General features: G+C 38.7%; 3 protein-coding genes and 1 long non-coding RNA gene across 7 annotated transcripts; 2 read left to right on the top strand and 2 right to left on the bottom strand.

The window, feature by feature from the left end:
* Positions 1-9,914: 9,914 nt before the first annotated feature.
* Positions 9,915-16,912, top strand: LOC104596037 (putative glycerol-3-phosphate acyltransferase 8). The gene is made up of 2 exons (XM_010257024.3): positions 9,915-10,638; positions 15,787-16,912. Exons 1-2 carry the CDS (start codon positions 10,015-10,017, stop codon positions 16,663-16,665), a joined length of 1,503 nt encoding a protein of 500 aa, XP_010255326.1. The 5' UTR covers positions 9,915-10,014; the 3' UTR covers positions 16,666-16,912.
* A 13,310-nt stretch (positions 16,913-30,222) lies between these two features.
* On the top strand, positions 30,223-34,924 carry LOC104596036 (putative glycerol-3-phosphate acyltransferase 8). Its single transcript, XM_010257023.3, has 2 exons — positions 30,223-31,823; positions 34,358-34,924. The coding sequence occupies exons 1-2, from the start codon at positions 31,200-31,202 to the stop codon at positions 34,577-34,579; spliced, it is 846 nt and encodes a 281-aa protein (XP_010255325.1). The 5' UTR covers positions 30,223-31,199; the 3' UTR covers positions 34,580-34,924.
* On the bottom strand, positions 34,650-38,321 carry LOC148804244 (uncharacterized). Its single transcript, XR_016080769.1, has 2 exons — positions 37,628-38,321; positions 34,650-37,431 (listed from the first exon to the last, which is right to left on the bottom strand). It is a non-coding gene; the product is annotated as an uncharacterized LOC148804244 (long non-coding RNA).
* An 11,987-nt stretch (positions 38,322-50,308) lies between these two features.
* On the bottom strand, positions 50,309-65,278 carry LOC104596035 (mitogen-activated protein kinase kinase kinase YODA-like). Of its 4 annotated transcripts, XM_088895576.1 has the most exons (15): positions 64,796-65,277; positions 61,808-61,913; positions 61,072-61,702; positions 60,146-60,889; positions 59,817-59,904; positions 59,600-59,662; positions 58,219-58,379; positions 58,035-58,113; positions 56,623-56,682; positions 56,434-56,541; positions 56,028-56,261; positions 52,106-52,194; positions 51,085-51,654; positions 50,904-51,007; positions 50,309-50,707 (listed from the first exon to the last, which is right to left on the bottom strand). In XM_088895576.1, exons 3-13 carry the CDS (start codon positions 61,620-61,622, stop codon positions 51,126-51,128), a joined length of 2,706 nt encoding a protein of 901 aa, XP_088751702.1. In that variant the 5' UTR covers positions 61,623-61,702; positions 61,808-61,913; positions 64,796-65,277; the 3' UTR covers positions 50,309-50,707; positions 50,904-51,007; positions 51,085-51,125. The 4 variants fall into 4 exon arrangements, with proteins under 4 accessions (XP_088751702.1, XP_010255324.1, XP_088751700.1 ...); XM_010257022.3 differs by having other exon boundaries at positions 61,072-61,913; positions 64,796-65,278; XM_088895574.1 differs by having other exon boundaries at positions 50,904-51,654.
* Positions 65,279-72,089: the final 6,811 nt, after the last annotated feature.

Genomic DNA, 72,089 nt, shown 5'->3' with positions numbered 1-72,089 from the left:
TGAGGCAAGTTCTACTCAAGTCCGAGATCTCTGGTCGACTGACGAAGTGGGCCGTTGAGCTCAGCAAGTACGATCTCCAATACAAGCCGCGAACTGCCATTAAGGCTCAAGCCTTAGGAGACTTCGTCGCGGAATGCACTTTCAGCTCCGAAGTCCCCAGGCCAGTTGAGCACGAGGCCCCCAGTTCGGGCGTGCCCGAAGCTCCCGGGCAGGTTGAGTTCGAGCACCGTGAGGTAGCAACCAGCGCAACATCTCTCCCAATCAGGCCAAGCGCGAACTGGGATGAGGAACCCTGGAACCTTCACGTAGATGGTTCCTCAAACCAGCAGGGAACAGAGCCGGAATCGTTCAATACGACCCAAGTGGCACAAAACTGGAGTACGCACTATGCTTCGAGTTTGCGGCATCCAACAATGAAGCGGAGTACAAAGCATTAATAGCCGGGTTGACTCTAGCCAAAGAAGTAAAATCCAAGCATATCGTCATCTGCAGCGATTACCAGCTCGTGGTCAATCAAGTCACAGGCGAATATGAAGCTCGCGAAGCAGTCATCCCAGAGCCTAAGGCAATATTACTTATAACTATTGTCAACTTAAGGCAATATTACTTATAACTATTGAGTAGACCACGAGTCACTCTCAGAGCCTAAGGGCCAAAATGTCGAGCTAATGTAGACCTCGGCGCGATAAGACCCAGTTGCCTCTATGGTATGGGCGAACTACTGAGTAGACCATGAGTCACTCCTAGAGCCTAAGGGCCAAAATGCCGAGCTAATGTAGACCTCAGTGCGATAAGACCTAGTCGCCTCTACGGCATGGGAAAACTCCAAGAGTGGATTATAAGTCACTCCCTCAGCCTAAGGGTTAAAACTCCCAACTAACTAAGACCTCAGCATTGTGAAAGACCTAACCGCTTCATTGGCAAAGGCTAAGTGTTAGTACCAGAGGCGTAGGCAGCTCGGGTGTGAACCCTATGAAGCGTAGTTCGTCTCGATATACTAGTTGAACTTAACAAGGAACAACCTGTGAACATACAGTTCGAGCATACATGGTAACTACTTTGGGGTATACTATAAAAATACCTCAAGCACCAAGAAACAGCTCGGGATAATAACCATCAAAAAAAAAATCCTACTTCGGGTATGTAGCTCTAACAACTCGAGTGATAAAATTGCTTCAACAGAAAGTAAAGAGCACACCATACTTAGCAGAAAAAGATAAAACATTTCATTACTAATCCATATAAATAAAAAACCTGGCTTAACAGCCCAAGAAGAGTTCAACAGAAAACAAATAAAAAGTAGGGCCCAACCACCCAAGAGAGTTCATCAAAAAGAGATATTTAAAACCAAGTTCTAATACCCGAGAACCACCAGAATCCATTCAAAGAAAATAAAAAATAGAAGAGCAGCCACCGGCCTCAGGGATCCACCGCCTCCACATCATCATCATCCTCCGGAGAGTCAGGCTCCTCCGCCTCCGCTAGGTCTGCCATCTCAGGATTCATACCCTTCATTGTTATGCCATCGAGGTTGATCCCGGAGAACTTCTTCCAGGCCAACCAGCGGTACAGTTTAAATCCAGAGCGGAGGGATCTCGAGCCATATTCCACCATGGTGTCGAAGTTTCGAGTTCGGTCCTGAAGCGTAGAGTCCAAGTCTCGAACCTGCTGGCGAATAAGCTCCCTCTCCGCTGCCATCCTCGACGACTCCTCCCAGTAGCGAGCACTCTGCTCGTATAGTTGGGCAATCTGCGCCTCCTGGTCCCGCACGAGCAGTTCCTAGGCCTCACTCCCCTTTTGAGCCTGAAGGGCTTCACCTTGGGCTCGGTCGAGCTCACCCTAGAGCTTCTGCACGGTTGACCTCTGAGCGCGAGCATCGCCGAAGTGAATGTTGGTCTGGAGGGCCATGGCGTGGATGGCGGAGTTCACCTGGCAACAAAAGGCTAAGGTAAAAAAAAAAGTAGCCACTTACCACCACACTGTGAGCAGAGGCTAGCCTGGCGAGCTGCTTGGGGTCCATCTCTCCCCAGCGGGCAACCTCCTCGTGGGATACTGCCTTCCGAGCCCTTCACGAAGCCACAGTGAAGTTGGTGACACTCTCCCAGTTCCCGGTAAGGAACCGCGGGAAAGCGAGGGGATAGGACTGCTCAGGCAAAGGGAACTGCGCTTGCGTCGGGAGCTTGGGCTCTTCTGCGCCACCTTCCGTGGCTACCCCCTCGAACAGGACTGGTGAGACCTCAGGTGGTGGAGAAACGAAGGCTGGATCAGCAACCTCAAACTCAACGCTACCAGAAGTGGAAGCTCGGTCAGGGTGCGACCTCTTCACCCTGTGCTTCTGGTTGCTGGACATGATGGCTGCCAAAAAATCACGGGGCATTAGTCAAGTAAAAGAAAAAAAAATTTGCAAGGCACTACGCGACCTAAAAGGCTACCTACCCGGGCTTAGGCCGGCCTGCGCGAGCTTGTCCTCGGCCAAGTAGTTCGAACAATGGAAGCCAACTACTGCCTAGGACTGCAGCGTTTCCCAAACTTTGGGATCCAAGTCAACCCTCAAATCCTGGATGGTGGCCCTCCAATGAGTTGGGAAGGGTGACCCTTCGGGGTTGCGAATTACGAAATAGTCCTGCTTCCAGGCTGGGATCCTGTTCGGCAGCTCGTACAAGAGCTTGAAGCCGCGGCGGGGAGAAAAATAGTAGGAATGCCTTTCTGGAGGCTCTTCGGGAGAAGCATTCTTGATGTAAAGAATGGTGGAGAGAATGTCAAGGTTAAGGGGAAGACAATACTCATAAGGGAGATAGTCCCAACTACATTTCGGATGGAGTTGGGGTGAAGCTGGTCAACAGTGACATTGAAGTGATTCAAAACCTCCACTATCAGAGGATATAGAGGCAGACGGAGGCCAGCGATGAACTGCTCCTGGAAGGTCACTATCTCATCAGGACCGTGCTCCCAGGGATAGTTACCGGAAGGGAGACTATAGACAAGGTCTCTGGGGAGGTTAAATTGGAAAACCATGGTCCTAAGTCTCTCCATCGACATGGAGGAAGGACCAAAGCTATCTGGCTCCTTGCCTCGAGAGGTAGAAGCAGTCTTGCCAGAAGCCTCCCGAGCTTCCGGAACCTGCCCCCAAGCTCCCCCCGAGCTTAAAGGGGCGTCATCTTGGTCATCACCCTGGGGAAAGATGTGGTACAGATACCCAGACATACTGACAAAATGATAAGACTCACCAGGGAAGAGACGAACCAAAAAGACGATGTGAACAGAAGAAGACCTCGGGCAGCTAGGTGAAGACACGACCTCAGAATCCAAAAGCAAGGAAAGTTGGCGTAAAAGAAATAAGGCTTGGGGCCCTCCTAAAGCCACTGTGCCCTCAAATCGATGGCTCAAATTAAGACGGATCTGACAGGTCACAATCAAACTGACCACACGCCTCCTGAAACTAAAACGTGACTGGCTGCACATCTCCCATGATTAAGGTAATGACAGATGCATGTCTTCCGGAATTGAGAGCCACTTCGGAATGTTTTTTGGCATTTAAAAAGTCCAGAGACCCCCTGACTTCTGTGCGCACATTTAATGCGATCAGTCAATCAAGTTTGAACTTCGGGTCAAATCCACCCGTCACATTTCATGAACTCCTCGCGCTAAGGTAGCACCCTTAGCCCGAGGAGTGGGGGGCAATTGATGGAGGGTGATCTGACCCGACCCCTTGAGACAGTGACACGTGGACATGACTCAGCACAAGTGACAACTCAACACAACGGCCTGACCGCGACTAAGTAACGAGTCTGCAGGGCAGCTTGCTACGTTACAGCTCACTACAGGGTGAGCTCGCTACAACGCGAGCTCGAGGACCCCCGACGTACTGAAAGGGAATACTCCAAAACAAGTCTATCCCAGCTCGCGAGCTAGGATATCCAGCTTGCTCCGATACTCAGATAGAGGAACTGCCCCAAAGGCAACCTCAAGAGGAATCACCTCGAGGTACTCCTAGGAGCTCGCTACAAGGTAGCTCGCAACAGGATAGCTCGCTAGAAGGCAGCTCGCTACTAAGCGACGCGATGTCTTCAGGAAGATTCTATCTGACTAGACCGTACCCGTCAGACTACACCACGTCTCCTAACTGACGGCGCAGTCCCTACCAGCCCGACAGACTGCACCCACATCTCTCAACAGGTGGTGAAGTGTTTGTCCTCCCGGGACATGTCACTCATTCGATTGGGTAGTACTCTGCAACGGTTACCTACGCAGCCCTGGTAAATAATGACTGCGACAAAGGTTCAGTGGTGGTTACACCCGATTTGAGAAGAACACCCATATTTAACAACCCCATGGTTGAAGGGGAGAGGTATCTTGAACATATCTGATCTTTATCTCGAGCTAATCTCGAACACTCAGTGATCTAGCGCGACCTGCACTCTTAGCCTTCTTTGCACTCTTTACTGTTTTCCCCAGCGTTCTAACTTAAGCATCAGAGTATTCCCACCGGGAAAGCCCCCCGGGAATCCTTCACTGTCTTCTTCTCAGTACCGTCCGTCATCAGTCAAGAGCCAGACAACCGCCAGCTATGAGTGCCCGGATCGCGCAGCATCACAACCCTTTCCTAACCAAGATGGTGATTTGTTGATCCATCACCTGGCCCAAATAAGCTCTTATTTTTAAAATAAGCACTTATTTCAGGCTTATTCACCAAATACCAACAAATACTCAATGGCCCAAATAAACACTTATTTTTAAGCACTCCCAAACCTGGCCTTAGAAAAAAATGTCGCTTGTTAATTACTTGGTACCCATATAGTCAAACTTAGGGTTATCAGTTGGCCAGATATTGGTCCAAGCCGATCCAGTCCAACATCAATCCATTATAGATGGAGCAGATCCAATCCGACCAGGTCCAGCCCAATCTTATAAATCTTGTCCAACCTGTTAACATTGGTTTTAATTCAGATTGTGTTCAACCCAAATCTGGTCCATTGGCACCCCTACTCTCTTGTTAGTGGACCAGATATTGGTTCAACCTGATCCAGTCTAATATAAATCCATTACCAGATGGATCAGGTCCAATCCAATCCAATAAATACTTTGGATGATTAAATATGAACTGGTCCAATTCAATATGTCTTATTGGACATTTTGACCATCCAACCCATTCAAATTGGTTTTGACTCGGACGGGATCCCACCCAATCCCAGTCCGTTGACACCCTAGTAAAATTGTTTAATTTTATTGACAGGTCATGGGTTTTAGACATTAAATATTCTTTGTATCTTGTATATTTTTAGCCATTCCCATAACTAATAACAATATTTTTGATAGATCATATACTTACTTTGTTTAATACGATTAATATATAATGCTAGATAACATGTCTAATCTTTTTATAAATTTTTCAATTCTTTTATATTTTATATTTTTATTATATGATATATGACATCATGGTGGATCCATTTGACTTGGACATTTGAACTACTGAGTACTGACCCACGTTACCCAGATGGTTTTATTCTCGATCGTCTTTACAAAATCATCGGTAATAAATTTGACTTGCACCGGTGTGAACTTGATCCAACGGTGGAGGATTATACAAGATTTTATTAAAGTCCTCTGGAGACTGGAGTTTGGAACCATTAGAAGTAAACACTAATCTCATTTTTTTATCTTGGGTTGGAGGGTGGGCTTGGCCTAGAAAAAAATACCATCAATGGCTTATCTTGGTTACAGTGTTGACTTGTATTTGAGAACTCAGAAAAGACAAATGGTTTGAAATCTCACAAGCACTGAGTATTGAAAGTGAGAATGAGTCCGTTTGATTTGGTTCTATGGCAGAATTTCGAATTTACTCTATAGGAGTTAGTTCTAAGTCTTTGGAATCTGATCGGTTTTTACAATATGGTTGTTTTTATTTTTAAAAATAGTTAAATTTCTCAATTAATATCATGTATTTTGGGTCTATTGCTATTTTGGTCTCCGAACTTTAAAGTGCGATAATTAAACATTCAATCTTTCAAAATATGACAATCCAATACCTGTTGTTAACTGGTCATTAAGTGGCATTTGAAAAAGACACAAATGTCATTCGGGTGTCATCTAATTTTCTTTATCAACCTTCCAAATACTGACAAAAAATTAATTGTCTCAAATCCTTGCCTCTTCTATTCAAGAAAGTTGGAATCACCTAAATGCTCCATTCAAGCGTGACTCCAACTTTGTTGAATAGAAAAGGCAAAGATTTGGTATTGTTAATTTTTGGTAAATATTTAGATAGTTGATAAAGAAAATTAAATAACACTTGAAGGGCATTTGTGTTTTTTTCAAATACTATTTAACAGTTCACTAAGGGTAAGTATTGGATTGTCACGTTTTGAAAATTTGAGTACTGAATTGTCGCATTTTAAAGTTTGGGGACCAAATTGACACTAAGCCCAATGTAATCAGAAAATTTTCCTTAAAAATAAAAATAACTGTCACATCATCAAATATATATCATTTTTAGTGATGTGGCAGCTGGTTTTGTTTTAAAAAAAATAACAATCTTGTTCAATACCCCCTAAAGTGGCGTCATCAAGCTGCCTAATAATGGTGGGTAAGCTGAACAAAGTTTTTGTTCAAATTTAGCCAAAAAAAAGAGTCAGAATTAAATAATTAGAGAGATCGTAAGAAATGCATCGATATAGTTAACATTTTGAACCTTATAAATTAACTATACAAGGAAATCTACAAACATTAAAGGCATAAATCATAAAAATGAACCTCACCTTAACATTTCATACAAGCTGAATCAGAACAGATATTAATTTTGGAAGAAATTAGGATGTCAAAATAAGACTAAATCACTAGAAAAAGTAGGCTAAATAAGAATGAAGGGATATATGAGAATTTAGAGGTGGTCCCAATTGGTGAGAAAAATAAACAAATAGGTTAATATAGGGCGCACATAGATAATTAATGAAAGTATAATTCAAAATGGACCATTTCTATTCGTCTATCTATACTACTATTAGAAGTATGAGTAATAGTGTAAAACTTTTGCTTGATTAAAATATTTCAATTTTTTAATTTGATCTCTCTCTAATTGTAAAGACAAAACTGTAATTTGAAGTTTTGAACAATCATATTTCTCCTCATTCAAACCACTTTCATTAAATCATATATTTAAGGTATTAATTTTCATTAACATTTATTTAAACCTCTTGACTAGAATACTCCTATTTCCAAATTAGAGTTTAGGGATATAAAGATTTAGAAATTAAGGATTAGGGGTTTAGACTTTAGAGTTTTGTTTAAAAAGTCATGGAAGGAGACTAGGAATCAAGTATTGCCGCCCATTCAACCCACACAAGAGTTCTTAAAGCTATGTTTGGTTTAAAGGAAAAAGTCCCTACCTTTCCCTTCTTTTCCCTACTTTTTCCTTCAAACCAAACACAGTCTAAAGATTTTGAGTTGCAGTGCAAATATGAATTGTATACAAATTTTGCATCTGATTTAATTTTGTTTTCGTTTTTTTATACAATGGAAAATCTTACAACCAGAGAGGGAGGGAGGGCCCTGTCAGCAACGTCAAGGAAAATTACATAATTAAGACCTCATGAACTTCCACTCACGAACTCATCTTCTTTGACCACACTTTTAGGCTGTATTTGGTTTTAAGGAAAAGGGAGGTAATAGAAGGAAAAGGTATGGAACCCATACAAGGTAGGAAAAGGTAGCGAAATCTGTACAAAGTGACAAACCTTCTTCCCATGTCCAATCTTAATTCTTTCTTGTATAAGTTATAAGGTGAGGAGACCGGATCTGTTCCTCACACAGGGCGCCTCACACCGACCTCACACGCACACCCCATCATGCATCGGGAACATCTCTCATAATTATTAGTTATTATTCATAGGAGATGTTCCCACAAGGTGGATGTGTCTCTGAGGCGTGAGGGTTACGTCATTTTACTGTTTGCTTCAAACCTTGTACAGGTTTCGGTACCTTTTCCTTCAAACCAAACTTCTTATTTACTAACCAATCACCAGCTTCTTGTTTACTAAATCTCCCTTGTAGCTTTGAAAGGTTACCTATTGGGCCAACTTATGGACTTGGAGAGCTGCCACATTTCCGTCAATAAACTGGTCATTTTGCCAATATTGCCCATTTTTGTATTCATTTGTTTATATCTATCATTTTCACAATTCAACTCACCTTGTACAAATTTTTTACATTTTGCTAGGGTGCTCATGGTTTGGTTAATCAAACCGTGGTTTTTTTTTTTAACCAAACTGGTTCTATCGGTTAATCAGTTGACCAGTATGGTTCGTCAGTTTTTCAGTTTTTTAATTTTACAATATATATATAATATAATATTATAAATATATATAATATTATATTTTAAATAATAAATAATATATCATACATTATAAATATATATTTATATATAATGCATATTTATTAATTTATAATATATAAAAATATATGTATATCGGTCAATTCAGTTAACTGCCGGTTTTCTATATTAATTAACCAAACCAAAACCGAACAAACTAATTCGATTAACTGATTTTTGAGTTCAGTTTTAGTCAATTTTTTGGTTTTTGTTTATTTGCTCACCTCTACTTTTTGTCTCATTTTCAGTACAAACTTGATATCACTTTTACATCACCTTCCTTTCATGTCCTACTTCAAAATTTTCTCATATAAAGTGAGGATTGCATCATATTACTTATTATTTTATTTTTTAGAAACAAATGAACAAATTTAAATCCGAAGAAAAATCAACCTACTTGCAATCTCATTCGTTTATTTACAGCAAACAAATTAAACTTAACAAGTTTCTAAACCAAGAGCGTACAGCTGCAACCTGCAGTATGTTCATTAAATAGATAACAGGCGATGAACTAGCGGTAGCTGGTAGGTATGGTTGAAGTGAGGTTGGTGAGCGACATAGCGTTTTGCCCCAGGCCCCTGGAGATTAATTTTTCCCACTTCATACTCTCTAATGTTGAGTTCATTAATTATGTCATGACTCATTGTGTTGATGCGCATGCACTGATGATATTCAAGCTTGTCGTATATATGAGGTTATCCTGAGGGCAGACATGTGACCAGATCATCCAACAATTGATGATGGAGGTCACGGGTTTGAAGTGAATAAAAGAGATACTCAACCATTTGATCATCAAGGTCTAAGTCAAAAATTACAGATCCAACTTCCTCATCTATTTCTCGTCTACCATGAAAAAAAGCCTAAACCACTGGCATGAATTATTAGTATAGGTAGGGAGGGTTACGACTATTTTCATTTATTCTGTTTTTCTTTACGTTCCAACCCTCTATCAATTTGGATGAGACGTACGGTTTTATACTGTGGTTAGTAGTATCAGAATTGTTGTGAAATGAGAACCATTTAAAGCAACAGAAAGTCAGCAAGTCATCAGTAAAGCCGGAGCCCTATTTTCAAGTTTCAACCAACAACCATGAACCACCCAACAAAATCTTCTTCAATTTCAAACCATTCAACTACTCCTACACCAATGCACCTTCCTACACTCAAACCTGCCCTTGCTTCCCTGCGTTAACTAATTAATTAATACGCATCTTTTTCTTCACCTTGCCATGAGTGTATGCCCATGACCATGAGGCCCACCACCACCAACAGGAGCGAGCACCGGATTGGAACAACTAATGGACGTAATAACCTGCTTATTCCGATCCTGTGGCCCCTGGCATACCTCTTAATTTTTGTTGTTACCTTCACGCAAGCATTGCACATTTAATATTTTCCTCCCTTTGGGCTTCTGGCCCATGTGGTCATGTGGACTCAATGGTTGTTGGGTTGGGTCGGATCCAAATTCAAAACTCTATAAGCTGCAAACTAAGAGGAGCGAGGCTAAATTTGTAATTTCACTTACTTCTCCACCATTTTAAACCTCTGCAACTGCAACCCCGATACCGTCCCTCCACATCCATTTTACATATGTACAGTCTTCAGTGAAGAAGAGCTCTCCTCACAACTCACAAGAGTCACCAGAAAACATGTCTGCTCGATCCCGATACTTTCCACCGATCTCACTCTGCAATGTGTCCGGCCGAGACACCCAAACGATCGCCGCCGATCTCGACGGCACTCTCCTCATCTCCCGAAGCTCTTTTCCCTACTTCATGCTGATAGCCATCGAAGCCGGCAGCTTTTTACGCGGCCTGGCTCTCCTTCTCGCCTCTCCTCTCATCCTCATTGCCTACAAATTCGTTTCTGAGTCTCTTGGCATTCAGCTCCTCATCTTCATATCGTTTAAGGGTTTGAAGATCCGAGACATTGAGCTTGCATCCCGAGCGGTGCTGCCAAGATTCTACGCCGCGGATGTGAGATCAGAGAGTTGGAACGTGTTTAGCAAGTGTAATAACAAGATTGTAGTGACGGCCAACCCGACGGTGATGGTGGAGCCATTCGTCAAAGATTTCCTCGGCGGGGACAAGGTGTTGGGAACGGAGATCGAGGTCAACCCGAAAACGGGGAGAGCTACGGGTTTTGTGAAGAAGCCAGGGGTATTAGTAGGGCATTTGAAAAGATCGGCTATCCTGAAGGAGTTTGGTGACAAATTGCCCGATTTAGGAATCGGAGATCGCGAGTCTGATCACGATTTCATGGAAGTTTGTGAGGTATTTATTTGCTTTTCGTTCTTTAAAAATAATAAAGGGTAAAATATAAAAACTTTCCCTCAAGTTTTTGGCAATCATAAAAATTTCCCTTCAGATTTTACTTTCATAATAACATACCCTGTAGTTAATCAAAAACCTGCAGTTACCTCCCTGTCACTACTGAATGAAGACTTTAAAGTTTCGAAATTATCCTTACAACTTCTTAGAGAATCTTCCAATATGATTTAAAATGCTAGATATGCCCTTTTAAGATTCATTAGATCTAACATTTTTATAGAATAAAATTACTTTAATCTTTTTAATTAAAAGTGAAAAATTCTTTTGGGGGGTATTTTAGTAAATTTTCATATAAATCAATAAATGTAAAGGAAAATTCCTTATTAGTATCCTATATTTTGGGTCTAGTGTCACTTTGGTCCCCTAATTTTAAAATGTGAATTAATTCAGTGCCCGAATTTTCAAAATGTGACAACTCAATACCTACCGTTGACTAGTTGTTAACCTAAGTGGCATTTGAAAAAGACATAAATGCCCTTTGGGTGTCATCTAATTTTTTTTATCAACCATCCAAACATTGACAAAAAATTAACAACCTCAAATCCTTACCTCTTCCATTCAAGAAAGTTGAGGTCATGTTTGAGTGGGCATTCAAGTGATGCCAATTTTCTTAAATAGAAGAGGCAAGGATTTGAGGTTGTTAATTTTTGTCAATGTTTGGATGGTTGATAAGAAAATTAGATGACACTCGAAGGGCATTTGTATCTTCTTCAAATGCCACTTAACGGCTAGGCAAGTACTAGATTGTCATGTTTTGAAAGTTTGGGTATTGAATTGTTGCATTTAAAGTTTGATGACTAAAGTGGCATTAGGCCCAAAGTATAGGGTACTAATCGGGAATTTTCCCTATATGTAAGGGTAAATGAGTATTTTTGAAAAAACTAATGCATTAGACTAACATTTTCTATCCATGATAATAAAGAAAGAAGGTAACCGTGGGTTTTTTCAATATTATAAGGGAGGTTTTTGTGAAGCCAAATCATAGGAGATGCTTTTATAATTTACCTAATAACATATATGAAAAGTGCATCACACGTGGAAACATTTGGATTAAGATAAGTAGTGAGACCTACCTATTATATGGTTACTTTGAACCCAGATTTTCTACTCACTTTTCCTATGTGAGTAGGAAATCCCGTTTGGGTCACTTATATGATATATGACTCTGGATCTCCTACCCACGAGATCTCTATCCACATCTACCCACAACACATTACCCCTATGAATTGGGAACATCTCTCTATGCATAATACTACGCAGAGGATGAGATATTCTCCATGTGTGGCTGTGATAAATGTGGGCAGAGTTTATATATATATATATATAGACACACACACACACACTAAAACACAATAGTCTAAAAATTTTCTTTTTTTGAATTATTTATTTGTTTTATTCCGTGTCGTTTTTTATACAACCAAAGAGATGCTCTCCTTTTATCTCCTAAATTGTCTCTTATTCATATTTATCATTTTCCCCACTTTTTATCTATATGTATATAAAGAAAGTTTGAATTAAAAAATTATTTAAACATTCTAAAGAAATTATATAATAACTTAAAATATTTATTAAAACACAAAAAATAATTATAATATATTTAATAGTATTCATATTATTAATAATTTTATACTTTTACCATGAAATTATGTATTAACGATATAAATTATGATTTTCCAGATTTTACCATTTAAATGTAATTCAAATAATAAAAATTAACGTTAAAAATAAACCATTATTTAAATATTTCAATAACTAAATATCTTAAATGAAAAATATTGAAAATAGATAAATAATTATATAACAAAGTATTTAATATTATATAATTTTAAAATAAATACAATTCAATTAATGAAAATTTTGAAATATTTTATATATTAATTATATATTTAAATAACTTTAAATAACTAGGTCTTAAATAGTTAAAATAATAAAATTATGTAATAAAATTTTAAAAAGAAATTCTTAAAAGTAGAAAAATAATTATAACATAATAAATAATAATTTAATGTTTTACAAAATTAATAACACAATTATGTAACTAATTTCACTTATATGAATTAATAATTCTAGAAAATAACTTAAAAAATAATATTTATTAATAATAATTTTAAAATCTTAATACATATTTATTATATATTTATTTTTTATAAGTAATAAAGTGATTTATTAAGAATGATTAATATGAGCCAACAAAAATTATATAATAGATATCCCACAAAGGCGCAAATTGTTGCCTCAAAAAGCAAAGCAAAATTACAATTAAGCCCAGAATAATTGATCCCTATGCACCCCTTGCTTGGCAAGAAGTTTTTCCATCCCATTAGCTGATCTTCTTTCCCACTGAACTCTAATTGTTAAATTGGATGATAGCCACTTAAATTTTCTCATCACCGCTATATTTATTATATATTTATATATACTAAACAATACATTTTTCTGATAAATATATTTTCAATAATTATGTATAAATCTATTTTTGTTTTGTTATTTAATAGAAACTTTTTACTAAATTATTGGAGATTAAACTACTATTATTTAACTTTCTCCATTTAATTTATTCTACTTATTGTGTGTTTGTTATAATTTATTGGTTAATATTTATTAGAGATTAAACTATTATTTGAGATTACACTATTTATTAACTAATTTAATATATTTTTAGTACTTATTGTAAATTTGTAGTTATTATATTTTTATTAGTTCTTTATTGTATTTTCATTATCAATATATTTTCAGTAATTGTGTTTTTGCACTATAAATTTTCAATAATTATTGGAGATTAAACTATTGTTATTTATTAGAGATTAGATTACTAGTTTAGTTGAAATAAGCAATGTTCACAAGTTGGTTCGGTTTGGTTGTAGGCATTTTGGCCAACCAAATCGACTTGGTCAATCAGTTCAAAAGATTTAAACTAAAAAATTAAATTTAAATTTAAAAAATACAATGACATTATTAAAAATTAAATTTATTATATAAAATAGTTTAAACTAAGAAATATGGTAATTTTTCCACTCCGATCACAATTTGGTTGGAATCTGATTGGGGCATTCTGATTCCAATTCCAAGCATCTTCCTGTGAATCAAACAAACCTTTATAGATTGGAATTAGAGGGTTCCCCATACGGGGAATGGCCATTCCCGACCCCTAGGAATGAGATTCCCATTCTAATCTCTCTATTTTGTATTTTTTTTTTGACAAAACACCCCCATCCATTCCAAACCCTAATCGTCCCAAGTCCTAAGCGTCTCCATAAACCTTCCTCTATACCTTTTTCCATCCAAGTTGTTGCTGCCAATGACCATCTCCAACGAGGTATGATTGCTGCTTCCTCTTACCTTCTCTATTTTCTCTTCTTCCTCCCCCTCTTTATCTGACTCTCCCTCCTCCCCTCAATCACCACCACTATTGTTAATGCCGTCGGCGATCGATATTAGCCCAGCTGAACAGAGATTTCACCACCCTCCTCCTCCTAACTGGGGCAAAACAGGAAATTTCGATTGATTCGAATTCTAGTTTCTAGTTGAACCAAATAGCAATTCAATTTCAATTGCGTTTGAAGTAAATAGACATCGAGAATAAACAATTCTGATTTCAATTCCTAGGAATTCCCATTCCAATTCGGATTCCAATTCCAACTCCAAACCAAATGAACCTAATTATCTGTGGCGGGCTTATAAATTAAAGTAATTTTACTTTTACTAAATGACAATAATTAATACGTATTTGCATTCATTTATTTATTTATTTAAATAGTTTAAATTTGAGTTAAATAAATCCTCTTAACGAAACAACGTCCTGCTTAAAAAACGAAGCAAGCGAACAACTTTCAATGGCTATGAATATGAATCAGAAACCAAATTGTTTGTGTGTTGAGTCAGGAAGTTGTTGGCCCAATTTTAATGAGTCTATCTGTAAAAGAGGTGTCCTCTTAACTCTGATGGATACTGGTGTCCAATGGAGTCAATGGAAACACATGTAATGTAATGGTGGGTCCAGCCAGCACATTGATGAGGGTCTACATTCTTCTTCCACCTTAATTCATTTGCCTCCCAACTACCAACTGTAGAACAATGTGAATCGTTCCATCAATAAACAAAACTTAGATGAGATCAGTAGTGATGCCCTATTTGTCTTCCATTCTATAATAAACTATTTACATAGTTTGCCTCCTACCCTGACCTTTGCATACAGACTCTTATTTAGCCAAGTGATAGATTTGATTAAAGGGGCATTCTATAATGTGAATTATTTTTTTTGTTGCAAGTTTTAAAAGTAAATCAAAATCATTTTATTTAAAAACATTTTTTTTTAAATTAAAACGAATAATATGTTCTTAAATTTTAAAAAACATATTTTAAGCTGGTTACTTAATATCATGTTTTTGTCTTAATAAGTGACTTGTGTTTCACAAGTCATATAATTTATACATTACAAAATTTGTTTTTTGTTTTAAAAATTATTATTTTGATGGTTGCAAAATGGTTTGAAAACATGTATTTTTTTTTCTAAACAAAAGTGACGTGTTTACCTTGAAAAACAAAAATAAAATTCAAAATTATGTTTACAAAGACCCCCTTGTACAATGGGGTCAGTGACAAAGACACCCCTAATATTTCACTTTGTGACGAATGCATTAAATTATTAAAATACCCACCTGAGTTTTTCTTATTTTCTCTTTTTTATCCTTTTCTCTTAAACCCTAATTGACCCTAAAGTACCTTCATTTTCTCCAAATAAAATCAACTAAAATTACCAGAATCATTTCAATGACAGAGAAAAGTTTCTTTAAATTTTTGTTTCATTTCACTCGTATGAATAACATATTGCTTGGTATTTATATTTATGAGAAAGAAACCACTACCATTTTATCTGAATATTGAATCCAACAAGTAATCTACAAGGACCTATTAGTGCAAGGGAGAAAAATAAATAAGAAAAAGGATAATTTGGATATTTAAATAAATAAAAATAAAAACATCCATCACCTAAAGAAAGAATGAATAACTGTTATTGTTTGTTGACTTGTTACTGATGCATGCTGATCTTGTTTATGGTTTGTGTAACACAACCGTCAACTGACAACACAGGAGGGCTATATGGTGCCGCATGATCCGTCAGCAACTCCGGTCCCCCAAGAGTGTCTGAAGAGCCCCATCATCTTCCACGATGGCCGCCTCGTCCAACGCCCTACCCCACTCAACGCCATCCTCACGTTCCTCTGGCTCCCCTTCGGCTTCATCCTCTGCTTCATCCGCGTCTACTTCAATCTCCCACTGCCCGAGCGCATCGTTCGCTACACCTATGGTCTCCTCGGCATAAAGCTCGTTATCAGTGGCAATCTCCCGCCCCCGCCCAGCAAAGGCTCCCCGGGCTCCCTCTTCGTGTGCAACCACCGCACTCCACTCGACCCCATCGTCATCTGCATCGCCCTGGGTCGCAAAGTCTCCTGCGTCACCTACAGTGTAAGCAAGATCTCCAGGCTCCAGTCTCCCATCCCAGCAGTCGCGTTGACCCGTGATCGCCAGGCTGATGCCGCCCGCATTTCCGCCCTCCTCCAAAAGGGTGACTTGGTTATCTGCCCCGAGGGAACCACATGTCGCGAACCCTTCCTCTTGCGGTTCAGCGCCTTGTTTGCCGAGCTCAGCGACCGAATTGTGCCGGTCGCCATCAATACCAAGCAAAGCATGTTCCATGGGACCACGGTGAGGGGAGTCAAGTTCTGGGATGTCTACTACTTCTTCATGAACCCCAGGCCTGTCTACGAAGTCAAGTTCCTGAACCGTTTGCCGGAGGAGATGACATGCAACGCTGGTGGCAAATCGGCGATAGAAGTTGCCAACCACGTTCAGAGGATATTGGGGAGCACCCTGGGCTTCGAGTGTACTAGCCTCACTCGGAAGGATAAGTACATGATGTTGGGAGGGAACGATGGTAGGGTGGAGTCTATGTATTCTATGAAAAGGTGAGATCGACGAGGATGGAGAAAAAAAGAAACACTACTCTACTGTCACTGTGTACTGCGTTGACGTCCAACAGGACAGCCCTCTTCTCAACTCTTAATTAGCATCAATACTTGCTATTTCCGTGTTTTTCTGGGTATTAAAAAGTTTCCACATCTAAGTCTCATAGCCCCTTCAATCTTCATGTATTAATTGGCATCAATACTTCCTATTTTTGTATTTTCTCGAAACTATACAGTTTCATCTTTCTCTACTTGCATTGGCTTTTGGTATAAACAAAGAAAAGGTTTGGGGCTAAATTTGTAATTTTATTTAGTATAAATTACAAAGACCCGGTACTATGGGGTTAATATCAAAGGTCCCCTGTGAATGGCCAAGCGGAGGTCACAAACAGAGCCATTCTCCGCGGATTGAAGGCACGCCTGGACCGAGCTAAGGAACTGTGGGCAGACGAGCTGCCCAGTGTACTATGGGCTTACTGAACTATGGTGAAGACCGCAACAGGCAAGACCCCCTTCAACCTCACTTACGACACCGACGCAGTCATCCTAATCGAGATCGAGGTTTCCGCGCTACGTCTGGAAGTGTACGATGACAAAGCAAATGGGGACGAACTATGCACCAACCTCGACCTACTTGATGAGGTACGGGACCTCGCATACATTAGGACCACGGCCTACCAGTAGAGAGTAGCTCGGTACTATAACACCAAGGTCAAGAAGCGCAACCTCCGCGTCGGAGACCTGATTCTTCGTAAAGTCATGGTACCTGAGCCCGGTGTTGGTAAGCTCGGGCCAAATTGGGAAGGACCCTACCGAGTAAAGCGGGTGCTCGGGCATGGAATATTGTCAACCTAAGGCAATATTACTTGTAATTATCGAACTCCAGAGGAGTGGACCATAAGTCGCTCCCCAAGCCTAAGGGCAAGCTAAGGACCTCGGCGCCCAGTCACCTCTTCGGCATGGGCGAACTCCAGAGAGTGGACTATGAGTCGCTCCCTCAGCCTAAGGGCCAGAACGCCGAGTTAAGGACCTCGGAGCCCAGTCGCCTCTTCGGCATGGACGAACTCTAGAGAGTGGAGCATAAGTCGCTCCCTCAAACTAAGGGCTAAAACGCTGAGCTAACGAAAGACCTCGGTACCGTGTAAGACCTAATCGCCTCATCGGCATAGGCTAAGTACTTGTAATGCCTAAGGTGCAAGCAGCTCGGGTGTGAACCCTATGATGCATGGCCCGCCCCAGCATACAACGGGTTGAACCCGTTAGGGACAACTAATAAGTAACCCAGGTGCAGACAGGTCGGGCATATACCCTACTATGTCGTTCACCTCGGTGTACATCATAGAATCACCCCCCAAATATTGGGAGACAGTTCGGGGTGATGATAGTCAAGAAACCCCTACTTCGGGTACTTAGCTTGATAGCTTGACAGTTCAAGGTAAAATAGTTACTTCGGCAAATAAAGCAAATTGCACAGCACTTAGCAAAAAGTATATATTTTCATTACAAAAGGGGAAAAAAAAAGGAAAAACTGAGCTCGCAGGCTCAATGTACAAGGACCGTCCGAACTACTTAAGGGACCCATCACTCTTGCTCGGAACCTCTGCAGAAGTGTCAGCCTCCCCGATGTCTTCGTCGCCCTCCTCTTCGGAGTCTGGGTCTTCAGCAGCCTGACGAGCTACATCTCCTGTAATTCGCGAGGTAGTGATAGCGCTTACATCGAGCTGTGGGAACTCGCGCTTTATCAGCCACCTGCTAAGCTTGAAGCCCTTGAGGTAGGCATCCACTATTACCCCGTCGAACTCCTCCGACATGACATAGTCTTGGACGGCCTTGACCTTGGCCTCCTCCATAGTGCCAAGAAGGATCTCAGTTCACTCCTTAACATCAGCTTCGAGGTTCTCGACCTGGCACTTCAGAGTTCCCTTATCCGACTCAAGGTCCTTCACCTTACGCAACAATTCCTCCTTCTCGCACTGCCACTCCTCCTTCTCTAACATCAACGACGTAACTAGCTCTTCCTGAGCTAGCACATTGCCATTTAGCCGGTGGATTTGGCCGCGAGCTAGCTTCAGATCGGAGTGAGCTGCATGGGCTGAGTCTTCGGCAGCCAGAGCTCGCTTTAAGTGCTACTCAGACTGGTAGGTTAGGGCGTGCATGGCATTATTCACCTGCCAAGAGAATGCCACTTAGCACCAGTAAAGCAACAATTGCAGATATTGAAGTTGAAATGCAACGAGAGTTACCACCATGCAATGGGAAGCTGCTCGAGCTCCGAGCTGAGCAGGCGATAGGTCAGCCCAACTGGAGACCTCCTCGGCACATGCAGCCCTTTGCTCTTTTGGAGGTTGTACTACGGGTTCAGAATACTCCAGGCTGATCCCCGAGCTGATTCCCCGCTTCCCGAAGTAGTAGTAGTAGTCTCAAGAGTGAGCTCCGCAGTTGTCTCGGGAATGGGCTCCGCAATCGCCTTGGGCTCCCGAGGTGAGGGGCTCTCCGATTACTCCAAGTTAGTCACCGGAGGAGCATCAGCAGGCTACTCAGCAGGTAGCTCGGGCTCGGGAGTAGGAGCCCGTGGAGATTCAATGCGAGCTCTCTTTGCAGTTCACTTCTTTTTCCCCTTCATTTTTCCAAAGAGCTTCTCTGCACTAAGCCGCTCTATAGGACCTACAACAAAGTTCGACGTCAGTAATGCCACCAAGAAGTAGAAACTGACTACCGAAGAAAAAATACTAACTCTAAACAAGGCGACCTACCGGGACTCAAACCGGCCTCAATGAGCTTGTTCTCGGCTATGAAGTCCTTGTTGTCAAAGTCGAGCTCTGCCCAAGACTGGAGCGTCTCCCTTGTATCTCGGTCCAGCATAATGCTGGAGTCCTGAATGGCCACCCTCTAGTGAGTAGGGAAGGGCCATCCCACAGGGTTCCGGACTACAAAATAATCTCGTTTCCAGCCAGGATTTTATTGGGGAGGTCATGTAGTAGCTTGTAGCCCGGGCGGGGGGATAGGTAGTAAGTCTGCCTGTGCTTGGGGAGAACGCTAGAAGCATTCTTCTTTATGGAAAGTATGGAGGCGAAAATGTCAAGGTCGAGAGGCAGGGCGTAGTCGAAGCAAAGGGAGATGGTATCGACCAAGTTCCGAATGGAGTTCAGGTGGAGCTGGTCTATAGTAATGTCGAAGTGATTTAACACTTCGATAATTAGGGGGTGCAGTGGAAGGCGGAGTCCGACCACGAGCTGTTCCCCGAAAATCACGATCTCATCGCGACCGTGTTCCCAAGGGAAGTCGCACGCAGGAAGGTGGTAGGTATACTCCCTAGGAAGGTTATACCGAGCTATTAGGGCCCTAAGTCTATCTACGGTCATAGTAGAAGGGTCGAACTTGTTTGGTATCCGACATCGATGAGAGGTGGACGTCGGGTTATCCGAGGCCTCCCACACCTCGTAGACTGACTGTGCCTCAGAGGCACCTACTTGAGTCGGGGCACCCACCTCGAGTTCATCTAAGAGACTATCGAAGCTATGGTTTCACATAGCTACGAGCTAAAAATGAGCTAAAAGAGAAGCGAACTACGAACTGAAAAGGAGAGACTAAGGAGACTCACCAAGGGAAAACGACTGAACTAGAAAGAATGGCAGACTGGAAAACCCGAGCTAAAGAGCTTAACTGTGACCCCAAGACGAGCGTTAGTGAACTTGTGGCGGAGAAAATGGCGGGGGTCCCCCCGTCTTTATAGCCGATATGCCCGAGATTCAACGGTTGAGATCAAGACAATCTAATGGCTCTCAAAAAAACCGGTTGCGCGACCCCTGAGGTGAAATTAGTTTAGTGCATTTTTTGACGTCCGCGAAGTCTATAAATCACGTGACGTCCGCGCGTAAACTGTACATGACCCGGGTTACCCTTGATTGAGCCAAGCAGCGAATTGGTCCGGCCGGCGAACTCTGATGAAGCGGCCTAGACTTCGGGCCAAACCCACCCGTCACGTCGTGAACTCCCCACACTAGGTCGGGACCCCTGGCTCGGGGAGTGGGGGCAATTGATGGAGGTTGATTTGACCCAACCTCATCATAAGAGGACACGTGTACGTGACTAAACATAAGTGACAACTCAGCGCGACCAGTCCGCCAAGATCCAGCGTAGCAGCTCGGCACCAAATGACACTCTGATTACCCCGAGCTAAGATTCTTCCAAGGAAGCGCACTAGATGACAGCTCGGCACCTAAGTTAGAATAAATTTACTCCACCCAAACCTAAGCTGGCCATCTCGGGTAGAAGCACCTCGATATGGCACTTGCAGCTCGACACAAGGTAGCTTGGTACAAGGCAGCTCGCGGAAGAACAACTCGACGTATCACAGGAAGATCTCCTGTCTGACAACCGTACCTACCAAATCCGGAGACTACACCCACGTCTCTCTCCAGGCGGTGTCGTGCCTGCCAACCTTGACAAGTGTCCCACACCTGGCAGGGTCGTACTCTGCAATAGTTACCTGCACAGCCCTGGCAAGCAATGCCTACGACAAAGAATCAGAGGCAGTTATGCCTAATTTGACAGGACACCGCTATATAAGAGCTCCGACCCCCAAAGAGAGAAGGTATTGCAACTTGCGTGATCTGCACTCTAGTTCTCTCATTTCTTGCTCTACAACTCTCTTCCTGTTACTAACTTAAGCATCGGAGTGTTCCCGCCGGGCAAGTCCCCCCGGGATCCTTCACCGTCTTCTCCTCCTCAAGTATCTCGTCCGTCGCCAACTTGGAGTGCAGCCCCTTCCAGCTAGGAGTGACCAGGTCACGCACCATCACCCTGAATTTTGGTCGTAAACAAAGACCCCCTCGCCCGTTAAGTCAGATGAGAGAAGGTGTTAAGTTACCAAAATATTCCATTAAATATTTTCTATTTTCTTTTTCTTGCCATTCTCTTTTAAAATCTAGCCAACTCAAAAATACCTTTAATCGTCGTTGGAAAAGGGAAAAAAAATATAATTTTCTTTGGTGAGAAATCTGACTTTCTCATTGGGCTCCGTTTTGTTCGTGGGATGAGGATGAGAAAAAGGGAATATTCCAAAATTGTAGATTTAGGGTCACACCAAAACAGTGCGGCCCCAGTGGGAAAACTCGAGAAAACTCGAGTTATAATCTCCCTCCTCCCGTAAGGTGGCAACGACGTCAGAGCACGACCATGTCTGTGAGATCATCATCATCAAAGTTAGAAGATCACGACCATGCCAAAGGCGGCAATGACAATGACATCAGCGTCGCCGATCACAACCATTCAAAAGTTCAGGAAATAACTTTCGAGAAGATCATTCAAGACGAAGAAGTTACAATGGCAATCAACGTCGCCGATCGTGACCATTCGAAAGTTCAGGTAATAACATTGCCGATTGCGACCATTCGACGTCGACGTCAACTTCACCAGCCCATCATCCAAGTTGTAAATGCTACACAAAGCCATGTTCTCACCTTTCTATAGCTTTAGAAGCCTAATGGCATCTTCCAGCAACACCCCCGTCATCAACGTCAACAACAACGTACATGCTAAAGGAGCAATCATAGGGGAGTAGGAACAGAATACCATGCATATTGAGGTCCCCTTTATTACTATCAGGCAATTCACCGTGCCCCGCACCTTACCTGGCGTCCCTGTTATGCAGAACCCTAACCTCCCTCTACCCATTGTGAATACGCTTCTTCCGTCGGTCGAGCCCTCCGTGCTTTCCACTAGAGTTGACGGTTGCCAGTTCAATGAGCAAGTGTAGTTCATTCACAGGATTGACCTACAAATGAGAACGTGGGAAGGTCATTTTGCGGCATTAGTAGGGATGCAATAGCAACAACAACAATAGCAATAGCAACAACACCAGTGAGATCAAGCCGCTAGGCAGAACCAGAACCAGCAGCCTGACAACCATAATCAAAACCCAATATCAAGCCCACCTCATTGCCTCGACAACCATAACCAGGTCCCAGTCGAGGAATTGATTTGTGCCACAACGCTGATTGGGACTGAAGCCACTAGCTCGACCAAGGGGTCACGGAAAAAGCGTTGTAGAAGCACACACCACGCCCTTGGAAGAAGTCTCCTTGCCCCAAATGACAATGAAGATGCGAAAAAGAAAGAACACAAAGAAGCCACCTCGTCAGCACAACCGGTGTCCCAAACTTCATCATTGGCTATTGAGATCTTCATGGCCTCACAACCAAATGACTTCAAGGCCCCTAGCCTAGAATCGTACAATGGGACAACCGACTTTGTCTACCACCTCGATAGCTTCCAGGCTCTGATGCAGCTATACGGGGCAAACAACATGAGCCCTTGCATGGCCTCCTGACCACCTTCTAGGGCAAGTCGTGGGCTCCTTTAAGAGTTGGAGTCAATTCGTCAACCTCTTCACGACAAGCAAGCAGTGCTAGAAGTCGATGACCTACTTATTGAACATTGTCCAATGACCCGATGAGAAGCTCTAGGACTACATCAAAAGGTTCAACCTAGAGCGACTTCAAATCCTAAACCTTGACCCAACCGTACAGCTCATCGTGGCAGTCAATGGTGTCCGACATCCTAACTTGTACTGGGAGGTTGAATTGAACCCTCCGGCCTCTATGGAGGAGTTCCTTAACCAGACCACCAAGTTCACAAAGGCCGAAGAAGTGCTCGGGTCTCGATTAAAACTGAGCGACAAGCGAAAGAGATTGGAGGATGAATCCAAAAGTAGCAAATAGCAGTGGAAGAGCAAGTCCCCAAGACGAAGCAGGTTCCCACATAATCGGTGCAGAAGGTTGCCACAAAGAATGAGCAGGTACCTGTACAAAGGCAGCAGGTCCAATGGTCGGCGTTCTCACACCCCTCTTGTTCAGAACCGCAACTACACAACACTTAACACGAAGAGGGGAGCAATTCTGATGCAAATAAAGACGGTTGAGTACGTCAAGTGACCACCTAGGATGAGAGGAGACCCAACCAACAGGAACCCAAATAAGTATTGCCACTTCCATCAGGATATTGGCCATGATCTGGAGAACTATCATAATCTAAAGGACAAGATCGAGGAGTGATAACTCTGCATTTTGATGCCTTAAGGGCATCAATTCAGGGGTATTTTTGGCCTTAGAATAGTCAAGATGTGTCATTTTCCCAGTTAAATGCAATGTTGTGGCCTCTGAGGGTCTCTGTGCAAATTCTGGGGAAAACTGAGAAGTTTTCATGGCTGAAATGCAAATTTTGGGAAGCTAGTGTGAAGTCCAGCTGAGAGAGGAGGTGTTTTTGTGAAAAACTGAAAGTAGGAGGGCACCTCCTAGCTGCTAAACCCAGTTTGGCACCCATCCTACTATATTAGCATGCTCCCCATGACTTAGCAAACCCTAGGGCGCCCTTTAACCCATTCTTTTCACTCTTAACAAATCCTAGCGACCCCTAACTGCTAAATCCTCACCTTCCATCCCTTCTAATCTCCACCATCCATTCTAGGGCACTCTCTTTTTAGCATTCTAACCCTAGAAGCCACCCAACTTCTAATCTTCACCATTCAGCCTTTAGCCATTAAATCTCAGCCTTACATAATATTGGGTGCCTTCTCCTTTTCTTCTCAGCCTTAGGATCACCCTAGAACCATCCTAACCCTTCATTCTAAACCCTAGGGCACCCATATTTTTGCTAAAACCCAACTGTCGCCCCCCTCTTTCTCTCTAATCTCACTTGTGTCCACTCTTCTCTATAAAAAGGGCCCAAGAGCTCTTAAGAAAGGGTTGGATTCTACCCCTAGGTAAGAAGGAAGGTTGATCTTGAGAAGTTCAAGGGTAGAGGAAGAGGAGGACGCCCAGGCAAGAGGAGGGGTTCCTACTTGCAGTTCGCCAACACCACTACTGCCACCTTTGGATTTGAATCCCAACCATATTTTCTTCAGTTATAGAATTACTTTCTGTTCTTTAATTTCAGTTTATTTTTCCTTCATGCAAATTTACTTTTATTAAATTTAATTTGTGTTTTAATTCTCTTCTACAGATCTGAAATTTGGCCAGGTAAGACGGAAGGCCTAGCTCGAGAAGTTCGAGGGTGGAAGGAGAGATCCGGAAACTACTACCTTTGAAAGGATTCTCAAACATTTTTATTTTGTTTCTTTTATTTATTTGTTTCTGTTATTTATTTGTATGCACTTGCTATTCTCAATACTGTTCAAATTTGGTTTTAATGAATTCCATTTTTTTTAATTAATTAATTTTATATTTCTACAACTCCGCTTTGTGTTATCTTGTCCGGATCTAAGAAAATATTAATTTTTTCCTCGCTTCCTTGTGGATACGACCCGTTCTCACCATTTACTACGTTAGTAGTTGTTTGAGAAACGGAAAAAATTATAAATGTTTAAACTGGTGTTCTGGAGTGTTTAACGACGCGCTTCCAAACACACCAAGGAGTTGATTCGTCGAGGTTACCTAAAGCAATTCATTAAGAAGGAGGACCAAAGCCGACCTGCCAACCAGTTAAGAGAAGTGCCACAATCAAGCAAGGACTAGAATAGAGACCAGCCTCCTCGAGACCCACCACTAGCAGAGCGGCCCATCCGTTGTGTTCAACATGATCACGGGAGGGTTCATAGTGGCAGGATGCAGCACTTCAACGGGAAAGAACTTAGTTCAAAACCCACCAAAGTGCCCTCGTGTGGAGGAAGTGATTGACTTCACTCAAGATGACGCTCACGGGATCCAATATTCGCACGACAACACCCTTGTAGTCAAGCTAGTCATAAAAGTCTTCGAGGTACAACGAATTCTGGTTGACTCTAGAAGATCGATTGATGTTATCTTCTTGGATGCATTCAAACGGATGGAGATCGAGAGGAAGGACCTACAACAAACCGAGGAATGTTGACCCTTTATGCAAAAATGTCTGGCATAAACCTCTCTATCATAACTCATAGCTAAATGTTGACCCTTTATTCAGACTAGTCTGACAGAGGAAGAGGAACCTCACCCAGGAGTAGTGGAGGATAGTCGATGAGGAGGTCGAGAAGTTCCTCACAACAGACTTTGTTAGAGAGGTCTAATACCCGAGCTGGATTGCCAACCCAATGCTCATGAAGAAAGCCTATGGTAAGTGGCAGATGTGTGTCGACTACACCGACCTCAACCGAGTCTGCCCAAAGGACAACTTCCCACTCCCTAGGATTGACAACTCGATAAACGTGTCATCGGAGTTTGAGTTGTTGAGTTTGATCGATGCATACTTCGGCTACAACCAAATCTAGATGGACCCAACTAATGAAGAAAAAAACTACTTTTGTAACTGAAATGGGCTTGTACTGTTATAAGTTATGCCCTTTGGTTTAAAAAATGCTGGAGTGACCTACCAGCACCTTGTAAACAAAATTTTTTTCTTATTGAATTGGACATAAAATAGAAGCATGATTTGATGATATGGTTGTGAAAACCCGATTTTCAAACTCCATAATTTCTGACCAAGATTGCGATTTTGACTTTTTAAGAAAGTACAACATAAAGCTCAACCCGAACAAGTACATCTTTGGGGTCACGTCAAGCAAGTTCCTCAGGTATATAGTGAACTGATGTGGTGTCGAAGCCAATCCAAATAAAATCTAGGTCATCCTAGATATGCAGCCCCCGAGGTTGATTAAAGAATTTCAAAGGTTAACAGGACGGATAGCCGCCCTGAACCGGTTTATGTTGGGTGGTGTCTTCTATTCTTTAAGGCCATAAAAAAGAACCAAGACTTGCAGCGGCGGTGGCGGGAAGACAGGGCGGAGAGAGAGAGAGAGAGAGAGAGAATAGGGAGGGGTAGTTTTGACTTTTGGCCATGTCTGAACGCGTTAAGTGACTGGCCTTAGTCTAAAATTTTCATATCTGAAAAAAGTTTTCAAACCCTATTTCAGATGCAACACCTAACAAGGGTGGCATCTAAAAAGCAACATTTTCAAAGGAAGCAACTTCTCGTTCAAAGGAAGCAGACTTCTTTTTACAAACATATTAGATGTCATGAAGGGAATTGGAGTTAAGGGTGTTCATTGTGACAGCTTTTTTTCTTTAACTTATTTCTTAAGAAAAGGATGTTGAAGCTTCTTTCTCCATGTCAAAGAGAAGAAACAAAGAATTGGGAGAAATGCACCCTACTCGTCTGTGAAAAAGAAAATAAAAGTTTTAGCCTTTTCTGTGAAAGAAACTTCCTAAAGGCAACTCCTCTATGCTTTATGAGCAGCGACGTTGATGAAACATGGGACAGAGTGAGAGAAAACTAAGGGAAAGAAAAAGGAGAGAGGTCTGAGGTGGAGGGGGTCGTTGTTGCAACTGCGATGATGAAATGAGGGAGAGAGAACGAAGGGGAAGAAAAGGGAGAGAGGTCGGAGGTGGAGGGATCCGCTGCTATAGTGGCAGTCATTAAACGAGGCAGAGAGAGGGAAGGAAAGAGGGAGGGAAGGAGGGGCTAGAGGTGGAGAAGGATATCACTACTACTAATTAAGGACCGAGTCAAAACATGATTTGCCGCTGTTGAAAGGAAGAAGGCAAGGGGTAAAATTGGGTATAAAAAAATTATATGTCACATACATAAAAATTTTGATAAAATATTAACGGATGCCAACCATAAGGGCAAAAGTAGTCAATTGTAAAAATAGTAAGAAGCATTAAAAAATAATCAAAGATTAAAAATATACTTAGTCAATTACCTAAATTACAAGAATAGTTTAAGAAATTTAGAAGAGTTCTCCCCAACAAAAATTATCACTATTACTAGTTAAGGACCGAGTCAAAACATGATTTGCTACTGCTGAAAGGAAGAAGGCAAGGGGTAAAATTGGGTATAAAAAATTATATGTCACATATATACAAATTTTGATAAAATATTAACGGATGCCAACCATAAGGGCAAAAGTAGTCAATTGTATAAATAGTAAGAAGCATTAAAAAATAATCAAAGATTAAAAATATACTTACTCAATTAGCTAAATTACAAGAGTAGTTTAAGAAATTTAGAAGAGTTCTCCCCATAAAAATTATCACTACTACTAGTTAAGGACCGAGTCAAAACATGATTTGCCGCTGCTGAAAGGAAGAAGGCAAGGGATAAAATTGGGTATAAAAAATTATATGTCACATACATACAAATTTTGATAAAATATTAACGGATGCCAACCATAAGGGCAAAAGTAGTCAATTGTATAAATGGTAAGAAGCATTAAAAAATAATCAAAGATTAAAAATATACTTAGTCAATTACCTAAATTACAAGAGAAGTTTAAGAAATTTAGAAGAGTTCTCCCCACAAAAATTATCACTACTACTAGTTAAGGACCGAGTCAAAACATGATTTGCCGCTACTGAAAGGAAGAAGGCAAGGGGTAAAATTGGGTATAAAAAATTATATGTCACATACATACAAATTTTTATAAAATATTAACGGATGATGCCAACCATAAGGGCAAAAGTAGTCAATTGTAAAAATAGTAAGAAGCATTAAAAAATAATCAAAGATTAAAAATATACTTAGTCAATTACCTAAATTACAAGAGTAGTTTAAGAAATTTAGAAGAGTTCTCCCCACAAAAATTATCACTACTACTAGTTAAGGACCGAGTCACAACATGATTTGCCGCTGCTGAAAGGAAGAAGGCAAGGGATAAAATTGGGTATAAAAAATTATATGTCACATACATACAAATTTTGATAAAATATTAACGGATGCCAACCATAAGGGCAAAGGTAGTCAATTGTATAAATAGTAAGAAGCATTAAAAAATAATCAAAGATTAAAAATATACTTAGTCAATTACCTAAATTACAAGAGTAGTTTAAGAAATTTAGAAGAGTTCTCCCCACAAAAATTATCACTACTACTAGTTAAGGACCGAGTCAAAACATGATTTGCCGCTACTGAAAGGAAGAAGGCAAGGGGTAAAATTGGGTATAAAAAATTATATGTCACATACATACAAATTTTTATAAAATATTAACGGATGCCAACCATAAGGGCAAAAGTAGTCAATTGTAAAAATAGTAAGAAGCATCAAAAAATAATCAAAGATTAAAAATATACTTAGTCAATTACCTAAATTACAAGAGTAGTTTAAGAAATTTAGAAGAGTTCTCCCCATAAAAATTATCACTACTACTAGTTAAGGACCGAGTCAAAACATGATCTGCCGCTGCTGAAAGGAAGAAGGCAAGGGATAAAATTGGGTATAAAAAATTATATGTCACATACATACAAATTTTGATAAAATATTAAGGGATGCCAACCATAAAGGCAAAAGTAGTCAATTGTAAAAATAGTAAGAAGCATTAAAAAATAATCAAAGATTAAAAATATACTTAGTCAATTACCTAAATTACAAGAGTAGTTTAAGAAATTTAGAAGAGTTCTCCCCACAAAAATTATCACTACTACTAGTTAAGGACCGAGTCAAAACATGATTTGCCGCTGCCGAAAGGAAGAAGGCAAGGGATAAAATTGGGTATAAAAAATTATATGTCACATACATACAAATTTTGATAAAATATTAACGGATGCCAACCATAAAAGCAAAAGTAGTCAATTGTAAAAATAGTAAGAAGCATTAAAAAATAATCAAAGATTAAAAATATACTTAATCAATTACCTAAATTACAAGAGTAGTTTAAGAAATTTAGAAGAATTCCCCCCACAAAAATTATCACTACTACTAGTTAAGGACCGAGTCAAAACATGATTTGCTATTGCCGAAAGGAAGAAGGCAAGGGATAAAATTGGGTATAAAAAATTATATGTCACATACATACAAATTTTGATAAAATATTAACGGATGCCAACCATAAAGGCAAAAGTAGTCAATTGTAAAACTAGTAAGAAGCATTAAAAAATAATCAAAGATTAAAAATATACTTAGTCAATTAGCTAAATTACAAGAGTAGTTTAAGAAATTTAGAAGAGTTCTCCCCACAAAAATTATCACTTCTACTAGTTAAGGACCGAGTCAAAACATGATTTGCCACTACTGAAAGGAAGAAGGGAAGGGATAAAATTGGGTATAAAAAATTATATGTCACATACATACAAATTTTGATAAAATATTAACGGATGCCAACCATAAAGGCAAAAGTAGTCAATTGTAAAAATAGTAAGAAGCATTAAAAAATAATCAAAGATTAAAAATATACTTAGTCAATTACCTAAATTACAAGAGTAGTTTAAGAAATTTAGAAGAGTTCTCCCCATAAAAATTATCACTACTACTAGTTAAGGACCGAGTCAAAACATGATCTGCCGCTACTGAAAGGAAGAAGGCAAGGGATAAAATTGGGTATAAAAAATTATAAGTCACATACATACAAATTTTGATAAAATATTAAGGGATGCCAACCATAAAGGCAAAAGTAGTCAATTGTAAAAATAGTAAGAAGCATTAAAAAATAATCAAAGATTAAAAATATACTTAGTCAATTACCTAAATTACAAGAGTAGTTTAAGAAATTTAGAAGAGTTCTCCCCACAAAAATTATCACTACTACTAGTTAAGGACCGAGTCAAAACATGATTTGCCGCTGCCGAAAGGAAGAAGGCAAGGGATAAAATTGGGTATAAAAAATTATATGTCACATACATACAAATTTTGATAAAATATTAAGGGATGCCAACCATAAAGGCAAAAGTAGTCAATTGTAAAAATAGTAAGAAGCATTAAAAAATAATCAAAGATTAAAAATATACTTAGTCAATTACCTAAATTACAAGAGTAGTTTAAGAAATTTAGAAGAGTTCTCCCCACAAAAATTATCACTACTACTAGTTAAGGACCGAGTCAAAACATGATTTGCCGCTGCTTAAAGGAAGAAGGCAAGGGATAAAATTGGGTATAAAAAATTATGTCACATACATACAAATTTTGATAAAATATTAACGGATGCCAACCATAAAAGCAAAAGTAGTCAATTGTAAAAATAGTAAGAAGCATTAAAAAATAATCAAAGATTAAAAATATACTTAATCAATTACCTAAATTACAAGAGTAGTTTAAGAAATTTAGAAGAGTTCTCCCCACAAAAATTATCACTACTACTAGTTAAAGATCGAGTCAAAACATGATTTACCGCTGCTGAAAGGAAGAAGGCAAGGAATAAAATTGGGTATAAAAAATTATATGTCACATACATACAAATTTTGATAAAATATTAATGGATGCCAACCATAAGGGCAAAAGTAGTTAATTGTAAAAATAATCAAAGATTAAAAATATACTTAGTCAATTACCTAAATTACAAGAGTAGTTTAAGAAATTTAGAAGAATTCTCCCCCACAAAAAATTATCACTACTACTAGTTTAGGACTGAGTCAAAACTCAGGAAGAAGGCAAGGGGTAAAATTGAGTATAAAAAATTATATGTCACATACATAAAAATTTTGATAAAATATTAACGGATGCCAACCATAAGGGCAAAAGTAATCAATTGCAAAAATAGTAAGAAGCATTAAAATATACTTAGTAAATTACTTAAATAAATTACAAGAGTAGTTTAAGAAAGTTAGAAGAATTCTCCCCACAAGAACCACCAAAAAATGTCTGCTCGATCCCGCTACTTTCCACCGATCTCACACTGCAACGTGTCTGGCCGAGACAGCCAAACGATCGCCGCCGATCTCGACGGCACTCTCCTCATCTCCCGAAGTTCCTTTCCTTACTTCATGCTGATAGCCATCGAAGCCGGCAGCTTTTTACGCGGCCTGGCTCTCCTTCTCGCCTCTCCTGTCATCCTCGTTGCCTACAAATTCGTTTCTGAGTCTCTTGGCATTCAGCTCCTCATCTTCATATCGTTTGCGGGTTTGAAGATCCGAGAGATTGAGCTTGCATCCCGAGCGGTGCTGCCAAGATTCTACGCCGCGGATGTGAGATCAGAGAGCTGGAACCTGTTTAGCAACTGCCGGAACAAGATTGTAGTGACGGCCAACCCGACGGTGATGGTGGAGCCGTTCGTCAAAGATTTCCTCGGCGGGGACAAGGTGTTGGGAACGGAGATCGAGGTCAACCCGAGAACGGGGAGATCTACTGGTTTTGTGAAGAACCCAGGGGTATTAGTAGGGCCTTTGAAAAGATCGGCCATCCTCAAGGAATTTGATGACAATTTGCCCGATTTAGGGATCGGAGATCGCGAGTCTGACCACGATTTCATGGAACTTTGCACGGTATTTGTTTTTGGCTTTTCGTTATTCAAAAAACAAAATAATACAAATATATAAAGTATGACACGTGGCAATAATATATGCTATGTTCTGGCTTTTTATTTTTTTCAGTGTTCATCTTTCTTCTATCTTTGGAATTCGAACGCAGCGAACGAGGTTGAACGAACCTTGTCACCGCTGGTTTGCATCAAAGTGGAAAGATAGAAGAAAGATGATGAGAAAAAAGTCAGAACATAGGCATTTTCAAAATTTTACTTTCATTATAAGGTTAGTTTAATAGAGTTAAACTTACATATAATATAATAAATTGTATATAATTAATGTTATATATGATATCAATATTATATAATATTTTGGATAAAATGCTTAAAGTACCATTAGATTTTGTGAAATTTATTAAGTATTCCCTTTTGGTTTCAATAATCCCTTAAGTACCTCTAAAGGGTAAGAGTGTAAAATGCCTTGGATTATATAGCAAATGCCTGTAAGAGCTGTTAGAGTGAGAAGGAGGTCGAACCAAAGAGTTAATATCGGATGAATTCTGTTGTTTCTGATTAGTGGTTTGGTAGTGGAAGCATCGGCTTAGCCACCATAGTTAAATCTTGAATAGAGTTTCTAGATGTTGAAGGTAAAGAGGAATAAGAAGAGGAGATTGATAGAGGAGAGGAGAGCAACTGTCGAGCAAAGTTCATTGAAGGCAGAGAGAAAAAAGATGAATCACAACCACCGAAATATGGCAGTGATGGTGGAGGCATCATGTGAGGATTGAACAGTACTGGCAGCCATGTCTTCTCTCATAGCAACATGGAAATGCATCGAAAGATGCTATCTCATGGACCATCTTAATCTCTAGCAATCGAAATGCCATGAAGATTGACAAAGCCATGTCTTCTCTCATATTGGGAATCATTAGAGACGGTTCATTCCTACTTTTATCTTTCATCGGTATTGGATGATGGTAAACCGAGGATACTTTTTAAGAGGTTGCATCGGTGCCCCACAAGGCGCACCCCACAATCCCCTACAGTATATATTGCTAACATCTTCCAATGATAAGTATGGAAGATGTTCCCAATGCACGTCTAGATGTACATGTGGAGCGTGCCCTATAATCTCACTTTTTAAGGGATTATTGAAACGAGAGAAATACTTAGTCCATTTCACAAATCTAGGGTTACTTTAAGTAGGTTGTCCTTATGGGCATGGCCTCCATTTCTTTTCTCAAATAATGTGAGATTTGCAACCAAAGTTTTTAAAACCGGACCGGACAGAGAACCGTTATAGAAACTAGTTCATGGGTCAAATGGATAGCCCATTTTGACAAAAATAAATAAAAACAAAAAAAAACAAAAACACAAAAAGCAAAAAATAGCCAAAAGGTTTGTTGACCAAATCAACTGTTTTTGGCCTGAAAACATTTTTTAGGTGAAACAGAACCAATCAAGTGACTAATTCCCATTTTAAAAATATTGCTAGGAACAATACTCAATAGTTGATATTCACGAGTTAAAATTGTAGAGCACACCCCACAACACATCACTCTTTGCATTGGGAACATTTCCTGTACTTGTCATGGGGAGATGTTCCCAATACATAGCAGGGATATGCTTTGGGGCATGTTGTGTGGGAGCCCATTCGAATTCGATCGTCACCATTGAATGTTACTCCAAGTCCCACAATGCTTGGGAAAGGGAATGAATTTATACCTTCATCTATAAAAGGAAGGGCAAGCCAAGACAAGCCAAGTCTAGGAATTAAATGAGGTTCATGCCTTATTTTTAGTGCCATAAGCTCAAAGCTTACCAAATCCATCCTAACTTCCTGGGTTTCTTTAATATTTTTTTAATGTGTTATACATTGTTTAGTTTAATTTTTTTTAAATAGTTAAATTTTTAAAATTAAATGCCATAGGCTTGACTAGGGGTGGATTTGAGCCGAACCGAGTAGAATACTTGGCTATTTGACCTCAGCTCGCTAAAATTGTGCTAGGCTTGAACTCGAGCTCGACTGCAAGCCAAGTTTAAAAGAAATAATAAAAATTATACATATAAGAATATTTTTTATTTTACATACAAAAAATTAAGAATTATAAAAATTATTTATTATTATACATATAAAAATGTTTTTATTTTACATACAAAAAATAAGAATTATAAAAATTATTTACTGTTATACATAAAAATAAAAATTATTTATTATATATAGTATAATAAATAAATAAACATTATTTATTATACTAGGCTCAATTAATCTTGCGAGCCTCACGTGACTAACTTCACTTGGTTCGAACTCAGTTTGAAGCTCGATTTAAACCGAGTCAAACCGAGGTTGAATAACTTGTGAGAAGCTCAACTTGTGACCACCCCTAGGCCTGACCCAACCTAGGCCCATACAAACCCATGCTTGGACTTATATTTTAGGCCCATGATCTAGGCCTAGGCTATAACCTGTTACCATAGATGCTAAGCCCGGCCCAACTTGGCCGTTGTTTCTTGAATTGTTACTAAGTTTGATTTCTTCAATGAAACACCATGCAGGAGGGATATATGGTGCCACCTGATCCATCAGCCACCCAAGTCCCGCAAGAGTGTTTGAGGAGCCCCATCATCATCCACTCTGGCTGCCTTTTACTACGCCCTACCCCACGCAATGCCCTCCTCACCTTCCTCTGGCTCCCATTCGGCTTCATCCTCCACCTCATACAGGTCTACTTCAATCTCCCACCATCCAACGGCATCATACGTTACACCTCGGGGTGAGCAAATGTGTTGATTCTACCTGAAATCAATTAAAACCGAATTCAAACCAGCTTGGTTAATCGATTCTTAGGTAAGGTTTGGTTTAAAATTCTTAGAATTTATCCCCACTACCTAAGTCAATTTCAAGGATTCAATGTTTATCGTATCTGAATCAACCCAAAGAACATACTTTGATCGGCCTTAGTGGAATTGGCCTAGTTTTAATTTAAACTTAGTGTATGGATTTAAATGATGAATTATGTATTAATTATATTGTATTGTTTGGGTTATTTGTAGACGGTATTCTATTTGCATTGAGAGTGCATTTAACTAATCTATGGATTGTGTGTGAAGTTGGGCTGTGGATTAGTAATGGTTATGTGATATTATTTAGATTGTTTGTTTATCATGTTTTATTTCTTTGAGATTGAATGACTATATGGATTTGAAATGTGGAATGTATTGTTATCCAAGGTCAAAGCTTTGAAAGAGGAAAAAAATAAAAAGGCAACATATTATTATTTTGGGTAAATTAAAAAGACCCCTCATACTATGGAATTAGTGACAACCCCCTGAACTTTCATTTACAACAAAGACCCCCTTGTACTTTCACCTTGCGACAAATACCCCCTTCCATTAGAGTTTCATCAATTAACTTCCAAAAAGATTCTCATTTAGCTGTTTAATTTTTTAAATATCCAAACTACCCATTTCATATTTATTTGAACAACTTATGACTCAATTAGTTTTGTAAGTATACTACTGAAGTCCTCTTGGTTGCTCCAATAGATCTTTGCAGATTTCTGGCTGGATTCAACCTAAATGGTAGAGGTTTCTTTTTCATAGATATAAATTTAATGTTTCGTTTGTTTTTTCATGATTTATTAGAAAAATGAGTGGATAATTTTTATATTTTAAGATGAAGAGACAATAATGTTAGTGCAATGAAACAAGAATTTAAGGCCTTGTTTGAGAATAGTGCAAATACAAATATGTAAAGTGCATTCCGCTCCATGCAAATGCAAAGTTATTTTAGTTTTGCATTGATAAATTTATTTTCTTGCCAAACTATTTTTAGTTGTGATGGGTGCAAACACAAATTCCTAGATTGGAATCTACCTTTTTTCTTATATTGACCAATTTTGAGTGCAAAGTTTGCATCCATTTTTTGGATGCAAACTTTTCTCTCATTTTGTATGCAAACATGCCTTGAAATTTGTAAAAACTGTCACTTTCAATACATAAATACATTCTTACCAAGCAATAGTAAAAATGAACCAAAGTGATATATGAATTGAACTGACATTTGCACTCTTCCTAAACGGAGACTAAAGAAACTTGTTTTTCTATGTTAGTGAAACGATTCTTGTTGCTTAGTTGGTTTCAATTGGAGAAAATGGAGGTATTTTGGGTCAATTAGGGCTTAAGAGAAAAGGGCGAATCTAATAGCTAGGGTTTAAGAGTAAAGGGCGAATCTAATGGCTAGGGTTTAAGAGAAAAGGGCTAATTCCATGTTGGTGAAATGATTCTTGTTGCTTAGCTGGTTTCAATTGGTAATTTATTGCATTTTGTCATCTGATTTAATGGCCAGGGGAATACATGTTGCAAAGTGAAAGTTCAGGGGTAATTTTCACTAACCCCATAGTATGGGGGTCTTCGTAATTTACCCTATTTTTTCGATAAAAATGTTAAACCTCCCTTAGCTTTTCTCCAAAATACTGAAACCTCCCCTCTCTTTTAGAATTGGACTAAGACCTCCCTGTTGGAGTTATCTTTAACAGAATTGTAGAAAGTCTCTTTTACCTATTAATTCTTTAAATTTTCAAATAAAGACAAAGATAATCTCATTATAAACCATCGAGCTATATAGGCTGGTCAAACCCTGCTTGCATATGGTTGCTTTGAACACATTAGGAGAATGGCAGTCGTCTAGTAGTCTGTTGAAGAAGAATACTACTTCTTCCCATGGAGATAGTCAGGAAATGATCTATTCCTGATGAAGTCTCCGTGACTCCATCCTCTATGTCACCTTGGAGAATGACAATCCAACATACTATCCTAAGAAAATACACTCGGTCAATAATTTCTATTGGCCTCTACTACAATGAAGCTTGTTAAAACAGTAATTTGTATTTTGTATTTAGTTCTAGGTTTTTGGAACTAGAAACTACCTTGTCAAGATTGGTTCTAAGGTTGGTGCAATTTTAAAGAACATATTCCATAGCCAAACCTAGAATTGATCTTAAAACTACATCGGCCTTAGAATTGATCTTAGCAAGGTAGATTCTGGTTTTAAAAACCTAGAACTGACCCTTACAAAGTAGATTTTAGGTTCTACCTTGGAACCTACATCTTTCCACCGAACCCTTCCTCTGGCGGCAACAAGGAGACCTCCGGTGGTTCATCAACGGTGACAGGTATGAGCGTTGCTTTCTCTCCTCTTCTCTGCTTCTTCTCTTCTCCGACGGCAACACGGACTCATTCCTAATTGCTCTGACGCCAGAGGTCAATGTTCTCTAAAGCAGATGGACATACCCGAAGTGTTAAGTTGAACCATTTATCTCTAGGCTTGACACTCGAAGACGAAGATGAGGACGATGGGGGAGACGAGAGAGTCTGCTCTCCACTGTAATTCCATGAGGAAACGCATGGAGACTTGGACTCTATTGTTATGTGTAAGCTCTTTGTAAAAAACTCAGTAATTATCTGCTCAATTTTTTCTGATTCGGCTCCCTCTCTAAACAAACAATTTCACCGATGTTAACTCAATGTTCAATACTCTTTCCGAGGGAGAGAAATCGAAATTTTCAAAATCCCATTTAAAACTGATTCTTCCCGCAATAAAGCATTCAAAACCTCTTCAGAGAATAACCCTAGAGATTAAAAAACAAAAAAAAATCACAAATTTCGAACAACAGAATCAAAGATAGAAGAATTCGAACTGCAGAGAGAATCAGAACATGCTGAGCTCATGGGATCGATACAAAACTTTCGGTGATCAACAAATGCGAAGATCAGAAATTAATAAAAAATCGGAAAGAGATTGAAATTCGAAAAAGCAACACTCACTGTTCTGCTGTTGTTGCTATAGTTGGAATCAGGAAGGAAACCCGTTTTTAACAGGAGGATTTTCAGTTGTTTTTTTCTCGTTGAAACTTAAAGGACCCTGGTTTCTGGGTGGGTCTGGATCTGAGGCTCTATGAGCAGATGAAGCAGGATTGAATCACTGAGGATACGGATTTATGTCCCGAACTCTGCGTAACTTCCATGTCAACCGCAGGGAGGGAGAGAGAGAGAGAGAGAGAGAGAGAGGGAAAAGACAAATCATTGAACGAGGTAGAGTTCCCATCTGCCACAGATGGTCATACCTGTCGCCGTCGATGGAGACCAGATGAGAAGAAGAGAAGAGGAGAGAAAGCAACGATGATACCTGTCGCCGCCGGAGGTCTCCTTGTCGCCGCAATGGAGGAAGGGTTCGATGTATGGGGAGGATTTGATGGAAGGATCTCTAGTGTCGCGACCAGTTCGTGTCGATTAAACCAATCAGACCATGTTAACGCTCAAATGCACGTTAACGTTGGCATGGTCACATGTCCTTCTCCTATTCGCAGGTTCACGCGTCCAGAACACGGACTCAAAATGAATAGAGATTGTCTAATTATATTTCACTTATTCCTTGTATATGATAATTATATATTTATTAGATAAGATCTCAAGGAATACCATGTGCTTCTAAATAACATCCATAATTGTAAAATGGCCTCAAGACAATAAGTGAACTTTTGTAAATCCGAAGCCTTTTTTAATCAGTTTCCATTATAAGCTGAAAAGGATGCTTGCTAATCCCTGCACATGAAATTGGTGGATCACCCCACTATCGATTTAAGACTTTCAATTGGCATTGGGAGATCTCAAAGAGAATTAGTGGGTGTTAGGCATCTATGTCGTTTTTTTGAGAAAATGAGGTCATGTAGGTGTCACATCAGAAAAAGTGGTGTCATGTAGTTATTATATCAGAAAAAGTGGTGTTTCAGAAAACGGCCTCTTATTTGGTACCGTTTTCATAAAAAAATATTTCTTCAAACCACATCTTGTAAATCGGAAAAGTGTGCTTTAAAGCAATGTGAAATTTGATGTTTTCTCATAAAACAGATCGTTGCTGCCAGTGGTGCAATGATGTGGCATCATTTTGGACGTTGGATAATATGACCAATGTTGAAAACGGTTCTACAGCACTGATACCAAACAAAATCAGTATTGTTTTCCCAGAGAATAGACTATATGGCAGCACCACTTCCAAAAAAAAAAAAACAATGCTTACAACTCACACATGCCCAACACTGTTTTTATGAGAAAACAATGTGACATCATCACCGATGCCAAACACCTACTTATTATGTCGCTTAATTGACAAGATGGCAACTAAAACAAACTGTTAGGTGATCTTTATCTTAATCATGCTCAAAAGGAATATAACTAAACCACCATCATTCTTGCATACACCTTATCATGCTTCTTAATTCATAAGCAAATTCGTAATGAGATGGTTGAGTTATAGAGAAGATTTTGGTGGGATGGTGACAATTCCAATAAAATATCAACTGGTTCAAATGGGATTTTGTTAAGAAAGATAAGTTAGCTAGTGGGTTGGGTTTTACAGACCCTCACTGTTTCAATCTTTCTCTGTTTGCAAAGCTACTAGTATGAAAACTGTGCACTCATCGTGATAGTTTATGCGCTAGAACTATTAAAGCCAACTTGTACTCCAAGTAGTCTTTTCTATGACATATTTCACTCTACTCTAAGTAACCCTTCTCCCAGTTAGACTTCTCCATGATTCGAACTTGAGATCATGGTGGTAGGCTCTGACACCAAATGGTGTGTGCTTGACTAATACACAAAAGCCTCAAGAATGATGGAACCCATCAAGCCAAGCACTTCTTCATGAACCACGAGCTTGTCTATGAAGTCAAGGAAGGAGGTGACATGCAAGTAGGGGTGTCAATCAAACTTGATTTGGTTTAATCTGATCCAGTCCAATATGAGTCCATTACAGATGGACAAAGTCCAATCCAATCCAACGAATACACCATTTTGGACCAGTCCAATTCAATGTCTAAACTGTCCAATCTATCTAAATTGGTTTTAATTTAAATTGGCTCTAACCCAAACCTGATCCATTGACACATATACTTTTGTCTTCTATCAATGGACCAGATATTGGTTCAATCTGATCAATGGACCAGGTCCAAGGGCGAGCCAGAGGGTGGTGGAGGGAGCCATTGTGCCTTGACAATCCCCATAATACCCATTTAATTATTACCCATATTTTGGCCCCCCTACCCATGTTTTACTAGTTTTTGCCCACCCTCCCCCAATCCATGTTGACTAATTTTTGGCCCTCTTTAAGAAAAAATCCTACCTCGACGTCAATAAATACTTTGGACCATTAACTCTGGATTAGTCTAATTTAATATGTCTTATCAGTTCCTCCAATTTGATTTTAATTTGGACGGGTACAATTCAAAACTGGTCAATTGACACTCGGTTGGTGGCAGATAGGCGATAAAAGTTGCCAACCACGTTTAGAAGATATTGGGGAGAACCCTGGGATTGAGTGTAATAGCCTCACTTGGAAGGATAAGTACATGATGTTGGGACTTGGGAGGGAACGATGGCAGGGGAGTCTGGATCTGCTTCTCCCAGAGTGCGCCTCACATCAACCTTACAACATGGTGGGATGTGGGTGGAATGTGGCTGTGAGGTCGGTGTGAGGCGTGCTTTATGAGGAGCATATCCCAATTCATGGCAGGGTGGAGTCTATATACTCTATGAAAAGGTGAGACTGACGAGGATGGAGAGAAAAACAAAGGAGAAAGTGAAGGAGAGTTGGGTAAAGTTGATGAGAAACATTATTGTACCGTCACTGTACTCTACCTGTGCAAAACTTGTATGTGTGCCAAATACGTGAGAGTGAGAATGGCCCTGTTTAAACTCGTAATTAGCATCAATACTTGCTATTCCTGTGTTTTCTGGACATTAAAAAGTTTCTACAGTCTAATTTCCACCGTCCCCTTCAATCCCCATGTATTAATTAGCATCAATACTTGTTATTCCTGTGTTTTCTGAACATTATACAATTTCATTCCTGTGTTTTCTGGACATTATACAATTTCAACAGTCCAACTCTCTCTCTCTCTCTCTCTGGGATAGGGTGAAACTTAGGCAGGGTTGAATACCAACCCGATAGATCCCAACCTAATGGCTTGATTAAACTGCTGTTCTCAACTTGACATAGGCTAAGGAATTCCAAATTTCCATTCCCACCTGAGGTTGGTTTTGGCTTCTTGGTTTATTGTTAAATCATTGATACAGACTTCATAAGTACTATCCCACCACCAAGGTTCCTATCCGTTCCAAAGGAGAAAGCCCAACTAAGGCATTGAAGAACTCAAAGCATAGTTTCTAACCTAGTTGTCAATCACTCCACCTAGCGTGTTTAGTTTCATTAATCGTGAGGATTTTAAGTGGAAAGGGCCTGGGATTCTTACAACTTGTGAAGTATTAATGAAATATGCAATAAGTCCGAACAACCAACATGTCATCCCCGGGTCCCGATGTAGTAGGCATGTTAGGTAAGCACACTGAGTGAGTACGTAATAGCTATGTGACATATGTCCTAGTTAATGTGTCTTTCATTCACATGTTTTTGCTCAGTTAGACAGAAATTATTCATTATTTTATTGTTTTTGTCAAAATAATTAAAAATAAAAAACAATGAAAAAAGAAAACGTAAATGAGTCCTAACTCCCAACACATTTAGGTTTTCCTTTTTTATTGTTTTTATTTTTATTTATTTTGACAAAGATAATAAAATAATGGATAATTTCTGTCTAGCGAAACAAAAACATTTAGATAAAAGGCACATTAAATGAGACATGTGTCACACAGCTATTACGTGCTCACTCATTGTGCTTACCTAACGTGCTTACTACATCCTCAGCCTTCGGTTCTCCCCATCATTACTCCGGTCATAAGGTCAACCAGCTTTAATAGCACCTTGGTACCTATTGAAGTCCTGGTTGTAGTAGTTAAAACTTAAAGGAAAACTTGGTGGAACCAAAATCAAGATATGATATAAATGCTTGTGTCATACACAATGTCAATGGTAATGTGTCAAAAGGATTTTACACGGCTACACCCATAAGGTGAATGTTTGGTATCGTAGTGTTGTGTCTGTTGAGATTTTGTTTTTGTGACACATCAGCCACATAGACCAATAATCCTTTTATCAAATCATAATCCTGTTTAATGGTTGACCAAACTCACATCCTCACAAGACTGTCTCCTCACAGCCACTACTTGCAGTTGTGCATTAGGAATAATTCCCCTTAAACTAAATAAAAACATAAAAACACTAAGGCTACGTTCACTTTTCGGTAAGTTATTTATCCGGGTAAATGCAATTACCTGGGTAAGTTTTTCCTAAAAAATACTTACCCGGGTAAGTGCATTTACTCTTGTTCTTTTATTTTCTAGGTAAACAAGGCAATGACCATTTCAGCCATGAAAATCTATTATTAAAAGAGTCATTTTTGTCCCATTCAAGTATTGGCAACCTTCCCCTTAGGTGGGAAAGTTATTTACCCACCTAGGAGATGGGTACCACTTACTCGGGTAAGTGATACCCAGGAAAATAAACTTCCCCTGGTCCCCACATAAATCTGAAAAAAGAACATGGGATTCTTGGTCAATGGGAACCAAAATGCCATTAACCAACTTTCCCCCCTCTCAAAATCCCAAAAAAGAACGCCCCCTAAATACTATATGGTGGAATCTTAAATCATGATTGCGTGATTGGACATGCACAAATGTGCATAATAAACCAAAAGGAAATTTCTACTTTAGTATATGAACTTTGGGGATAGCGTCAATTTAGTATCCAAACTTTTAAACGTGTCATTGTTCAAAAAGTGTCAAGTTGGTCCTTTTACCATCAATTATCTGTTGAAAATGTTAAAACTATACTGTAAAAGAAGACATTGTTCATTGTCTTCTACCTTGAGACTAAATCGGTTGATGTGTTTGAGATTCTAGACTAATGAAGTCATTGTCTTCTACCTCTTTAGATCTGAAACACATTCTTGTCTACTTATTTCTTTGCTTTCATTTATTGCTTCCCTATCATATTTCATGTTTTTTCTCTCCTTTTCTTTGAAGATAATCGATTCAGCCTCAAGGTAGAAGACAATGAACAATGACTTCTTTTAAAGAGTAGTTTTAACATTTTCAACAGATAACTCCATCGGTTAACGGCAGAGACCAACTTGACACTTTTTGAAAATTTAAATACGACACAAACACATTTGAAAGTTCGGGTGTTAACTCGACACTACCCCCAAAGTTTAGGGTACTAAAGTGGAATTTTCCCTAAACCAAACGCACTCAGGATCAAGTGTGTATGGACTCAAAAGGATTTTCTCTTCAAGTCCTCTAAAATTTTGACATATCATCTGATGCTTAACTGGCCATCACCTACAACCAGTTGGAGCTTAAATAAAATTTGATAAAAGATCTTTGCAAACAAATAATACAACTCTGCAAAGCCCTCACCTACGACTCAAACCTTCTCACCCAACCAATAACGACAACAAGCCTTATCAATGGTGTTCAAACGGCAATAATATGGCAATCATAGATTTTAGCGATGATGGCAACAGTATTAACGGAAAGTTTCAAAGATCAAAGTGTTCAAAGGTGAAATACTGATGAGAAGTAAAAACAAATCTCTCATTCTCCTATTCCATTTAAATCTTAGAAGCCCCAAAATACAAAAGGCAGAAACAGAGAACAAAAAAGCTAATGAACCCACTGATTTGTGTCCAAGAATCCTTTGCAAAACCCTAACTCATTTTGGCAAGTTGTCAACACCGACCAAGCTAATGAACTCACTGATTTGTGTATGAAATCCCTATAATACCACTTTTCCATATTAAAATTTGAAACCCTAGAATCCATTGAAAATAGAAATTTTTGAGAGCCTACCAAGAAAGAAAACCCTGTGTATGATTGCTTGAATATATTTTTCTTGAAAAAAAATATATCCTTGGAGCTATTGTTTTTACTTTCATAAGCTTAGTGTGGAGGAAGAAGAAGACGCCCCGTATCTTGCAAATCCAAAGTCAGAACCACCTTGTTTTACTTGACAAAGGCTTCATCTTCTCATTAATGGTTGGAGGAGCAAAGCTTGAGTTGCGTTTGGATTGAGAATGTGAGGGTCTTACAGATCCAAAGTCACAACTGTGAGGAAGGCTTTGTCTTCCCATTAATGGTTGGGGGAGAAGGGTTTGAGTATGAGAACACTAGGGTTTTGAGCTTTTTGTTGATATTTAATTAGAATTTATTTACAAAAAAAATTATATTTATCAACTTTTTATTTAAAAATATTTTTGTCATTCATAACTACCATTAAAGCTTTAGTCGATTGCTTAGTGATGACTAGTCGAGCACCGAAAGACATGTCAAAATTTCAGTGGACTTAAAGAAAAAATTCCTTTGAGTCCAAACACACTGAATCCGGAGTGAAACAAACAAGGGGAAAGCAAAAGCCCTAAACCATCAACATTCTTCAGCTACTATGAAATGACCAATGCACGTTAGGTAGAAGTCTGCTACTGCTACCATCAATCTGCAGTCTTGTTTCATGTTGTTGGACAGCTAAAAAAGGAGGGATATGGTCTAGAAGGCGCATCAATGGTTTAATTAGATTAGATTTGCTCCCCAGAGAATGGGCCTCACACCAATCTCACAGTGCATTGCAGCCATGCATTGAGAACATCTCCCATACTTGATGTTATCATTCATGCGAAAATGTTCCCAATGCACAACTGCGATGCACAATGACATTGGTGTGAAGTGTGCCTTGCGAGGAGCAAATCTGAATTCTTTAATTAGTAACTATCATCAAATGATAGAGTAATCTTGGATGGCTCTCTTGGATAGGGTGAGCATTCAGTTTGTTCGATTCAAAACCGAATCGAATAAGTCAAAATTTTAATAACCAACTTGTTTAATTTAAAAATTGAATAACTAAACTTCTAGAAAACCAAACAAATCGAACAATTTTTTCAGTTATTTTGGTTAAAACTGAAATAATGAAAGCCTGATATTCAGTTCTTTTTTTTTTATAAGAAGAAGATTAAGTATGATTCAAATGGGCTTGAATCTTAAAAGTTCAAAGAATCGAATAAATAAAAAATCAAGACCAAACAGAGTCACAAACTTGCAGAGTTGCAATGGTGATAAAAAGGAAGGATTTTTTTTTTCTAAAAAAAAAGAGAAAATTGACAACTAGCAAGCAGTTAGCATAGTTAAACCATCTATTAGACAATTGTAACAGAAAAGTTCTTGTATCTTGGCAGTTGGCTTGTTGGGTTCAACTTGCCTAACACAGTTGTGTTGTATTTATAAATTACTCACCACCTAATCTATGAAGTGCGACTCATTTTTTCTCTCCTTGTCTGATATCGATTTACATGGTATTAGAGCGGGAAAGGCAATCCTGAGAAGTGTTTCGCTCTGTTTCAAGATTCTTGTTTCTTTTTCTTCTATTCTTGCAAACCTCGTCTATCAATGGCAATCGAGATTGACGGAAGTTCACCATACTTCTTGCATCCTTTGGACAACCCAGGAACAATACTGGTGTCGACTCCACTCACCAAAGAAAACTATCCGACATGGCAGTGTGCCATGAAGACAGCCCTGAGAACAAAGAATAAGCTCTATTTTGTTGACAAATCCTTGCCGCGACCAAATGTTACAACACCAGAAGAATCAGTCTAGTCCAAATGCAATGCCATGGTTGTCTCGTGGATTCTCAATTCCTTGTCTCAAGACATCTACGACAGTGTTGCATTCATCGACTACGCTACAGAGGTCTAAAAAGAACTTGAAGAACGTTTCTCGCAAAGCAATGTGCCTCACATACAACAACTGAAACAGGAATTGGCCCTCCTTCAACAGGGAGAATTAATAGTCACTGCTTACTTCACCAAGCTCAAAACACTCTATGATGAGTTAGGAGCACTCGTCACCATAAAGAGAAGTTGCACCAGTTCCTCATGGAACTCAACCACTGCTTCAACTCAATTTGATCTGCCATTCTTGGATTTGATCCTCTGCCCAACATAAATCGTGCTTATGCACTTTTTATTCAAAAAGAGAGACACCAACTTACAATCTCTCTTTACCATCCCTCTAAACAACTAGAAGCAGCAACGTTGAATGTATCTTCTCGACCACCAGTACGAGGACCTGGGTCAAATGGACATCTTCTCGACCACCGGTACAAGAACCTGGATCAAATGGACAACCTCGACAGAGACCAAGATATGATCACTACAAGAAAAACAGTCATACCAAGGACCATTGTTATGAACCCTTTGGATATCCAGAAAATTGGAAAAAGAATCGATCAAATCGATGATTTGAGAGTAAAACTTCACAACAACATTCTCGGCCATCATCCTATGCAGCTGCTGAATCATCAAATCCTACTAATAAGTCCCCAATCTCAAGATTAACAATGAACCAATACACTCAACTTTTATCTCTCCTCAGCAATGATGCATCTGATTTTGCCTCAGCCAATGCCTCTAGTAAGAATTCATCTCCTCTCAATCGGATTCTCGATAGTGGTGCATCCATATACATGTTTACCAATTCAAATTGTTTGGACCATGAGAAATTGGTTTGATTACCAAATGGAACCATCATTTCTGCCACTCATCAAGGATTTGTGAATCTAGGTTCACACACCATTCATAATGTTCTCCACCTTCCACAATTTAAATGTAATTTGTTGTATGTAAGCAAACTAAACACTCAGCTCAAATGTGTGGAAATTTTTCTTTCCATCATTCTGTGTTCTTCACGACCTTGCCTCCAAGACAATGATTGGGGTGGGCAAGCTCCATGGTGGTTTATACCATCATTCTATGTCCTCGGCAACGTATCTATCTAATAAATGGCATACCTATCACACTTGGAGATTTTTGTTGTGACTCATGTCACCGCACCAAACAGGCACGGATCCCATTCCCAATGAGTGTCTCTCAAACTACTACTCATTTCCAACTCGTCCATTGCGATATCTAGGGTGGCTACCGGATAGCTTCTCACTCAGGCGCTCGGTTTTTTTCTCACTATTATTTAATGATTTCAACAACATGGGTTTATCTCTTGAGAAATAAATCCGAAGCAATGTTCTTCCTTACTAGTTTTTCTATGGTAAAATGCCAGTTCAATTGTATTGTAAAATGTATGCGCTCAGACAATGGGTCTGAATTCATTTACGGACCCATGCAGCAACACTTCACCACTAAAGGCATCATTCATCAAAGGTGTTGCATAAATACTCCCCATCAAAATGACATTGCTAAACGCAAGCATCGCCACTTGCTTGAGTTGTTCGTGCTCTTCGGTTTGAAGGTTGTCTTCCTGTATCCTTTTGGGGAGAATGTCTACTCACAACAGTATATCATCAACTTACTTCCTATACTAGCACTTTTAGCCAAATCGCCAAATATTATTTCAAAAACCATGTGACTACAAACATCTTCGCACCTTTGGTTGTCTATGTTACGCCCAGGTCTGACCACTCCCTAGAAACAAATTCGCAAGTCGAGCTACCAAGTGAATCTTTGTGGGCTATCCTCATGAACAAAAGGGTTGTAGAGTTTATGACCTTACCTCACACCACATATTCACTTCTAGAGATGTTTTCTGAGTCCATATTTCCTTTTCAAACCACTACAACCATTATTCCCTCTACCTCTGTCTTGCCCCTTGCACAGCCTTCAGACCCATTACTTGAATCTTATCCACCTGAACAAATACCAGCCCATGAGCACATTACCACATTAGTCCATCAATTACCTACTGAAACCTCCACCAAAGTCCATGCCCTTCCCATCCACCCAACATGCTATTAGGCCACGTCGTGACCATCGCTTACCCCTACACCTTTATGATTATCTTGTTTGGCTTCTGCCATCCATCAACGAAAATGTTGATACTGTGTTTTACGCTATTACTAGTTCCACCGAGCATGAACCCACTTCCTTTGCTCAAGCCTTCTTTGACCCATGGTGGAGAGAGGCTATGGCCAAAGAGATAGAAGCTCTTGAAAACAATAACACATGGACTGTTGTCGACTTGCCACCTGGCAAACAAGCCATCAAATCAAAATGGGTTTATAAAATCAAGTACAAATCCAATGGTAATATGAAAGATTCAAGGCCCAATTAGTGGCCAAGGGCTATACACAGGTCGAAGGCATTGATTACCTTGACACATTTACTCCCGTTGCAAAACTAGCAACTTTACGTTGTCTCTTGGTTGTTGCTGGTGCTAAAGAATAGGAACTCCATCAACTTGACGTCAACAATACTTTCCTTCATGGTGATCTCCATGAAGAAGTATACATGACTATTCTACAGGGTTTTGCTAAGGATGGAACCCACAAGTCTGCAAGTTACAAAAATCTCTATATGGGCTCAAGCAAGCCTCCAAAATGTGGTTCTTTAAGTTCACTCAAGCCATTCTTTCCCTTGGTTTTAAACAATCCAATGCGGATTATTCTGTCCACACAATCTCAAGGAGAACCCTACGTTGTCATTTTGGTCTAAGTGGATGATGTCGTCATCATAGGGAATGATCCGGCCCGCATTTCCCCCATCAAGCAGTTTCTTGATGATCAATTTTGTATCAAAGATCTTGGTTCCCTTCAACATTTCTTAGGATTGGAAGTTGTTCGCTCCTTTACTGGCATTCATCTTAGTCAACAAAAGTACCTCAAAGACATCATTGACGAATGCAGACTTGAAAATTGCAAACCTTCTCCTACACCCATGGAACAACAATGTCACTTCGTTGATCCTTCCGATCCTCCTCTTAATGATCCAGCTCGTTTTCGACGTCTTGTAGGACGTTTAGTCTACCTTACTGTTACAAGGCTGGACATTAGCTTTGCTGATAGTTGTCTTAGCCAGCATATGCAAACACCAACACAAGAGCATCTTGATGCCACATTGCGGGTTGTTCGATATCTCAAAGGCACCTTGTCCCATTGCCTTTTCTTCGGTGCCACATCTGATCTCATGCTCCAAGGATACTATGATTCTGATTGGACTAGTTGCCCTTTGACCCGACGGTCTACTACAAGCTATCTTATATTGTTGGGATCTACGCCACTTTCATGAAAGTCTAAGAAGCAATATACAGTTTCTCGATCCTCTGCCGAGGCCGAATACCAAGCAATGGCTACTACCACTGCTGAACTCCTATGGCTGAAACATGTTCTCCACGACTTAACAGTCTCCCTATCTTCCATGCACTTATATTGTGACAACAAAGCAGCACTCCACATTGCCGCCAATCCTGTGTTCCACGAACATACCAAGCATATTGACATCAAATGCCATTTTGTACGTGAACATGTACAAAGTGGAGAAATTCAGACCTTCCACTCACCCAGCAATTCTCAACCTGCTGATCTTTTCACTTAGGCCCTCGGCTCAGACAAGTTTCAGCAATTAACATCGAAGTTGGGCATTCAGTTTCTTCCTGCCGGATTGTTGGGTTGAACTTGCCTAAGACAGTTGCCATGTGTCTATAAATTATTCACCACCTAATCTATGAAGTGCGACTCTATTTTCTCTGTGTCGATACCGATTTACATAGCAAGCAGCAAAGAATATAGAAGGAAAGAAGAAAAAAATGAACAAAAACATGAGAAAAAGTGTAGTTTGCCGAAGAAAAAGGATCAGTTTGCCGGAGACGTCTGTAAACACCTATCGCTACAACAGATTGGGTCGTGGTTGACTTATAGGGCTTTAGACTTGTAGTGCTTTTTAGACTTTTCGTTTTGTGTCTTTAATCATTTCATCATTGTGTGATTTGACTGATTTCTCGATTTGAGGGCTTGGGGTTGGGGCAAAGTTTTTTATTTCCTGATGTGCTCTTAAAAACCATTTAAGTATTACACATTTAAACATAGTGTCTATACACATATCACACGCTTCAAGGAATATAGAAGTTCGGTTTTTTTTATTAACAGAACTAAAACTTAACCAAAACCAAAAACCAATTTTATAAAAAAATGAACTTTAAGAACCGAATCATGGATTTCCAATAGTCAACGAGGGTTCCATCCCGAGATGATGCATTACCAAATCTTTCAGGAATCAGGATCCAGTCAATGATGCACAAGATAGATATTCATTTTTATTTTTTTGGTGGATGACATATTCACGTACATTTTGTTTTGAGATATTTTGTCATGCATCTAGGCTTCAAGAAGCTAAGAATATATTATGTTGAGAAATAAGTAAATAAATATAATTAATTTTGGTTGAATTTTTTTTCTTTTATGGAATCATGTCTTGAAATTAATGTCTATTGCAGGAGTCTCTGAACTCAACCAACCATTCAATCTGTTTAAGCAAGATGGTCAAGAACTCTTCCCCGTGGGGCACTCTTATAGTGGAGATATGCATGATGCTAGTTAGTCACTTCCCAATCTCATCTTCAAAACTCAAAACGTGTAGGCCACTTGGAAGCTTGGATTGGTTGATTTACAATCAAGTCACGTGATTTGATTATAGTGATGGGATGTAAGATTCTTTTGCTCAAAGGCATGCAAGTCTCAAAACACTCAAACTAGTGGTTCTAGAACAGAAGATGGTGAAGTGGAGTTAATTTCCTCTTTGAATTTACTGCAGTAATGATGTACATACAACAAATTAGGAAGAAAATTCTAATTCGAACAGCACAGGCTCGACGAGCTCCAAATGGCCTAGTTGACAAAAACTGGACTCCAATCCAGTTCCTGATCTTCTGTACACTAGCTCCTAATGGAATGACAAAAAAAAGAAGGGGAAACAGAAAAAATATATATAGATATATATATATATATATATATAGAAGAAATAAAGAAAAATGGAATCCCAACTTCAAATAGCTATTCCAACTTACTCTTTTTTCTTTCTTCTGTGTGATGAACTAACAATATACAGTTCTTTCCACTACAAGGAATATTTTCACTGTAAGGAACTGCTGAGTTTCCGATCACTGGAAGCCATTTCGCATCTGTAGAATCAACATTTAAAATCCCAGATTAGTAAAAACCGTCAGATGGCTTAAAGCAACTACATTTCATAAAAACTGATGCAAAATACAATGAATTATTAAAAGTAAAATTTTAATCACTTGGGAACAAATATTCCAACCATATGTAGGTGATCCTAGGCATCAATAAATGGAATGTGTTAGAAAGGTTGCCTACCATTTAAAAGAATTCAGCACCAGACGCAGTAATGAGGAACTTCTCCCCTCAGCCACCAGCTTCCAAAGATCCGACTTTTATTTTGAGGTTTTCCACTCTGGGTCCTTATTGTACAAATGGATTTCCTTAACCAATAATATTTTGATAAACCAACTTTTCCAAAACAAGAAAAAATAATAACCTGATATCATCAAGAGCTTCTGTCAATGATTATGCCTGAAGTCAGATACCACTTGTGCGACCCAACATTTGAGAGCCAGGACTAAGATCCAGAGATGGATTCGACTTCACATGATCTCTCAAGAGCTGCTGAGACACCCGATCAGCCAATACTGACTGTCCATCATAAAGTTCCCTAGAGTCCCCATGGACAGGCCTTCCAAACTGTTTTCCAAGAGCATCATTTTCAGATGATATCAAATCAGGGAAGATATGAGGACCTGGCTGCATCCCTCGAAATAGATCTGGTCTAGGGTCATGGTAGGCAGTGGCGCCATTAACATATGGATTGTTAGGGGACCTAGGCATATTTCCAAAGCCTTCATGCAAGTAAGATGACTGCTTCGGATGATGAAATGGGACGGCACCATTTCCACCAGTGAGAGGTGTGGATGAGCCAGACATCGTACGAGGGCTGGATATTGGAGATGGGGACATCCTTCCATTCACATGTTGAGGTGATCTTGAATGCAGAAGAGGACTTCCAATTGGGGAGACTGGACATGATATGTTCCTTGTTATATGGCTATCACTGGAAACCAAAAGAAAGAATTAAGATGAATAGACAGTTCCACATATAGATTCATCACAACTGAGAACTATCCCAAGTTGACACAATTGAGGTCTGAAAAGATTTTCATTTTGAGGATTAAGATAAAACTGATCAATTTTTTTTCTGGTAAACGAAAACTGATCAAATGGGAAAATAGCAAATACAAGCCGAGGCATTGACCAAAAACCGACAACTCAGAAGGGTCAAACGCAAATAGGGCTTGCCCTTTGATGTAAAAGCATTGTGAATCATCCAAAATTGCATCAACAACAGAAATGAAACAAAACCATACACATCGGCAAATTAAGAACTAACTCAGCTTATTTTCTCAAAAGAAAGAGAAAATCCATCCCTCTTTTTTTGTTGGGTGTGGTAGTGTGTGTGGGTGTGTGTGTGTGTGAGGGGGAGAGAGAGAGAGAGAGAGAGAGACCTGGATGTTGAGCCATTTTTCAAACCTCTGGATTGATGGCCTAAACCTTCTGAATCCAAGGAGGAAAGGTTTCTTGTATGCCCAATTCCCTGAAAATGTTCATATACATCACAAATTAGTTTTTTTAAGCCACACAAAACAATGAAACGTACAAAATCACACAAGCTGCAACAATTCTCACAGACAAAAATGTGCCCATTGCACATAGGCACCAAAAAATAGTACATACACAATGAATGAGATGATGTTAAGAGATGATACAAGTAATCAAGGACCAACCAATTTCAAGAACAAATCAAAGCATGCAACCCTGAATTTTGGATATGGTTGTTTTTAAGACCAAAAAAGTATCCAAATTTGGACCAGACTAATCCTCACATGAATGATCTCATGTCACATGTAACTAGTGACAATAATCATATTCATCAGCACAATGAGTTTCGTTTTGCAAAGGGGCAGCAAGCAGGACATAAATTGCAGGAAGGAGTAAGGAGATGGAAGTCCTACTTTAAATGTTTTCTTGATGAGTAAGTACAACTCCAATTGTTTATGTTGCATGTGTATTACACGATAAATAGTGTGGAAACTTAATGGTCAAAAAAGGACAATTCCATGAAACGCATCCACTCAAATTGGGACATTTCCATGAAATGCACCTCCATATACAGTGAAGCAATAACTATCTAGTGAAAAGGGAAGCACCTATTCTCCCTGCATGCAACCATTTATAAATTACAAGTGACAACCATTCATTTCCTAATTCTTTTAGATACCAAGACTCTGAGCAAAAAGAACATCCACCATTTCACAAATGTTTTTCAAACAAGAAAACTCCCAAGAGCAAATCTAATATTTTTATTGAAGAAATCTGCATCCTAGACTTAAGAGTAATGTCATGAAATGATAATTAATTCTTCAACTACTGTATTGGTCGGTAAAGGTTTATGTCCCCCTCAACTCTGTTTCAAAATGTAAATTTATTTCTAGAGAGTTGGGGAATCTTGTTTGGATGTATACCCCCCCCCCCCCCCCACACACACACACAAACAAATAAAAAAATAAACCTAAAATAAATAAATGGATTGAACTCAAGGTAAAGAGGGAAAATAAAAAGAAAGAGAGAATGGAGTACCTTGACAAGGAAAGCATGCAAGTCATGTTCCTCAATCACCAAAAATTTTACATTTAAACCATATTTAACATTACTACCATCTCACAAATCTGCTAGTTACTACCCAAAGAAAACACAAGCATTAGTTGTATCACTGCTCCAAACATCTTTTGAAACCACATCCTCAATCCTCCCCCCATCCCCTTTTATACAACTTAAGTCCAAAATACCCTTATCCTTTCATTTTGATGCATAACAAGATTTCATTAAAATATATGGTATACAAGCAGTATATATTATATAAAATACAAAACAAGCAAAAAATTAAAAAAAAAAAAAAGAGGAGGTCAAAGACTCCAAAGCAAAGGAATCCTTTATTACAAGTATGATGCATGAGATGGACATAAATTAAAAATAAAACATCCTAAAACTATACAAGCATTGTCGTTAAAAAGTGTACAAGTTGCATAGTTTTTGGAGTGTATGTTACTTTTTAGTTTTCTTTTAAGAAAAGATAACTTGTATTCAAAAAGAAGGAAGGATGTACATGAAAGGATGTAATAAAAAGTGCCTAGGGAGAAAAAAAAGACAATGCCCAAGCAATTAAAATGGCATTGTATTTGCACTATACAAAATAAAGGTTTTCTGATCTGTCACCAATAAAAAAAAGATATTTACAATTCCTTTAAAGAGGCAAACAGGGAATGGACTTATTATACATTATTTCCCTATTAACCCCAAATGTCACCATGTCATTTACAGCATTTAGATTCCCTGCAATCCATTTCAAGACAGTCATACAGTTTTTTTTTATCACTAACAGAAATTTTTACTAAAAATAAGATAAATTAAAAAGGAGAGGAAAAATCTCTCAACTCTCCACAAAGACTAAAATACAATTACAATTGTACTCAAAACTGATTTCTTCCCACTCCTTGTTTTGCTAAAGCATCAGCAAAACCATTAACAGACTAGCGGTTCTTTTAACCCAATTTACTCGCATCCATGCCTCATGTCAGCCATTTAAATTTCTTTCTTTCACTGTTGTAGTTCCAAAGTCTGGCTTCTTCCTTTTGCAGCCAAACCACCACCAGCTTTGAATCTCTTATAATCAACTTACTTAATATTCATATCCTTTGCTATTTGCACACCTTCCATCATGGCTAAAATCTCTGCACTAAAAGAATCCCCGTCACCCATTAGCCCTGAAACAAGACCAATAATACTGCCCTCCTCGTTCTTGAAAACACCCCCAATACCTGGAGGAGCTGGATTGCCTGCACTACTCTCATCAAAATTAAGCTTAATGAAGCCATGGAGTGGTGGGGGCCAAACAGGTATCAGACTTAAGCTGATCTGAACAAGCCACTTCCCTCCAGTTTCTCATAATATCACCTACTAAAAAATCAGCAAATAACTCCAAAGATTTAACCCATTGAAGCACCCTGATTGTGATAGTCTCAATAATAGCCTCTCTGCTTCTTTCCTTAACAGAGAATATCCTTGAGTTCCTTTCTTCCCAAATAGTTCAACTCAAGGCAGCTCTTAACATCTTCACATCAATCTTCCCCTCTTCTTTGGCCAACTAAAAACCGTAGAGGCAAACAAACATTGCAAATTTGGTGAGAAGTTCCACCTACACCCAAACAAGGAGAAAAATCATTCCCAAATGGAAGTTACAAAGGAGCAGGAGATTAATAGGTGAAAACAAGACTCTCCATTGGTTTTACAGAGAACACACCATGCGAGGACAAGCACCAATTGCGTCTTTTTCTTTGAAGCAAATCGCAAGTATTTATTGTTTCCAAGAACACTTCCCAACATAATCCAATTTGAGGGGGGTCCCAAAAGCTGTCTAATGGCATTTAAGCATGAAGAAAAGCTAGCAAGGACCTCTCTCAAGTACCCTAGGCCAACTGATGGTATTAGCAGTCTCCCTTGACCTCAATCAATAGCAATGATTGATTGTCTCCTAGAAACACCCCAAGACCTCACCTCCCAAATGGGTTTCTATATGCCTAAAGTACAGGGGAGCCAAGGAGGAGAGAAAAAAGAAAGAAATGCCACCAGCCCACCGAACTTATTGCTTCAGCTCATTAAATCCGAGTCCTAACTCCATGTTATTCCCATGCCGGATAAAGTAACAATTTATTTTAACCAGTTCGATACTAATTAATTCCTCATTCTTTATTGGTTTAATTTTATCAATCCCACAAGCCAATCAGGGGAGCTACAATAAAAACAAATCTCCCATCAAGGCACAAATTGTTTTCTTCTCAGCCAACAACATACACATGATGCACAAGAACTACAAAACAAAAATTACCACTGCATTTTTTTAATAGAATCCCTGCATGTTAAGAGCAGATGTATGAACATAATAGTTGTTAAGAATTCCAAGTAGGGGTGATCATGGGCCAGAGTAGGCTTAGCATCTAACAATAGAAGGCTTAACCTAGGCCAAAGCTTCTGGGCCTGCAAACTAACATATAATACAATTCCAGGTGAGGCCAGGCCTGGAAGTATTGAGCCTAGGCCCAGCCTATAAACTTGAAGACTAGGACAAAGATGGTCACTCCTAATCTCAACAGTACCCTTCATGACTCCACCCAAGCCATTTCAGGAAGAACTATTCTGATTTCAAAAAAGGGAAAAAACAGCAAGAATTGTTCCTCAAATTTTCTGTGCCGGAATGTGAAAGTGTACCTAAAGTGAACATGCAAGTTAACTAGAGGAATGGTTTGCATTAACATTGATTTCACTATTTGCACCAAAACAGTAGGGGATAGCTGAGCAGAATTATGCGTGTACCAGAGATTTCACTGCATTTACAACTCCTAGATGTGCTTCTGGAGACTCCACTATCGGCTTTTCCAGTGGTGCCACGTTTTTCACAAAAGGATGCTCCAAAAGCTGAGCAGCCGTAGGACGAAGTAGTGGATTGCGTTGCAAACACTTCCTCACAAAATCTTTTCCTTCTTCTGAGAGATGTTCAGGGATTGCTGGAAGTTCCTTACTATTCCCAATCTTAAACATAGCAGCAACCTGTTGGCCAAAAAATACAAAATATTAATACAATAAACCATGAGAAGATGCCTAGACCAATCTCTAGCATGTGAACATTGCTAGTGAGATTTCTATTTGAGTTAAAACCAGAAACACTTTAAATTGTTATAAGGTAATACAAACATCAGATAAGTGGTTAAAATCACTTTACCCCTTCATACTGGCTCCAAGGTGGTTTTGTTGTAGCCATCTCCAAAACAGTACATCCAAGACTCCATATATCAACAGCAAGATTGCAACCATTTGAATTCTTAATAACCTGAAACAGTAATGCAAGTAAGAAGGGCTACAGCACAAGTGTCTAGGAACCAAGCCACAAGGGAATGACAAAGACACTGACCTCAGGTGCCATCCAGTAAGGGCTTCCCTTAAATGACAAAGGACAAGATTGCCCAGTAATCTGCAAATACAAATCAACACTCAGATTTGGTATGAAAAGTAATATGAACCTGAAAACACAAGTAAACAGAAACTCATGCACGTGACATCATTTACTTTACTCCATTAAACACTTCCATAAGCATGCAAGCAACAATTAAAATTAACTAGCATACATGTAACTTAATGAATCGAGTTCTATGACCTTCCATTTAAAAATGACATTACTCTTGGCAATTCAGACATCCATTTACATTTGCAACAAAAATGCCCATTTAAGATCTGAAACCCCTTGGCAATATTTAAATTTTAAACTCACCTAAATTCTCATCTACCGATAAATAGAGGTACTCGTAAAAAAACAAAAAACCAAACTGAACCAAGAAAACCAAACCAAAAAAGGCAGTTAACTGTACCTATTGGTTCGGTGTTTTTGGAAAACCAAGGACCAGTTCGGTTTTCAGTTAACCTAGAAAAAACACTGGCAGTTAACTGAACCAACCGGTATATATATGTTTATGTATATTATATGTTTTTTAATATATATGCATTATGTATATAAATATAAATATATATATATATATATATATATATATATTTTAATTAACTATTTATAGTACATAATATATTATAAATATAAAAAAACAAAAATAAAAGAACCGAACCAGTCATCCGATTAACCAGTGGTATCGGTTTGGGAAATTGCAAAAATCAGTAATATATGTTCAGTTTCAAAAATATGCCCAAGGTTCGGTTAACACTGTAAGCACCCCTACTAATAGGTAATAATTGAACTTTCCTGGTTTAACATGCACAGGTTGGTAAACATTTTAAGTTTTCACCAATGCTTAGAGAACCAGACTGGGCATAGAACCAGAAAAGGGAGAGGTTCACAGGTCACATAAATACTATATATAATATATTTTACAACTTTTATTATACTTAAATATGGTGGATGAATGGCAAGTTCTTTAATTTTTAAAGCAAATGACTAGGGTTCAAACTTCTTCATTCACATTTTGTTTAAAACACGTGTATAACAAAGTAATGTATACAATAAAGAGTCATTAATTAACACAAAGAAGTGGACTAATGGTAATTAAGCAATACTTGAAAAATAAGAGTTCAATAGTTCAAGTCTTGTCACATGTTTCATGAAACTGGGACTGGTTCACCAATTGTCCGTTAAACCAGCTGGTCGGCCAGTTTCATTGGGTTTTTAACAATTTCAGTTCTTGGGGTGTGACCAAACTGGCCAGGGCCCCAGGTCATGGTTCAACCAGTCTGACCATCTGATCCGGTCCTGTTTCCTGAACACTGGTTTTTACCATAGCTAGGAGTCAGAGAAGACGGAATGCACAAGCAAAAGCTTACATGTTTTGCCATCCCAAAATCTGCCAACTTTACTCGCCGTCCATTGGGATCTACAAGTATATTTGCCCCTTTAATATCCCTGTACATCCATTGAATTTTTTTGGGTAAATACATCCATTAAAATAAAGTTACTGGAATTATATATTAGTTAACAAAATCGACGAAGAGCAATATCTACACCAACCTATGAACAGTGTTCTTAGCATGCAAATATGCAAGGCCTGAAAGGATCTGCTGAGTATAACTACGAATTGCTACTTCACCAAGCTGCCCATAGTCCTGAAGAAGTTTATAAATAGAGCCACCAGATACAAACTCCAAGTATATATACAGTTTATCATCTACCTGTTCAAGAAAACAAGTTCAAAGCTAAGATCAACAAAAAGGGCAAAAGAATCTGAAGCATCTTATTGCCATTTACAAATTTTAACTACAAAGAAACACGAGTAATTAGTAACAGCATACTTTTTTTATAGTAAAGGAAAACTTTATTAAAAATAAAAAATAAGATACAAAGCCAGGTGATGAGAAATCACAAAGAGAGAAGAAAGAAAGAAAATGAAACCATTCCTCCCCTGTCCAGGACCCCCTATTATAATCTGAACAAAAAAAAACAATAACAGAACTCTTTGTCCATAACACCAAACCAATAACAACCATCTCCCAAAAATAATATGCTGCAATTAAAACTAGAACAAACTTGTCTTTCAGGAAATGGCAAGTAAAACAGGAAATTCAAATAAATGAACAAGTATTTAACCAAGACTTCAACACTGCCTCTCCAAGAAAATATCTTCAGATAATTGCATATGCATCTTGCTTAGCTTGATATTTGAATCACACCATTCAGGAGAAGCAATATTGTATCAGAGTAGGCTTCAGTAAGCTGTCTAGAGGAAATAACTCCAATAGATTTGACTAATCAGTAGAAAAAAGAATGAAAGAAAGAAATAGGAAAGAGAAAAGGTCAAGGAAAAGATAATCCAAATGGGCCTGAAGTAGGATATGGAAGAAAAGTCATAAAAAGTTATAATGCTGTTCAAGAAGATGCAGACATGTTGGATCAAGGAGCAATATCTGCAAACACCTACAACTCCAAAGGGGGAAAAATCCTTTCCAATGCAATAATACCAAATTGCAGCTTCAGACAACACTACAAAATATTAGTTTCTCACATCACATTATTAACAAGCATTTACAGGCTTGGTTCGCAGAAGTTCCATTATATGTAATTTGCCAATAATAAAGATGAAGAATGCAGCACCTTTTTTTCCTTTCTTTTTTGAATCAGAAAAATAACTTTAAAATATGAAATTAAAGAAAAGGTGGTCCTAAATAAATGAAGTACTGAATATTGTTTTTGGCAGTCCTAGAAAAAGATGGCAAATGGATTTTATCTGCACAGAAACCATGAAATTGAAAGACATCAAGTTCCTAGAAATGAATTATTAGAACAGCTTTCCCAATAACTAAGCCCCTATAGGTCCCCATGACATGATACACAAGCACATGAGCAAAATAAAGACACCATAAGAATTGGCGGAAACAAAAAGAACAGCACATACCGTCTCTGACCCATAATACTGTACTATGTTTGGATGCCGCAAGCGACTAAGAAGAGAAATTTCCTGTCATTATGAACTCAGAAAGGTAAGTAATTGCCATAAAAACATAGGGATTACTTCGATCATCTAGCAAAAATAATGTTGGAGGAAGAAGAAAACACATGCTTAAGATGAACCACTTCCACCATAGTTCACTAACTGCATGGGGAAAACTTACTTGACACAACTGCTTTGCACTTTCCCTTGACTTGGCATCATCTGAAAATAGTATAACCTCTTTCATTGCACACATTTCACCACTCTCACTAAAAACAACCAAATAAACAGAAATGCACAAAGTCAATGAGAAGCTAATGCTTAAAGAATCTCACAGAAAAAAGAGCACAATAATGTTCATTACTTCATTTGCATTATAATCAAGACTATTAAGCTATTGAAAATTTGAAAGACTAGAAATTGTGGGTATGGGTCCAACAGCAGTAAGCTGCACAAGCTCAGGAAAACAGAGAATTAATGTAAACAATGGAATGCAGTCATGATCTTCACCTGTTAAAACCAACATAAACATGGCCAAATGTCCCCCTGCCTAGCAGCCTTCCCTTCTTCCACCGTGAACCAGGGCTTATTGGATTTTCTGCCCTTCCTGGACTTCGTGGGACAGAAGGTGATACTGCTGCTGCTGCATTTGCAGCAGGAAAAGGAGGAGAATTAGAAATTGCTATAGGAGGAAGAGGCAACCGGTGACTTTGTTGTTTCCCATCATCCTGCCAGCTTGTTGGTGATTCTGCCGTTACACCTCCAGCACGTGGATGCAGAGGAGTGACAGCACCGCTGTGTATTCGTGAGCTAGGACCAGGACTAGTCATTCTGGGGCTAGGAATTGGAGAACACTCAGGGCTTCCCCTGCTGTGCTGCCAAAATAACTGTCCAGACATATCCCCTCCCATTGAATTATGTCCAGAATTATGACCTGAACCTGGACTAGAGCAGTGGCCAGAACCACCTAATGCAACATCAGCAAAAGGCTTTCCCCCCCAGAAAGCAGAGCTTGCTATCTGATCAGTACCAACTATTCGCATAGGACTTCTAGAAGGGCTTGACATCGAGCTGTCTGGAGCACTCCCAAAAGCACCATAATGTGGAATCTGTAAACTTGGTGCATAAGAACTCAAGGGTCCCCGTTTAGGTGATGTAGAGAGTACTTGATTATTGAACAAAGGATTAGCTGGCTTTGGCACCTCTTTCAAGCTCTTTCGGGTGAGGATATGGGAATGATCCTTGTGCATCACACTTCAGCAAAGGTAAAGATAATTTGTTAGGGAAGGATCCAACCATAAAGGAAACAATAGAAACAATGGAAGGTAATTATACAACTCTCAAGAGTTTCATACACAAACATGCTGTGTACTCCACAATAAGAGGCTTAGTAATACATTATGATATGTGTAGAGTGACTTTAAACATAAGCTCACCTGGAAGGACTGTTCACTGCAGTTCTTGTCCCATTTTCATTGTCAGTTGTCTGGGGGCTAAGATGACGTGAATCAGCCGGGTCATCACTATCAATTGAGCAATCACTAGAAATTGATGCAGTTGCCAAATCTCCATCTACATCTGTCACATCTGACCTGTGCTGAATGCAACCAGGTTTGGGTAGAGTATATAATGAAGGCTTCACACATTTTTCTAATCCTGGTTTTGTTACACTGATTCCAGAATCAGTGCGTCCAATGCATGCAGGATGAATCCCAGGAAGGGGAAGGGGCTGAGCATGAGGCCTTTCTGCAAAACTTTGACACCTTGATACTTCTGTGGAGGGCGATGGTGATCTTGACTCTGCTCGGGATCGAGAACCTTTTTCAGAAATCGTGTCACTATTACGTCTTCGAGACCCACATGATCTATTGCTGCCTTTTTCTTCAGAAGGAATCTTAAACTTACGGTGTAATGTATCAAATATACTCTCCTTGTTTGTTTTCTTCTTTACTTCCTTGGATGATGACTTCCCCCACCATGAAGGCATGTTTTAATATAAAGAAATTGTATAAATGATGGATAAGTCCTTCCAACTTCAATACTCCCAAGTTACAAAGTTTGGGTAAGCTGGATTAAAAAGATCCACCAATTACATGCATACACCAAGTCAGTAACCAAATTTAGGACTAATACCTATGCTTCAGATGATAAGAAGGTTTTCCCAACAATAACCTCCTAAATAAAATGGCACATTTAGTTGGCTGCAGCTATCAACTCCAGAGCACAACTGAGCAGTTCAAGAAGTGTCATTCAAAAAGAAAGTGTGGCTTGTAACAACCTGGTAAAATTTTTAAATAGAAATAATAGTAAGTTCCCCTACAAGCTTCAGCATAAAAAATCAAAATATCACATATAATTAGCTGCAAGTACAACTGTAGCCATGCTAGTTATAAACAATTTAAATTCTGCCTGAACATATCAGTAGAAGAAACCATGGCCTGACTCAGGTGCGGTACAACATATGTCCATCCACCAACATGAATCTTGTGTGTAGGCATGTCTAGATATTTATCTTATAAGTAAATGTGCGCCAACCACCTGGGCTACCAAAATACACAAATGCATGTGTAGAAGCAACAATATGCCTACAGATGCAAACAAATAATGGAAGATTTAATATTTTCAGATGCTTTCAGCAAAATATGTTGTATTTAGAAATGCTACCAAATGATAGAAGATTCATTATTTTAAGATGTTTTCAGCAAAATATATTGTATGTCATAAAATTTCGCATAGCTCCTGCACAATTTGCTTTTGTGTTGCCGAATGCAGTATGCTCCTACTTTAATGGTAAATCACATAGCTAACCACCATATCTACAGATGTTCTTTGCAATCAAGAAGTTTATGTCTAATAACTACAGCCTTCAGTTATGCATTATTAAATACATACTCCCATTTTTATGCACATAGAGTCTTGTATTGGAAGGGGGCCTTGCCAAAATGGAAGTATATTGCTCTTAAGCAAATATGTGGAGAAACAATGTAAGTTAAACTAGACTTTGTGCAAGTGGAAAGAAAGTCTTCTGCAAATAATGTCAAAGTATTAGAACTGCACACAAGCATAGGCAGACAAATCTTACTAATCCAATTAATTAATCACCCATTGTACAGCTGTAGACCTAAGCTGATAAACAAATAGACATAACAACATAACCACTCAAATATCCTTTTTTTTTGTTTGTTTGAGATAATATACTCACTCAATTATCTAACTTCCAATATGTTTGTCAATGCACCACAACTTTTTGGACTAATAATCAACAAGGTTTACCAGTTGAATGATATGGATTCATGAACCCTACAGTTAAGTCCATTCAATAGATTATCAATAAAAAAAGGTCTCTTCTACAGATTCCATTATATATGATGCAAATTGGCATATTTTTTCTTAATTAATATGATATAACTCATAACTAACTCCTCTATGTGTAACATTCAATCATGACAATGCTTTTAGAAATTATACATTAATGAATAAACAGATATTTTTGGATAGTTCACAGTTAGATATGCAAGTCAGGTTGTCCAATTTGAAGCATCTCGGCTATATCAGACTTGGGTTTGGGCTCAGACTCCTTTAAATTTTAAAAATTTCTCAACACAACCCAACCCAAGTTGCGCCCCTATCTACAATTCTCTATGAAAGATTTAATAGGCCCCATTTTTGTTATGAGGTGATATATACCTCAGAAGTCAAGACCTATTGGCCCAGTTTATACAACTGCATTTGATTTGGAAGATAAAAGAAAGGGGAAAATTATAGGGAAAATTGACCATTGGAATTGTAACAAATCCAGTGGTGTTATTTATACATATAACTAAAGAAAGAACAGATGCTTATTTAAAACATGAAGCTTAGATAAGCCATAAAAGACAACTAAAATAATATCATACAAATGGCATTATTTAAAATAGAAGTGAGATAGAGTGCATTAAAAACCAATTTTTATAATTAAAACCCAGACCAGAAGTATTGGGAGAAAACATAAAAAGGACATGGGTCATTTTGCAGTATTAATTACTTCAGTACAGTCACATGGGCAAGAAGCTTGTTCTAAAGACTAAAAACAAAAAAAAAAAAAGAAAATGCAAGTTGCTAAATATGTAGATGCAGAAAGTAAATAAAGGACGTCTAGATGAATTAACGTCAGGCTTAAAAGGATTCTGATGACGTAAATGGATTGAGTTGATTAAAATGATTTTAGAACTAATGGTTGGATGGTAATAGAAGCTTTATGGTTACTACAGATGGGTCAAGAATCTCACATGCTTCTTTAAGTACGTTGTTTCAGAATAAAGACATCGAGGTGCAGCCTAGCCAATACTTTCTCAAAATTGAAAGGCGCCTGGCTTTTAGATCATCTTCCAAGTTCCAAGTTTACAGATCCCTCCCTCCGACCCAAAGACCATTGCAAATATCAAACTAAGAACCTAAGTTCCTATAAAAAGAATAATAAATAAAATCAATCAAACAACAATATCTCTTCAAGTTTCAGTTATTTTAACTAACACCGCCAAATGTACCAAGATATTTGGGAAAACATAAGGAACGCTTCAACTGCACCCAATGTCATTACAATTGCAGATATTGCATCTACATATTATCTCAAGGCATATTACCATGAAACCGACATTGAACATGTTTGACCTCTAAACCCAAACATCTCAGTCGTACTTTTAGTACACTTCAATAGCATCAACAGATGAAATATTTAATCCCAATCGCCGTTGAACAAGTAAGGACATTCGTATTCATCAAAATGTCAGCAAAAATGCATCACTCTGCAACCAGTTCATTTTGCTTGCTAGTGAAGCGTGCAGATATCCTAAACTCTTGATCTTTACCAATTCTCAATTTTTCTTGTTTCTACGAAATAGGTTGACCCAACAAACAAAGACCTCAACCTGCTCTTCTACAATAGAGACGACGATTTGATTCTTCTACTCATTAACCATATGAACGCGATCTCCACAACCGATCTCAAGCTGTTTTACCACATAATCCACTACAACACTGAAAACCAAAAACGAAACTTTTCCGCACAGATCTACGACTTCAACTCTTCCTAAAAGCTCAACTAAAGATAAAAGGAAGGATTATAGATTAAAATTACTAGCAACAAATCTAATAAAATTAGAAATAATGTAGTCTACTCACCTTAGATACCCCAACTCCAATGAAACCCTCAGAAGAGAGCAAATCATCTTAAACTGCCGCCGATGACTAAGGACAACATGCAAGGCTTCAAATTTGTCGCAATTGAAGAACCAAACTGGGCCAAATAATAGAGTAAAAAGAAAGCAACATCTCCGGAGCCCCGAACCCTAGCAGAAGTGCAGAACCATGACTAAACCGTACAAATCGACTGCAATAGCTCTCAAATAGTCAAATCCGTCGATTTCGTTTTGCTTCAGTAGAGCTCAGAAGAGTAAAACGAAACCCTAGAAAACTGAGATACGAAGAAATGGAGAGAAATAGAATGAGCCTGTGGAATTTCGAAGGTCTGGCTTTGGAAGAGAACGCGTAGACGAGGCGATGGAAAGTTTGTAAAGGGGAGAAAGGAATCGAAATGGGAAAGAGAGTGAGAGAGAAAGAGAGAAGAGAGAGTATGTCTGGGCTGAGAAGAGATGGAGTTGTCTGAGTGTTGATTTTTAATATATTTATTTATATAATAAAATAGACCAGTAACAATAATAATAATAATATTATTGGTAAATAAAACTATAAAAGTGGACCTAGACTAATCGTAATCGATACCCCATTCCCTCTTACAGTCTACGCAATTTCCGTTCCCTTTCAAGTGTCGCTTCTCGCCCACATTGTCTCTCTGACCCCGTTTTAGTTCGTAGTTCCTCACTCACACACTTCTTTTCACACAATTGCAATTTACAAACATACCCCACGTCCCCAGTTAAAACTACCTACCTCCTGCTGATTAACAAGTCAATGATGATGCAGTGAAGGATGCTGTGGGAAGAGGTCATGTGCAAGCGACTTGAGAACCGTTCGATCGGAATAACTTTACTTGCAGAAGGAGTCGTAGGGCACTTGCCACTTGGGCTGGCTGGCTTGTAACTTGTAAGGTCTTGTTGACTAATAACAGTTGACTATAAGTGATAAGGGTTGGGTTACGTGGGATCATTCCCTTGCTGAAAATCAACAGCAGTCTCACAGATATCCAATTTAAGGGAGATATCTTTGACAATTTGATTGGTAGTTTACGGCAACCTCACAGATTCTCCTCGATTGGGATCGTTCATGTGGTGGGCTCCATTTTAAGCGTCTAGCTTCCTCTTCCCATGTCCTTAGTGGACCCCAGATGTTCACTAATCACTATTGCCCCACCCCGCTCAGCACTTCAGCAGTCAGCAGTTCAGCACTCAACCTCGGATTAAAAAAATTAAAAAAAAAATCCTTTTTGGATCAAATAGTTGAGATCCACCGTATTTATACGATACGGGTTGGAATAGCCAACCCAAACTGGGCTCTATTTTAGGACAGGGGCTGATGTCAGCACTCAGCAGACAACCGGCCCCACCTCCTCGTGCTCTTTTCTTGGGTGGGATGGGAATGGCATGAGAAGTTTGTGAATAGAATAGACCTGGAACTGTGGAAGGTAAAAGTGGGTCCGGTTGATCGTTATTAACCCGAATATTGCTGCCCGACCGGCACCTTTTGAAACCCGCACGGTTCGACCGTTCGGTTCCATTAATTAAAGACAGTAGTCAAATTAGTCATACGGGGAAGGCCCCAACTGAACTGGCACCAGTATTCTACATTCGTCTTTGGTTGGAGAGTCGAACGGTTACGATGCGATGGATTGCAGGCCACGGAATCATGCACCAGTGTCAACTGAAAAAATGACGATTCATATGGAAGGTGCGCTGAAAATATTGTGTAGGATCATGGGAAAGTATCATTTAATAATAAATCAACTTTCTTATTAAAAGGGATCATCACACAGGGCGCCTCACTCGCGCCTCACACACACATCATACCATGCATTAGGAACATTTCCCGTACTTATGAATTATATTCACGGGAGATGTTCCCAATGCAAGGTGAATGTGCATGTGAGGCACCCCCTTAGGAGGAGCAGATCCTGTTCTTGTCAAACATGGGAATTGGGATCTAATCCTCACACAGGACGCCTTACAACAACCTCACAGGCACATCCCACTGTGCATTGGAAATATCTCCCATAAATAATAATATATAACTGTGGAAAATGTTCCCAATGTATGGTGGAATGTACTTGTGAGATTGGTGTGAAACATTATGTGTGAGGAGCAGATCTGGCCTCCAAACATGAGGGTTAAATTACTTGCAAAAGGTTGCAACCACCATAGAGTCCAAATGTCCAATGCATCTGTGATACTACATTCATGTACATACACACTTGGTAGTTGGTACCAATGTTGGAAGACTAGGCAGGGATCGGACGGTCGGACCATGAAAATTGGGAACCAATGGCCTTTTAGGGTTGGAAGAAAAACATTTGGTATCAATGTACTCTGCCGAAACCAGACAGTTAGACCATAAAAATTAGGAAACGATGACGTTTTTGGGTCCTTGTTAAACTGATAAAACTAGGACCCATGGGTCATTCTAATCCAGCTCAAATCTTAAGAACACTTATAAATTATGTGCAAATAATAGGGTCTTGCGCCCAACGACTGTAGTTGCGTAGGTGTATGTGAGGCCCACTGCCATTACTGCAAAGATCATGAACTTATACAGGTTTGATCCCATGCCTCTGCATCCAATGGACATGGAATGACCATCTCAATTCTTGATTATTGGGTCAACGGTAAAGATGCGACCCCTTTTTCAATACAATACAATCATGGAAAATCACCATCTTTTAGGCTATGTTTGGTTTAAAGGAAAAATTAGGGAAAGGAAGGGAAAGGTAAGGAAATATTTACAAATCTTGTGTAGGTTTTCCTGTCTTTTCCTTCCTTTTCCTACTTTTTCCTTCAAATCAAACACAGCCTAACAAAATTTAAGATGAGATAAAAATACGAATTTAATGATGGGAGAGGTTATACATAAATGTTGACTACTGTAGCTAGACAAATATAGGAGTTCAAAACAAATTTTTTAAAGAAAGACATGATGAATTTTATTAGAAGAAATCAATAAATTAAGACTTGAGAGCAAGGTTTTTAAAATCGACTTGGACAACGAACCGGTCAGGGGTCCAGTTCCCGAGTCGAACAATCAGCCCGTTATGAGAAAAATAATTAAATAAATTTTAAAAAAATAAAAAATGGTCAAAACCGTTGAACGGTTCGAATGCCCGGGTTAGTGGTTTGCTGACCAAATCAACATTTTTTGGCCAAAATCCAGTTTTGGGGAAAAACGGAACCGGTCACTTGACTGGTTCCCGATTTTTCCAATCCGGTCTGGTTTTGAAAACCATGCTTGGGAGAGTGCTATTATGATTTTTAATATTTTTAGCTTAAAAATAAATAAACCACATATGTGAGATATGAGAAAATGATGTCCATGTAAGTATTAAGGTGAGGAATTGAGATATGCTTCTCACTCCGACCTCACAGCCAGATGTGCAGCCAGGATATGCTGTGAGGTTGGCGTGAGGCGTGCTCTGTGAGGAGCAGATCCAGACTCTAAGGTGAGAGGATGCCTAGCATTTTATTTATTAGGGGTGTAAGTGAGCCAAGTTACTCACAAACTAGGGGTGCAAATGGATTATTGACAATCGAATCCAAAGTCCAATCCTATTTTGTCAGATTCGGATATCCCTATTTCAGATTGTTGGACTGGATAGGATCCGATTTCTCGGATCACCCCCTATCCAATCAAAAAGGATATGATCCGCTATATATATCGGATCTGTTTATTTATAAACACGTTATTTATATTGCACTTTTGTATATTTTTTAATAAAAAAACATGTACATATGTGATAAAAATAGTTGAAAAAATACTTGTATTTTTTGTTTTTTTTTTTTATTTAAACTACTATATTTTATTTTCTATTTAATAATTTATTAATTTAAAAAAAGTTGGGATTGGATCATATTTAGATATCCAACATCCTGATCATATTCAAATTCGAATCAGTATTTTATGAGATCTGATCAGATCGAATCTATAGTGAATCGGATTGGATTCAAATATACCCTGATTTGATTCCGATCTAATCCGTTTGCATCCCTATCACAAACTACTTGAGCTCAACTTGCTAAATACTCAAACTCACTTGACTCAAGTAGAGTTTGAGCTTCACGTAATACCATGCTCAAGCAACTCACAAGCCCAACTACTCTTATAATAAAATATATTTTTAATGTATATTTATTTGTAGCATAAATAAATATTAAATTTTATATTAGTTTACCTATAATATAAATAAATAAATTTGTAATAAAGTTTCATAATATAACTTTTATTTATAATATTTTTAATATTAATGTATTTGTAACTTGAGTAGGGGTGCAAGTTGGGTACTCGATTTTAAGATTTTACATTGCACCAAACCCAAGCTTTTAGGCCAAACCCATTGAATTTTTAACCTAATACCAAATCGAGACCCACATGAGTTGCACCCCCAAGTTGAGTAGCTCATGAGTATCGTCTCAAGTCAAGTTCAAGTATGAAACTTAAAACTTGGTCAAGCTCAAACCGAATTTCAAACTCTAAGTTTTTTGGATTGAAGCAAACTTGAATGCCCCAATGCTTAACTTGATTTGACTCAATTACAACCCTAAACATCTCTTTTCTCCATATACAACAAACAAAATCACAAATCCCATAAAAGTTTCTCCTACATTTAGGATTGGGAATTGCAACAATGGACAAAATAAATACCTCTTTCATTGTCCCATAGACAAAGAGGAGACAACAAAATAAAAAATAAACAAAAAAAAAGGAAAAGGAAAAGGAGGAAATTGATATTCCTTTTTTTTTCTATTTTATATATGGTTGCATTGGAGAAGATTAGGGGTGTAAGTGAGCTGAGCCTACTCACGAGAGGGCCCTCACAGCAATTGAGTTTGAGTCAAGCTTGACTTGGTCAAGCTAAGTTTGAGCTTCGTAATAACTAGATTGAATGACTCATGAGCCTAATCGAACTCAAAATAAAATACTATTTTTAAATATATTTGTATTTATAATATAAATAAACATTAACTTATTTATAATATAAATAAATACATTTATAATTGATTTTCATAATATAGTTTTATTTATAATATTCATAATATTAATTTATCTATACTTTTTAAGATTAATTCATTTATAATCGGCTTAAGTCGAGCCAAGCTCGCAAGTTTCAACTCGAGTCAAGTTTAAGACAAATACATGAAACTCAATCGAGCTTGAGTTGAATTTCGAGCTTTATGTTTTTAGTCAAGTTTGAACTCAAACAACTTGATACTCGGCTTGACTCGACTCAACTACGCCCCTATAGAAGATTGGTAGAATATTCATTTTGATGGGTTGGTTCAAGATAGTGTTTTTTTGTTGGTTAAACAAGCACATGATAGTGTTTATTTAACATTGAGAGTCCAATAGCAGAGCCATAGGCCATTGTTGAAATATTCGACTAATAAGTTGTCAATGACTTTTTTTTTTCTGGTATAGAAGGGGGAGAGTGCTAAAGATATCAAGGGGTAATAGGGCCCGCTCTAAGCAAAGATGATTTATGATAAATGCATATGATGATGTGGTCATTCTATCCCTTTTAACTCATGGGCAAGTTTGGCCACATAATTTGTCAAAAAATTAATTTCCCTACCTGCTTGGTAGAAATTATCTTTCCACTTTCTCTAATTCTTTATTGTATATTTCATCCACGAGGATTTGACTCTTTTTCACTCCAAAAATGATTCTTTGGAGTGATGTCAAATGGGGCCTGGAATTGTGTTTAATCTAATCCGCTTGAACTGCATTTGATGGTTTATAAGAAGACATTTTTATTTGGTTAAGAGTAGAGATCATTTGATGAATTTGATATATTTGGCATTGACAATTAACGAAAATTAGTTTGAGAGCGGCCATTTCATGTAAAAAAAATCTAGGCATGAATGGTTCATGTACATTTTGCATTAGACCTGCCATGATCATAATTTTGAATTTAGTCCTCACAAAACCGTATTCATTGCTTTTTACAACCATGTATTGGAAATATCTCTATATTTGTATTTTTTAATTCATTTGGAGATATTCCTAATGCACATAGGCAAGGGACTGTGAGGATAGTATGAAGACGGTTTTGTGAGAACCAAATTCGAATTCCATGACCAGAGCAAGATCCATCGAACTTTATTGGATGTGTAGTTTCATACTTAAAAACTTAAATTCATATATACTATATAAAAAGAATACAAAACATGTTGTAAAGATGTTCTAACCGAGATTTTAAATACCAACTCAGAAATGGAACCACTATGGCCACCAGTTTTAGGGTCAGTAGTTTGACTGTTTGGATTATTAAGGAAAATGTTGGTACTTAGTCTTTTAGACTTTTAGGTTTTTATGAGAAAAGAGAGGTTGTGGTTTTTGACTGAGACAGAAAGAATGAAAGAAGAAAAAAAAGGAAAGAAATAAATAAATGAAAAAGATCGAGAAAAGAAAAAAAAAGGAAATGAATGAAAAGAAAGAAAGAAATGAAGGAAGGAAGTAGATAAGGAGGGAAGAAGGAGAAGGAAAGAAGAAGGAAGAGGATGAGGAGGATTTGATGTTCACCAGCAATGATGATGGTAACGACAACTGCAATGACAACAAAAACACATATCTTAGATTTGATATCTGATTTCTCTCCGGTCTCCAACCTTTGCAACCTTGTTTTCTCTTCTTCTTCTTCTTCTTCTTCTTCTTCTTATCTTTGTTGTATCTGGGATCTAGTGATCTCAAGTCTAAGATCATTCCTCTCTCTCTCTCTCTCTGTTGTACTCGTGAATCATTGTTCGGGTCATACAAGTTGATGATTCAACTGCCCAAGTCAGTGGTTCTTTGACCAAGTTAATGGGTTTTGGCTCAAGAACAGGTTAAGGGTGAAATGGAACCAATTGCCTTGATGGTTTCTGGGCCGAACGGTCTGACCATCAAAGTCAATGATGGTTCAAAAACACTGGTTCTAACCAAACTATCTCATCTTGGTTGAAGCATAATCGGTGATGTCTATAAGACATATTAGAGCCCTAAAAATTCCTTTTATAGTTCCTAAACTCTATTGTGAATATGATTTTGATGATCTAAATTATTCCCATAGTCCCTAAACAAGCCATCCTCTTATGTTTAAAGTTGACTATCAATAGGGATATTTCTTTTATACAATATATAGTTACATTTATTATGGTAGCTAAGGCTGCAAATGAATCGGATTTGATCCAATTCAAATTGGGATTCCTTCTGGTTAAAGTTATATTCAAATATCATCTTGAAACCAGATCTATCTATTTAATCGAATTCAACTTGTATG

This window comes from Nelumbo nucifera, chromosome 1, assembly GCF_055504915.1.
Source record: "Nelumbo nucifera cultivar China Antique chromosome 1, China Antique-T2T, whole genome shotgun sequence".
Lineage (NCBI taxonomy): Eukaryota > Viridiplantae > Streptophyta > Magnoliopsida > Proteales > Nelumbonaceae > Nelumbo > Nelumbo nucifera.
Note: the sequence above shows the minus strand (reverse complement) of the source record. Positions and strands in the feature narration are given on the sequence as shown.

Bases quoted from the DNA above. Each gene is read 5' to 3' on its own strand.
- LOC104596037 (XM_010257024.3), top strand. From the start codon at position 10,015: ATGTCTGCTCGATCCCGATACTTTCCACCGATCTCACTCTGCAATGTG. The intron at 10,639-15,786 runs GTATTTATTTGC...CTGACAACACAG, and splicing joins ATTTCATGGAAGTTTGTGAG to GAGGGCTATATGGTGCCGCA.
- LOC104596035 (XM_010257022.3), bottom strand. From the start codon at position 61,622: ATGCCTTCATGGTGGGGGAAGTCATCATCCAAGGAAGTAAAGAAGAAA. The intron at 56,683-58,034 runs GTAAGCTTTTGC...TTGTATTTGCAG, and splicing joins ATTTTGGGATGGCAAAACAT to ATTACTGGGCAATCTTGTCC. The intron at 56,262-56,433 runs GTAAAGTGATTT...TTTGGCCAACAG, and splicing joins CTTGGAGCCAGTATGAAGGG to GTTGCTGCTATGTTTAAGAT.
- LOC104596036 (XM_010257023.3), top strand. From the start codon at position 31,200: ATGTCTGCTCGATCCCGCTACTTTCCACCGATCTCACACTGCAACGTG. The intron at 31,824-34,357 runs GTATTTGTTTTT...AACACCATGCAG, and splicing joins ATTTCATGGAACTTTGCACG to GAGGGATATATGGTGCCACC.